Source organism: Spermophilus citellus (genome assembly GCF_964194105.1).
Source record: "Spermophilus citellus genome assembly, chromosome: 10".
NCBI lineage: Eukaryota > Metazoa > Chordata > Mammalia > Rodentia > Sciuridae > Spermophilus > Spermophilus citellus.
Window position 1 is genome coordinate 36,198,860 of NC_138197.1, and position 72,089 is coordinate 36,270,948.

At 33.9% G+C, this 72,089-nt stretch overlaps 1 protein-coding gene across 1 annotated transcript; it reads right to left on the reverse strand.

Annotated features, from left to right (window-relative positions):
• Positions 1–29,336: 29,336 nt before the first annotated feature.
• On the reverse strand, positions 29,337–45,563 carry LOC308658618 (NKG2-D type II integral membrane protein-like). Its single transcript, XM_081311438.1, has 8 exons — positions 45,455–45,563; positions 44,340–44,477; positions 42,268–42,375; positions 39,352–39,444; positions 39,100–39,135; positions 38,601–38,752; positions 38,205–38,308; positions 29,337–31,324 (listed from the first exon to the last, which is right to left on the reverse strand). Exons 2-8 carry the CDS (start codon positions 44,377–44,379, stop codon positions 31,207–31,209), a joined length of 651 nt encoding a protein of 216 aa, XP_081167564.1. The 5' UTR covers positions 44,380–44,477; positions 45,455–45,563; the 3' UTR covers positions 29,337–31,206.
• Positions 45,564–72,089: the final 26,526 nt, after the last annotated feature.

Below are 72,089 nucleotides of genomic sequence, written 5' to 3' on the forward strand. Positions count from 1 at the left end.
CACAAAGTTACAACTATCTTATATTTGATAAAGGGGCTAAAAGCATGCAATGGAGGAAGGATAGCATCTTCAACAAATGGTGTTGGGAAAACTGGAAATCCATATGCAACAAAATGAAACTGAATCCCTTTCTCTCGCCATGCACAAAAGTTAACTCAAAATGGATCAAGGAGCTTGATATCAAATCAGAGACTCTGCATCTGATAGAAGAAAAAGTTGGCTCCGATCTACATATTGTGGGGTCAGGCTCCAAATTCCTTAATACGACACCCATAGCACAAGAGTTAATAACTAGAATCAACAAATGGGACTTACTTAAACTAAAAAGTTTTTTCTTAGCAAGAGAAACAATAAGAGAGGTAAATAGGGAGCCTACATCCTGGGAACAAATTTTTACTCCTCACACTTCAGATAGAGCCCTAATATCCAGAGTATACAAAGAACTCAAAAAATTAGACAATAAGATAACAAATAACCCAATCAACAAATGGGCCAAGGACCTGAACAGACAGTTCTCAGAGGAGGATATACAATCAATCAACAAGTACATGAAAAAATGCTCACCATCTCTAGCAGTCAGAGAAATACAAATCAAAACCACCCTAAGATACCATCTCACTCCAGTAAGATTGGCAGCCATTAGGAAGTCAAACAACAACAAGTGCTGGAGAGGTTGTGGAGAAAAGGGCACACTTGTACATTGCTGGTGGGACTGCAAATTGGTGCAGCCAATTTGGAAAGCAGTTTGGAGATTCCTGGGAAAGATGGGAATGGAACCACCATTTGACCCAGCTATTGCCCTTCTCGGACTATTCCCTGAAGACCTTAAAAGAGCATGCTACAGGGATACTGCCACATCGATGTTCATAGCAGCACAATTCACAATAGCTAGACTGTGGAACAAAAAGTGTACTTAAGCTCTGCTTGACCTCTCCTCTGGGCTCTGGGCTGCTCTCCCTTCTTGAGTGAGCACAGAGCCCCAGCGCGCTGGAATGGATCCCCAATAAATCCCCTTTTGCCAATTGCATGGAGCCAGTCTCTTGTGTGGTCTCTTTCTCTGATGCTCTGCCGGACCCTTACATGTCCTATTCTTCCTTTGTTCTCCTGCCCTCTTCCCCTTATCTTTTTCCTTCCTGCATACTTGAACAGGCCCAGGAATGCTCAGTGGGAGGACCAAAAGGTGGGAAACAGGAGGGCTGAAGTGGGAAGAGCAGGGTGGTGCATCCTAGGACACATTAATTAACAACCTTATGGATCCCTGAAGGGAGGGGCAATTCCTGTAACCCTGTCAACTGGCTGGAGGAGGGGCAAGTTCTTGATAAGGGTGGAGGAAGGGCTCTTAAGTAATTAACATTTCAATCCTTCAGGGGGCAGTCTCCAACTTCTCTTCATTCAAAGTTGGCTTTACTTGATCTGACCTGACTCAATTTACCTATCTATACTGACTACCTGTCTAATTCTGGCTTCATCAGGACAAATATCACCTTCCAACACCCCCTACCCCGATGCTACCATTTCTGCAAAACTGAATGCAGAATTGTTTTTCCGTCTCCACCTCAGCCTTCTTTGCTCACCAGCAATTGGAGCTCTAATTCCCCTGCATAGTAGTGTTAATGAGGTTTCTTGGGAAGCTGATCCTGAGCCACAGTCATATTCAGAAAGGAGAAGGCAACACAACACTGAGATGTAAACTTGCAGCTCCCCAGAGAGTAATGAGCATCATGAGTCAGTGCCCTATTTTTATTAGTATTGTGTCAAGGGGACAGGGAGAAGCTGATTTCACACTCCAATTCGGAAGCAACCAAATGGTGAGGTCTGTGTCCCACTTCCACAGGAGAAGTAAGACAATATCAGAATAGCCAACAGGAGAAATGGACTTCTACCCCACCATCCATCTGCAGTGAGATGATGTAAGTCAATGCCCTGATTTTCTGAAGGTGCTGTCAGAGGGACACTGTGGGAAGGGGTAGCCAAGACTCCTGTCTCTCTGCTACAACATAGCAGGAAGACTGCATTAGGGGAAAAGGGGTTAGTTCACAGAGTCTTACAATTAAATATCCAAAATGTCTACAAAGCAATAGAAAATCACTCATTGTGACAGCTACCTGGAAACCACAACATGAATGAGAAAAGACACCAATGTTGAGATAATTACACGTGAGAATTTTCATCTGAAAAAGATTTTATGCAACATTATTTAAAAATACTTCTGTGAGTTAAAATTTGTTTCGAATTTGTAAACATCACAAAAGAAGTATAAAAAAGAATTAATAAGTATTTCCAGTCTCCTTAATTTCTACTTACCAGGCACTTTTCCTGAGTTAATATTCTCATTAGGTATGTTATATATTTCCAGTATTTTTAACCTTACATTCAGAAGCATATCTTTCTCTTTTGCTACAGTTTTTTTTCCCAAATCTTTCAAAGCTATTTTCTTTAATTAAAAAAAAAATTTAGTTGTCAATGCATATTTATTTATTTATATACAGTGCTGAGAATTGAACCCAGCAACTCATGTATGCTAGGCAAGTGCTCTACCACTGAGCCACTACTGCAGCCCCTATTTTCTTTAATTTATTATAAGCAAAAATCATTTTCTATTAATGTGCAGCTCCAAAGGTAATTTTTTAAAACTGTAGAACTTTTAAAAGTTTTCAACTTATTTGAAAATATTATCCCTCACAGAAAAATTGCATAAAATGCATTCTGAGATGCATTCAGTTTTAGCCTGATATATTTTTCTTTGATATTATAATGTTAATAACATAGAACAATATTAATAGACATTATAAATTTATATAAAAAGGAACTAAATGGAATTATGAAAATAAATACAGTTACAACAATAAAACTCATTGGTTGGACTCAATAGTATAAGAAAGATAACATAGGAAGTAATCAGAGGATATACAAACAAAATAATTTCAAGTCACATAGGAAAAGAGGATCAGGCCCCCAAGTGGCCTGAGGGAGCTGAAGCCCCCCCATCCCTCCTGAGATGTGGCATTTCTGAGGCTCATCCAAGGTCCAACCTAGCTCCTAGGCACTGGAGTGATCTGGTTGAGGACAAAGGCCTCCTCTAGCTGGCAGGCCAGAGGAGATACAGATGAAACTCTCCCAAGGAATCCCTGAAGATCCTCCAGAATTGTCTGTACTTGCACCTCTGCAAGGCCTGTCCCTCAGCGCATAAGCTGAGCCTTTCTGGGCAGACCATCCTCTTGGTGCTGCAGATATGCAACTAGTTCATCTAGGTCCGGTGGCAGCTTCTTCCAGATGTGCTTTGGAAGGACTGTAAAGATCCTAATCAGTTCATCATTTTCTGCCTTAGTGGTAAGGCCTCAGAAGTGGTCCTGTCTGGTGAAAACAGCCCCTTGGTATTGGCCATATCTGTACTCCAACCAAAGTTCTCTCTTTGTGTGTTTCATGACATTCCACATAGGCTAGGGTGAAAAGCCAGCATCCCCTTCCCACAGGGGGAACTGAGGTCCCCCAAGTCCCTAGTGATCCCTGGTAGTACCCTTGCCCTGCTGACCAGGACAGAGGCTGGGAGTTCTGCAGGTGGATTCATCAACACACTACCGCCTATACTCCCAGAGCAGGACAAGAAGGACTTTAGCAGTTCCCAGCTGTTGGAAGAGGTGGCCATGCAGAGAGGTGCTGAGATGGAGCGTCAGAAGCAGCAGGACCTAGCACCAAGATCCTGCACACTCCTATGTCTTTTAGTTTCTGAGAACCCCAAGTAGGCCCAACAGGGGTGCTCAAGGAGAATCAAGCCATCTGTTCTGGGTTCAGAGTTCACTTCCCTTCTAGAGAGTTTTCTATGGATCACTGCCGAGCACGGGGATCATCTCCTCTGTCCAAAGATCTTCAGCAGGAAGATGCAAGCTGGCATCACTGCATTGTGACAGGGATCTCTCTGCTGACTCTGTCTCCAGGCCATCTCAGTGATGAGACTAAGAGACCAAAGATAGGCATAGTGCTGCTGTTGCTTCTCCAGAGAATCCCTGGGATCTGTTGTTCCAGGCTGCTTTCCTAGGCTGGGCCCAGGAAACTTGCTAACTTCAGACCTATGTGGACCTGTGCTGGGTCCACAGTTCTCCTGAGTTGCACCTCTTTCTGTCAAGCCAGAAGTGGACATTCCAAGTTCATAAGTGTGGGCAAAAGAGGGGCCTGGAACATGTAACAGCACCAACTCCAGTTTAGATTTTTTCTAAACTGTTTTTTTTTTTTTTTCCTGTTTTGCTGTGGTTTACATTAATGGTGGTAGTTAGCCTTGGTGTGGAGAATGAGAGTGCATTGCATGATGGTGGAGAATGTCTAATCTTCTGCTAGGAATGATCCACCCCTGCAATTGGGGATTGTTGTACAAGGGCAGAGTATTTTATTTGGAAACTAACTAAATCTTTGCATAGTGAGAAATTCCAAATGGCTGTTTTGTTGTTTCTTTGATTTACCAAAAAGCAGCTTGGCACAGAAAAATGAACTTGGCATTGGCTCTGTTGCATCAAGTATATAAGGGTATAGCCACAGCCAAGGGAGGGACCAACAGAACCTCACTAAACCTAGACATAGAGCAGAGAGAGATAATAAAACCAGAGAGATTTTTGTTTTTACTGTGTTGGGGTGGGGAGATGGTAAGCTACATTGAAATAATGGTCTTTTTTGTTATTGCTGATGATGTTATTTTACCCCTCTCCCCCATTTTTTTCTGAAGGCTTTGCCCTGCAACCTGAGTTTTAAAATTCTTTAGGAACTTAGGGCTGCAATATTAGAAACTTTTAGCATTTCCATGTGAAGAGCAGTGAGCTATCTGATGGTTAGGAAGCCCTTCCAGCTGCTAGAAGGAGCAGCTTTTCCCACAAAGGTGGTAGGAATCTGTCTCTGGAGGAAGCAGGGAATGGCGCCTGCAGTGGGGCTGGAAATGAGCTAAAAGCCCCTGCCTGAGTTTCCCCGAGTTTCACATTTGGTCTTCATCTGCTTCCCTCTCCCTACTTTGTATTTTGCCATTTCATTGCTGATAGTTTTTAATGACAGTACACTCCATTTTTATATATCTTAAGAAACACTAGGGAGGGGAGGGGATGGGGGGATAGGAAGGATAGTAAGAAAAATGAGAAATTATATCCCATCTGATTCAAATGTATGATATGTCAAGGTCATTGTACTGTCATGGGTAACTAATTAAAACAAATAAAAAATAATAATAAAAAAAGAAACACTAATCCCAGATTTTTATTAGCCAAAATATTTTTGTTTTAAATAACAATGTTATTGGGCCAAATGATAGGCCAGGAGCTCTGGCCTATAGTTTCCTGAAATTGCCAGGTTGGGCATGAGGGGAAGGGGTTCCTGGGTGTTGACTAACTTGGGCATGATAAGGGCACATGCTTTGTGTTTTCTAGGAGGATCCCTGACACCCTCAAGGAGGCTCCCCTACCTCTTCTGAGTGACTTGGTTCATCCCTTGAGCGCAGGAATAGGTTACTTACAGAGAGGGAGTTTTTCCTTCTGTGGATGAGTAGGTTTCCTAGGCGCTCTGTTCTGCCTCCCTCTGGCCTCCTATGCTAGAGGCAATTGGGTGTCACACCCTTATCAGGCCCAGGTGGGGAAGGTTCAATATGGCAATTTCAAGGTTAATTGAAGCTGTTGTGCTTTCCCCCTCTTCCAACCCAGCAGTGTCTGTGGGTCTATGTCTGACATAACTGTTGGAGGATGTGGAGGATGCCTGCAATAGGTGAGTCAGAGCATATTGGGCTGGAGTGGGATTTTCCCTTCCTACAGTGCACTGAACTGGGAATGAGCAAGGAGAGAGGAAGCCCAGGTGCTGAATTCTGTCTGCCATTCCCTGCTGTATAAAATGGGGCCTCTGAGGGTGGGGCAGCCTCTGCTTTGGTTTGGTTGTGAGATAAACCTAGAGGGGAAAGCACAAATTGTCCCCTGGAATTATTTGAGCAAAAACCTACTGTAAATAACTTTGTTTTCGTCTTTTGTAAAATGAAGTTGTTTTGTTTTTTATTTTCAAAACAAACAAAAAGAAATCTATACACAACTATCAGGATAGCTAATATAAAAATTAGTGATAATCAAAATTAATTAAAAACTACAGTATGAATATCCTATAATAAATTTCATTTATATATAGATGTAGGTATGTAATTATATTGCACTAATTAAAATAATTGTAATAATAATAAATAATAATAAGAGGGAGATCAGTAGGAAGGTAGAACAAGGGAATGGGGTGGGGGAGAAGAGTACAGACAAAGGGAAAGTCTTAGGGAATGAGATTGGTCAAATTATGGTCTGTGTATGTGCAAATATGACATAATGAATCCCACTAATAGGTATAATTATACTGCACCAATAAAAACATTTAAAACACTACATTGCAGGCAAGGATATAAAATAGTACAGCCACTTTGGAAAACCCTGTTTTCTTAAAACCAAGTCCACATGATTTAACAATTGCACTATTTGGCATCCCAGAGAAATGGAAACTTATGTTTACATAAAATGTGAACACAAATTTTCCTAGGAAACTGGATAAAGGGAAAGTGGAACCTCTCTGTATCATTCCTTACAATTACATGTTAATCTATTTGGGGAGGATGGTTCCATGTGTGATGTCTTGGGTTCAGTCCTTAGAACCAAAAAGGAAAAGAAAGTTTTAAAAACAAGAATCATATTGAAGCCAGATTTAAAGATAGGTAGTCAGTGTAGTTAGGTAAATTGGGTCTAATAGCGAGTAAAATCCAAAATGAAGGCCATGTTGAGAATGAAGTCCGGGAAAAGCAGAACAACTCTTGGAATGTTGATGTCTCCAAGGCCCAGAGCCCATCCCAAAGAAGTGTTAATGAAACAGCTCCCCGAAAACTTGAAGATGCTGACCCAAAAGTCCTTCCTGCCCAGATTACTCCTTTGGCCCACCTGTGCCCCACCCTTAACAGAACAAAGGACAGGAATGTGACAGGAAGGTGGGAAAGCTAAAAGAAGACCTTAGCTATAAAAAGGGGAGACAACCACTCTTCCACGGATTCCACCTCTTGGGTCCCCATTTCTTGTGTCCCCTTCTTCCTCCTGGAGAAGTCTTTTCTGCTGTCCTTTAATAAAGCCTCTACTTTCCACTCTAACCTTGCCTTGGCATGCTTCTCTGGTGTTATACTTCAGCATTGGGGAAGCAAGGACTCGTCACCGGTGAACAACAGTAATAATATTAGTTGCAAAGAGCCATAGCCAAGTAGTAATGATGCATGGCATTTTTGGTTGAAAGGTGATGCCAGCAAGCCATTGAGATGATATGATTATGTAAAGATCTGCATTCAAATGGATATTAGACCCCTGCTGTCCACCTCGGCCTGCTACGGGACTCCTGGAGAGTTCCCATTGGTTAGGGAATTGCCATAGGAGGGAATTCAGGAGGAGGGATTTACTGTTGGTGTGTGTGTCCGGGAGAACACCGAGTGTGTGGGTTGGCATATTTCCCGGGAGCATATAGGGCATTGGCGGGAGTTTCAAAAATAAAGTTTGTTCCTGTTTGAGTGGCTCGTGATTTTGTGCCCAGCCAGACTGCGGCAATTAGTAAAATCCGAATTGATTTATTTCCAGCAGTTGCACATTGTAAGAAGTGTTCAAGGTTGTTCTTACTGGAGGATAAAATACCAGATGAGAGTGTGGGTCTATTATGCTCAAGTTTGGGACCCCCAAAAGACCACCAGAGACCAAGATTGATGTAAGCAGCAAAGAGGTGTTTATTGCGAGCTAGCTTGGTCCTCCGCGTGCACACAGCAACTGGTGACGCTGAGAGGCCCCGAGCCCAGGGTTTGCAGCAGTTTTATACATTCTTTGGAGAAGGCAGGGACCCCCACATACATCATAGCATCTCTTAGCAAATCATCACACACCACAGGAAAATCAAATAACAACTCTAAAACATGATTAGCACATTCACTGGCTGGAACAAGTTGGGTAGGGGTGATTGGTTAGTACAGGAGGGGATTCGTTTGAACTGATTGGTTTAAGCCACGAGGGGAGTAGTGCTGAACTACATGGTTTCCCAACATGTTATCAACCATCATAAACTACTGCGGGATCATCTGTCATCCCAGGTATTTCCCTGTCTCATGCTGATTGGTGGTTGCTAGGAGGTTGCTATGGGTTCTCACCTAGCTTAACTGAGTCAGGGACACCTGGCACCACAGATCTCTCCTGTTATTTGTAGATAAACAACTCAGCAGCGTGGTTATGTGCCTAGGAGCACTAGGTTTTTCCAAGGACAAGGGTCACACCTCCTTCCTTGGACAGGCTTTGCTGTGAGGTAGAGGCCAGTTTCTCAGGTCCAGAGGAAAAAAATAGAGGTAGAATTATAGATGTATGATTAAATATAAAGGAATTTTTTCCAAATGTCTTATGGTCCAACTAATATCTTCAGGCAAAAATAAGAGCAATTTATTTCAGTACTTGTATGTGAAAATCAACTATATCACAGTGTAACCAAAAGCCAAGTCCTTGTCCCCGATGCCAGTTAATGCCAATTTAATAATGAGGACACGGTTTTGAGAAAAAGGAAAAAGAAGTTTTATTGCTTTGCTAGCAAAGGAGAAACACAGGGGACTCTTGTCCCAAAGGCTGTGACTTTCCCCATCAGGTGGGTCAGGGGACTTTTAAAGGAACTTTTCAAGGGCTACTTTCCAGGTGTGTTCTGGTATGGGGTCCCAGAGCAACCTGATGCTCTGTTAGGATTCACTTGTTAATTTGGGAGATATTTACTTTCCACATCCTCAGCAGGCATCTCCTTCCTGTAGTGGGTGTGTTCAAGAGCAATTAACTAGGAGAAGAGGTAACACTGTCTCTCCAGTCTTGTTAGGGAGGGGGAGAGGGGAGAAGAGAGAAAAAAAATCATTTTTTTAAAAAAATAAGCCTTAGAGCAATGAAGGCTATATTTAGAAGGTGAAGGGATCACTGTTAAAACAGTAGTGACATCAAAATAAATAGTAAGTGGGAGTGTAATGCCAGATTCATGGGACCCCAATAGACATCTAGGAGCTGAATCCCATGTAATCACACAGGAGTCTTTATTGCAAGCTCAAGCCTGGACTCACAACCATTTCCACTGCAGCAGTCCCAGGGAGTGAGTCCTGACCCTTAGTTCAGTAAGGATTTATAGGGTTTGGGGGGATACTCTATCATCATAACATCACACAGCAAATCATTTCATACCATGGGAAAGTCAAACAACTCTTAACATTAATTAGCGCATTCACTGGTGGAACGAGTTGGGTAGGGGTGATCGGTTAGTACAATAGGGGGATATATTTGAACTGATTGGTTTAGGCCTAGAGGGTGTAGAGCTAAACTTGCAGGGTTACCTAATCATGTTATCAATCACCAAAACTACTGGGAGGGTCACCTGTCATTTCAGATATTTTCCCTGTCTCACTCTGATTGGTTGTTGCTATGGTCTGACTTTAGGTCTTTGGTCTTGCATTGCTGAGTCGAGGCTATCTGATTTATTGATTTCATGATAGAAAACAAAATTCAAATGTATATTTATATAATTTATGCCCAACTTACTTTTTAAAAAAAGACACAGACTGAACTTAAAAGATAGTATAAAAATATACCAGGTAAAAATACCAGGCAAAAAAGTCAATCATAAAATATCTGGTGCGATTATCTTAATGACAGGTAAGATAAATGGGGACTATTATCAGAGATGAAGAAGATATCATAATGATATTATGAAGAATTCATCAAGAAGACACAATGTTCCTAGATGACCACATCCAACTTCAAAACACATGAAGCAAAATTTAACATAATAAAACAAAAGTAGAGACATGATCACAGATGAAGCTATTAATATAATGATAAAATTAGTAGAAAAATAAAGTTATTTAAAATTAGAAGATAATATCAAAGTAAAATAGTTTAAGTTTACATAATATTATTACATTAAGAAAAGAAATATTCAGCAGTGTGTGGTGGTACATGCCTGTAATTCCAGTGTCCTGGGAGGCTGAGGAAGGAGGATCAAAGTCAGCCTCAGCAAAAGTGAGGCAGGCACTAAGCAACTCAGTAAGACCCTATCTCTAAATAAAATACAAGCTAGGGCTGGGGATGTGGTTGAGTGGTTGAGTTCCCTTGAGTTCAATCTCCAGTACCCATTCTCCCCTCCAAGAAAAAAAAAAAAAAAGAAAAGGAATATTTATTATTTCAAGTGATTATAAAGCAATTTGAAATGTAGAACATATGCTGGACCATATATTGTATTCAAATTAAATAGGAACCTGGCTTTGAAGAAGGAAAAAGTTCTCACAATTCTCCTGCTGAAGCAAATAGAAAAAAAAAATGGGTGACAGGTAAAATGCAGAACTACATTTGCAACTACATGAAAAGAAATACACAGTAAGTTTCACAATGGTCTTAACTTTCTGCCTGAAACCACAATCTGATCACTAGTCCTACAGAGGCATCAGAGACAGAAATATGGAGGTCATTGATTTGAGAATACAAACATCAGAATGTAGGCCAAACAAGAACAGTGTTTCAGAATAAAAGAAGTTACACAGAAAAACAAAAATTAACAGCTCAAGATATGTGCATAGGATCTCTCGGAAATTTTGCTAAATATTTAAATCACACTTACAAATGCTGAAAATATGAGGCTGGCCAAAGAATGACAATGGGCTGTAAACTGAACAATAGACATAGATGGAGACTCCTTATTAGTTACTGAAACATTCAATAAATACCCCAGACTTACTAGGTATCACAGGTAGAGTAAAATCACAATCCAACAAACTAAAAAGCAACTCTTGAAAGAATCAAACTTGTCCATAGGTGACATCTAATTTTCTGCCACAACAAAGCCCAACAGTATTTCAAGAAAACAAATTCAGACATTACCACAGTAATAGCCACTATCACCAATATTGGGATGAAACTTTTAAACTTTTCTATTTGAAAATAGAAAAGTATAACCAATAATGAGGGGAGGGTAAATAAAAAGAAGTCCCAAATGACAGAGATAATAGAATTGATAGGAAAAAAAAAACTTTGAAATAGCAAGTATGAATATACTCAAACATTTAAAGAAAAAGATGAGCCTAATAAAGTGAGAAATGGAAGATTTAGAAAATATCCAAATGAAATTCCTCCAAATGAAAAGTACATTGTTATTCCTAAGTGGGATTAACAATAAATTAGACATTGCTATGAATTGGATATGTGGTGCCCCCAAAAGCTCATGTGTGAGACAATGCAAAAATCTTCAGAGGTGAAATGACTAGATTAGGAGAACTGTAACATAATTGGCGAATTAATCCACTTGAATGGATTAATCCTACCTGCCTACAGTTGTCCCTGGAGGAAGAAGGTCATTGTGAGGCATGACTTTGGGAATTATATTTCTCTTACACCTTGCTTTCCCTCTCTCTGCTTCCTGGATATCATGAATTGAGCAGCTTTCCTCTGCCATACCCTCCCACCATCTTGTCCTGCTTCACCTCAGGCCCAGAGCTATGGAATCAGCTGACCATAAACTGAACTTCTGAAATTGAGCTAAAATAAACTTTTCTTTTTCTGAAATGTTGTTGTCTAGTCATTGGTCATAGCAGCAAGAAGCTGATTAAAATAGATATGGTCAAAAGAAAAGAAAGAAACCAGAGAACTTCACAACAATAGGAACTGCTCAAAATGGAACACAGAAAAAAAATGCTGACTAAAAATTAACATAGCTATAAGACAATGTTAAAGATGTGCATTTGGAGACTCCAAGAAAAAGAAGGTATGTTTGGGTAGGAAAATATTTGAAGAGATAATATGGCCACAATTTTCAAATTTAATGAATCAAATCCACAGTTACAGATATTGAACAAACTTTGAACAGTATAGAATGAAGAAAGAAAGCAAGAAAAATCATAACACCAGTTTCTGAAAAATCAGTATTCAGTGAAGCTGAAGAGAAAAGATATTGCACAGAGAATAAAGAAAAAGGATATCTGGAGACTTCACATCAGAAATTCACCAGACTTTCACTGAGGAACTATGCAAACCAAACATAACCTTGGAATTGTCATAACTGGGGATGTGGTGGGTAGGGGTTGCCAAGCTAGAACTTATATTCTGTGAAAATAAAGAAAAAATAGAGATATTTATAGAAAATGAAAGCTGAACGAATTCATCAACAGCAGATCTCTTTTATAAAAAGAATTTCTTTTAAATTCTGGTGTAGGACTTGACCCCACACCAGAGAAAAAAGAAATAATAATAGAACTGATACACATATTAATGAATATAAAGTTTATTTCCATTTTAACTTTTTAAAATAAAATCACCCTTTTACGTAAAAAGTCATCAAAAGGACATGACAATTCAAAATGTTATGAATGTATTAGTAGAGGTTCAAAATTTACGAAATGAAATTTGACAGAAGTAAAATGAAGGAAAAGATACATGAGGGAAATCCTCTCTTTGTCATTGATAATATGAGCAGCAAAATATCAACAAAAATATTAAAGAACCTCATCAAACAATTTGTCCTCATCAACATTTATATAACACTCACCCAACAACAAAAGAATGAATAATTTTCCCATGCACACAAACTTTTACTGAGCTAGAACATACTCAGGTCCATAAAAGAGATCTCAATAAATTAAAAAAAAATTCAAATCATACAAAATTTATCTTACAATAATAAAATTAAACTAGAAATAATAGTGTATGTTGGTTTGTGTAGGAGCACTGAAAATATATAATGAACAGCAGTTAGCTACTCCCAAGGCTGTAATGGCTTTTGAGTGAGGGCAATTAATTTATCATTGCATTTTTATATCACTTTTTATCTAAATGAACAAATATTTATAAATATTTTCATAAATATCTTTAAATTATCACACCTTGATCAATTTTTTATAACTTTATTATATATTAAACTGATTACTTTTTTTTTAAAAGAGAGAGTGAGAGAGGAGAGAGAGAGAGAATTTTTTTTTTAATATTTATTTTTTAGTTCTCGGCGGACACATCTTTGTTTGTATGTGGTGCTGAGGATCAAACCCGGGCCGCACGCATGCCAGGCGAGCGCGCTACCCCTTGAGCCACATCCCCAGCCCCTAAACTGATTACTTTTAAATCTTTTCACATTAACCTTCATGTAAATATTTTATTTCCCCTTTCATTTATAATTTCTAATTCAGTGAAAAAATATTGAATATAAACTAATTTTTCTCCTCTTAAGCTTATTTCCAGTGATTGGCTTTCAAGAGTAGAATTATAAATAAAAGATAGTAAAAGTTAAATACAATTTTCAAAGATTGATCCACAAGCATTCAGTAATTTAACAGCATAACTTTTGTCTATTTTAAAAATATTTGCAAGTGAGATTAATGAAATGCTGGTATCTTAAACATTCAGGTAAATTTTCCTCTTTCTTTTTCATTATCAATTGACTGATTAGTGACTTATTATCAAAATTATTATCAAACAATTTAATTTCCTACATATTACAGAATTAGATTTTCTTTTCAAAACATTGAAAATAATTTAAAATATTTGAAGACAATTTCTTAATAATGAATAATGTTCTCAATTATGATTGTATCCATGCAAGTACTGCGTGAAACTGGTGCAAATATGTTAAGTAGCTTCTGTAACTTAAGGAAGACCCATGAGAGGCCCTGCCCTGTCTAGGGATGACACAGAGATGAACTGGGCAGCAGCAAAACAGTTTCCTGTGTGACTGCAAACAGAGGACTCTTCCTCTTGCATTCTGAATTCACTTATCAGCCTCTCTCAAAGGACAGACATGTATTATTTGTATATTTCTCTTATCTTCTTTCTTTGGGCTCTCTGTTCAATACTAATGACCAACAAAATTCTTAAATTCAAACTTCTGCCATAAGAGTTAAGATCTGAGCCAGACTCAGTGGCCCATGCCTGTAACCCCAGTGGCCTGGGAGGCTGAGGCAGGAGGATTTCGATTTCAAAGTCAGCCTCAGCAATTTAGTGAAGCCCTAAGCAACTCAGTGAGATCCTGTCTCTAAATAAAATATAAAAAAAAAAAAAAAGGTTTGAGGATATGGCTCAGTGGTAAAGTGCCCCTGGATTCAATCTCTGGTTACCCCCCCACAAAAAAAAGAGTTAAGATCTGCTTATTTCTAGGATAAGTATACGCTCTCTGGATACACAAGTTCAGATATTTTCTTCTAAAAACTGGTATTTGATGCACAGGCATTCATTATGTTTCTCAGAATTTATAGAATTCTGAGGAGGAAATGATTTAGGGGAACTTAAGTGTTAGATTCAGAGATGAACTGATATATCTACATTTAGGCAGGTATGTGTGTACATATACGTATACATATATACTCTTACAGATTATATACACACATATATGCATGTAGTAGATTTTCAATAAAAACACACACATATGTAACTTAGAAGAAAAGGAAATAAAAAATAAACGTGTGGGTAACCGAGTAGTGAAGGAGGACAGAGAAGAAAGGAGATAGAAAGGGTTGAAGGAATGAAAGATGCTAAGAGATAAAGTAGGTGAACACAGATAGTCTTAAGAAGGGTATTCTAATTATTTAATTTTAGCAATTTATTATTATCACTGTTAAATTTTTTTTTTCAAAATTTTTATTAGTTATTGATGGACCTTTATTTATTTATTTGTTTATATATGATACTGAGAATCGAACCCAGTGCTGCACACATGCTAGGCAAGTGCTCTACCACTGAGCCACAACACAGCCCCACTGTTAAATTTTTGATACAGCATTTTGTGGCATGTAGAAATTGTTAAACAAAGATAAAATTTTAATGAAAACAAAGAGATAAAAATTCAACTAGAGTAAAACACAATTAAATTCTCATAGATTGTGCCTTGTCTTTTGTGAAAAACTTGGTACATTATCTACTAGCAAGGTAACAAAACAACAACAACAACAACAAAATCCTCACATTGATTTTTTTAAAATTTTCTAAAATGTTTAATGAGAAAACGTGATTTAACTCCTAAGCATTTTTTAGTACATAAAACATTAGGTTTAGAGATAAACTTATTTATGTTTTTATACTGCATAATGGTAATGAATAATAATAGCAGTAGCAAAAAAAATAAATAATATTAAGGGAAACCCAAAAAAGTGAGAAGATGCTAATGAAACCAAAATAAGAGGAGATCATTAACAGAATGGTGACAAAGAATAATGAAATAAAGTGAAAGAGGAGATTGTTATTGAAGCAATTGGAAATTTTATTAAAGGAAATGGACTTTGACCAATTGAAAAAAACTGAAATTATAGAAGGAAAATATACCAAAGAAGGAAGGTGGAGAGTGCTTATGATATATAGGAAAAGAATAAGGATGTTGAAGTTTGTTAGAGTATGGGAAAATGGAGACAGGTGGAAGTTGAAAAGAAAACTGTAAAGAAGGAAAGAGGAGGTTAATTTGTGGAGGACATGGAAGCCTCATTTCATTCTTCAGAGTTCAATAAAGCCATCTGATTATCTGTTGTTCATTTTCGTTTTTAATTATAACTGAATAACATTTATAAGTTTGTAATTGTGAATAGACGATATTAAAGAAGCCAAAATAATAAAGCATACCAACTCAATAACAAAACAAATCTTCATATATTTTTTCATTCTTGAAATGTGTTTGAATTTGTGTTTACCCTTACACCCTAACCACTAATTACTTGAGTTCATTCCCAACAATGTTTCAATCAACACCAATTTTATTTAATAATTACACCATTTTCTTTAATTGAAAATACATTTTGTGTTCATTTTCACTGTATCTTTGATCTTCTATAATGAGTGAAGTAAATGTAGCATTGTGGTTGTGGTTTAGACATCTAGATATGTGTGTTTTCTGTACTTTCTTAAAGAACATAAAAAATACACATATATAAAAATATATAATACGTAACATATGTAGTATAAAATATATAAAAATATACTGAATATAAAAAATAAAAAGTATGTTATGCACACACGATTTTAATTTTTTTTAAGAGAGAGAGAGAGAGAGAGAAAGAGAGAGAGAATTTTTTTAACATTTATTTTTCAGTTTTTCGGAGGACACAACATCTTTGTATGTGGTGCTGAGGCGAGTGCGCTACCCCGCTTGAGCTACATCCCCAGCCCCAATTTTAATTTTTAATGTTTATCTTTTATCAAACAAGAAAAGTAAACAATTATGAGGACATAAAACTTTTTTCCTATGAAATGTCATTTTAACTACATTACAAACACTAAATCAGTGCCTTTTGAGTATATGAAAGATCTGGGAAGTGAATTATGTCATTCACAATTTTCTGTCATTTTATATCAGTACTATGTAATAAAATATTTCAGAAATAGAAAAGTGAGATCATTTTGTTATTCTAACAGAGTTTCTGGTTTTCGAGGGATTATGTTTTTGTTTTCTTAAATACATTTGCTACCATAGTGTATTCAAACTGTATCTTTGTCAAGTATCACATATTTGTTTTGATACAATACTACAATGGTATCATTTTAATAGAACACAAATGATTCCATTAAATTTAGCCATCATCCTATCATTTGAAATTTGATCAATTCATATTTTCACTGGTGCTAATTTACATTTGTCAAATGTTTTAACTTAATATATAAAATGATTAGAAATTCATTACATATTAACTTACAGATTCTATTTTGAGTTATATTAACTGGATAGTCATGACTTTGGCAAAATGAATTATTATTGTTAACCAGTATCTTCATTTTTCCCTTTCCAATTTTAAAAATTATAATTATTATGTCCATATTTATTACATATACCTTTACCATGTGATTAATGAGAAAATAAGTTAAGATTTGCTTAATATATTAACAATTAAAGGAAAACCTTTTAGCTGCAACTGACTCTAATGTATTCAAAATTTGTCTTTTCATTCCTGATGAAGAATTAATCTTACCATTATACAAAGCTCCCTTCAGATTTGTATGGGAAAATGTTATTAACAAAATTATTATTGGTGGGCATGAGTTTATGAATGTGTAAAAATGCCCTCCTTCACAATTATTCCTGTTTTTCCATATGCCAAAACAGAATGACTTAGAGTCATTATCCTGTCTTTTAAATTTGTTTTTATCAAACAGTATATTTTTGTTTCCTTCACAGTTTATAAAGTATTTTCTCATATGTAAATCAATAACAAAAGAACTGCACAAGGTCATTTTGTGTGTTTTTTTTTCCCTAGATAATCTACAAACATAAACAAAGAGTTATGATAATTAAATCCCATGTTCAGGATATTAGAATCTCTCATTGTCAGAATCCAGTCTACCTGGGAAATCAAAGCTCTTTTCTCCTCAGAGTCCCTGGATGATTCTTGAATAACTAACTTTTCTAACAAGAAGCTAAATTAAGCTTTCTGTCATTTCTAATTTTATTTTTCTTAAAATATGTTCCTCGATGTGTAGGTAACTCAGGGACCTACAACTAAAGTATATATGAGGAGTGTTTCACTTTATTTTTGTGGAAATTAAAATCTATCATCTTTTTTAAAATTTTCAATCAGTGAAAACTTTTGATCACCAGGTTCCACTGTGTACAAAGCACAGGTCAAAATTTATTGCAGCTATATGATGATGTGTTTATATATGTAAAGAAAAAAATCATGAAAGAGAAAATTTATTAAATATGTTAAAAATATTTATTTTACTATCATGATAAAACTTTTATAATTTATATGTAAAATTTTTAAGTTACTAAAATATAGAAAATATGGAAATAATACTAAATATTTTTGTCACCAGAAATAGCATAAATAACACTTAGCCATATTTTTAAAAATCATTTTACATATATAAATACATAAGCACTTACACAGAAAACAATTTATTCTAATTAGTTATACATGATATTAGAATGTATTTTGACAATATAGTACATATTAATTAAATAAAATTTCTTATTTCTTTTTGTAACAAAATGGAAGTTTATACTATAGTCCTTTTTGTGATATAAAATACAAATATTCATATATTCATGAATAGATATTAATGTACTTAAGTACATATTAAAATTATCATGAATGCAGTTTTTTTTTACTGACATATTAGTCAAGGTTTTTATGGTGTTAAAAGCCTTTTTTTTTTTGTTAGCTTTGACTGTTTGCATCAATTTTATGTTCTTGATAAAAATCTATTTGTGGATTGAGGTTTTCATTTATCTTTTATCTCTATCACACATATAAATTATAAAATTCCATTCATGCCTGTTAGCTGTTTAGTTGGTGAATATTTTTATTGCTACTTGTAAGTTTTCACAAAAGGTAAACCTTTCTATTTTTTTTTTTTTTTTTAGTTTTTTAAGCTACCACTTGAATTCATTTAGAAATATTTTATTGTGTGGTTTCAGGTGATGCTCTATATTGATACTCTTCTCCCAAGTGGCCAAACAATTATCAACAGGATCTTTTATTTTAAAAATATTTTATTTTGTGGCTGGGGATGTGGCTCAAGCGGTAGCGCGCTTGCCTGGCATGCATGCGGCCAGGATTCCATCCTCAGCACCACATACAAACAAAGATGTTGTGTCCGCCGAAAACTACAAAAAAAAAAAAAAAAAAAAATTAAAATTCTCTCTCTCTCTCTTTCTCTCTCTCTCAAAATATTTTATTACAATAAATGGAATTGATATTCTTTAAATTTAAAAAATTTAAGTTTTATAGGAAAATATAAAGAAAGACTTGAAAGTCTTCTAGAGTAATATCTGGAAGGAACTTGTATTAACAAACACATTTATGGTATGTCTACACTAGAGTCAGCATTGTGGTTAAATATGCATTTTTCTATACCAAGCTACCTTATCTTGAATGTTAGTTTCCCCCATTATAAATTGTGTGATTTTGCTAGATATTTAACTTTTCTCTTCCTCAATTCATCACCTTTCTAAAAATGGCAATGTGAATATTGAGTAGTTCATTACACTGATTTGAGGGTTAGGAAAAAATTGAGCATTTAGCAATGACCTTCCTAATTCTGAGTCAAATACTGCAGTCAATTTTAGTCTTTATCTTACTTGATCTATCACTAGCATTTGACCGTGCTTACTTCTGCAACACTCTACTCTTGAGATATTCCTCCTGTTTTATGATCCTTCTTCTTAGTGTCCTTTGCTATTATCTTTATGTTCCCTGATCTCTGAATATTGAGCTCTCTTTGAATTCACTCTTCTCTCTCATCTTTCATTTTTATATTTGCTCTCTAGTGATTCACCAGTCTCTGGGTTTTAAATATCATCAGCATGATAATAACTCAACATTTATATCTGTGCTGGATTTCTTCCTTGGAATTTAGATTAACTACTCCATATAATAATCAAATTTCCTTTTACATGTCAATAGATATCTTAAACAATATCTCCCTACCTTATCTGGAATATCATCTTAAAAGCCCTGGTTTTCCCAATTTACATTGTTTGCGACATCATGCTTTCAGTTATCCGTACTAAAGAAATTAGAAACTCATCCTTGATAAGTATTTTTCTCTATGAATTTTCATCAACAAATCTATTAGTTCTTGCTTTAAATTGTGAGAATTTTACCACTTTCAACACCTTGACAACACCTTATTCTAAGTCGCAATTCTTTTCTTCCTATTATTCCATATACACATGGACTGCCTTCCTTAAGGAATGGAATGGTTATGCAGAATGGGAGGATAAATTTAAAAATTTAGTAACCCATTTCATGAGGGAGATCATAAATTTGTTTCAATTGAGTAAATTCATATAATGTCATTAAAATTTCTTTTTTTCACGTAAAACATCCACCTCTGAGGCAATATTTTCTCTTAAAGATTAAAATGCCTACTTTAAGTTAGTTTCTTGCTTTTTGCCTAACTTTACTGACATATTACAAACTCCAAATCATATAAATCTAATCTGCCTTTTTTCCACCTTAAGTTTTTAAATTACATTTAAATTAATTTTTTAAAATTTGTTCTAATTAGTTACACATGATCCACATTAATTTTTACCATGACGCCAAGTGTTTTGCCATCTTAGTAAAATGATGTGGCTAGTCAAATAGGAGCTAAAAATTTGAATCTGAGCTGGAGGGCCATGTAGAAGAGCACTCTAATACTAGCTAAAAATTCTGGTATGACCACCACCTGCTGGAATGGTGAGTATGATTCTGCTTAGAGACAAACCAGAAGTAGCAAAACAAAATGAAAAGAAGAAATTGGAAGAAAACCCAAATTTTATATTTATATATATTATATATATATATATATATACATAATTTCCAAGATTTGATTTCTAAATCATAGTCATCTTTCTTAAAATTGATTTTTCCCATTGTTCACTTTTCTTACAGAACATATGTTTTTGTAAAAAGTTACACTTCGCCTATATCCCTAATTTGAGTGACATCTCATTGCTGAGACTTTTATGTCTCTATTTATATCCACAAAGCATTATGTATTCCGTAGCCCTCTACAGTGTTGGGGTGGAGGGCAAAGGGAAGAGTCACATGTTTATGTGTGTTCCCCATCATGATTGTCTAAATGCTTGCAAAAATAGTGTTGATATGAAGACATGGATTCAGTCAGATGAGTACAGATTGGCTATGGATAATTTGTCAATGAATTCATTCTAACAAGTGAATTTACCTCATATTACTTGAGACACCAGAGAATGCAAATTCTATAAATTCAAACATGGGAAGTTCAGAAAGAAGTAAAAAGGTAGTACCAGGTTTTATAGCAAAGGCTTGGAAGGTCTAGAGGGTGGAAACATTAGTATGATCATAGTGATGGTCTTTTATCTGATGTATTGAGTTTCCTGAAAAGTTCATGAAGTGAGTTATTCATCTCTGATATCTTGCTATTCCTGCATAGCATTTTCATTTTATTCACCTTATAAATTGTATACATTATGTTCATTCTGATTTCCCCCTTTCTTATTAGATGCTTTAAAGTATTAAACATTACTAGTTCAAATTCCATGTCTAGAAATTATATATGGGCCATCTCTGTATCTGATTTTCAAGGCTTTCTCTTTTTAAGATGTGTCTCCCTGGGTGCTATCTATTGCTCTGGCAAGTGGGTTTTCTGTTCCTGCACCCCCCACTTTGCAGCATTTGTCTTGTATCAGTGGTATCTTGCATGTGAAGCAATTTCCTGTCTCCCCACCAGTTGCAATCATCCACTTTGTACCATTGCAGGATCTTGGGCATAAGTTGGTTTCCTGTCCCTCCTCTAAAAACAGATGGCTTTACTTATTGTCAGTCCGGGTTGTGGGCAGGTTGGTTTTCTACTTCTTCCCCTACTAACAGCTGACCTCTTCCTGAAATAAATGGGGTAGCAGTGGAGTGGGGGGCAGCAAAGTGGTGGCAGAGCATTTAGCATGTATTACTATTTCCCCCGTGACTGCTTATCTTTACTTGTGTCCTGGAATCAGGACCAGGTGGGTCTTATACCTATCTCCCACGAGAAAACCGTCACCAACTTTTACTCATGCAGGACCCAGAGTACAGGTCTGCTCCAGATGCACCCTTGGACCTTGGAAGGCACTATACACTTGGGGGAAAAAAGGGAGACTCTTCCTCTAGGATCTCCTGTTCTTTCCCCATCTTTCCATTGAGCACCTAGCAGAAGCCCAAAGAAAACAATTGGGATATGAGTGTGACCTCCCATTGGCCTGTGGCTACTGGAACTCTAAAGCCTCACATCATCTTGCCCTAACATTTTTAAAAACTCTTTGCATTTATGGTTGCCATATATACCTTCTATGCTTTATCAAAGGTGAGTAGAGCAGGTGTTTTCTCTCCTGACAGAAGTAGGGCTTAGCTCCTCTTTGGAATTCAGTTCACCTGCTTGCTTTTTTAAATCAGCTAACTCAAAAAAGGATTGCAATTTTATAATTATTTGTTTCCCCATCTTCTTAAGTTGTGAGTCATGCTGTCATACAGCTTACTACACTTACAATAGATATGAACTCTGAATAAATATTCAGCTGCTGATGTGACAGTCTTCATTCATCTCTTTCTATAAATCTTCCTGTTGTCTCTTCTTCACGGAAATCAACCACAGTATTTCTGGTATTTGACTGTTGCTTTCATCTGTTTAAAACTTAGCCACACAGTATAAGCCTACTTTCTCTCTAGACACAATCAAAAATATGTTTACATTTTCTGTTTATATCTTTAATTCAATCCAATTTGTTGACTAAATATAATATTCTCTACATAGAACTGGGGATTATTACTACCAGACTTATGAAATTCTTGAGCACTTTCTAAGCATATCACAAACATTACTTAAATATTTTCAAATTTTTTCCCATTTTCTTTATTAAATCTTTCTTTGGCTTGGGAGGCTGAGACAGGAAGATCATGAATTCAAAACCAGCCTTAGCAAAAGCAAGGCACTAAGGAACTCAGTGAGACTGTGTCTCTAAATAAAATACAAAATAGTGCTGGGAATGTGGCTCAGTGATTGAGTACCCCTGAGTTCAATCCCCAGTACCAAAAAAAAAAAAAAAAAAATCTTTCTTAACTCTGAAAAACTTGCTCACTATCATCACAAGATGTCCTTCTTCTGTGACAAATTGCTACATAAACTTGTCATATTTTCATTCTAATTTTTACGTTTATGACCTTCTATTTGTGTTCATTAAAGCAAGTAATATTTTGTTTATTATTTTTGTATTTCCAAATTTACTACAGTATCTTAAAATTAGGAATACCTAAGTATTTTCTTTGTGAGTTTAAAATTGACCTTCCTGAATTTTTTGATGAATCAGAAGAATATCCATAAAATTTGTCTTTCATCAAGGAAGCAAATTTTAAGCAGACAATTTTGGAAGACTTTCTGAGTCATGACTTTATCTGCAAGGGAGAAGAAAGAATTAGTGATGTTTCAACTGTCTAACCTGAGTGACAAACCTACATAGGTGTAAGCATATTATTAGTAAAATCTACTTGTATGTCAAAGACCATTTCTCCTGGAGATTAGTGCTCTATCTGACGTGCATGTGGCAAAAATTTGCTCCCAAAATATAGGCTTTCTGCTTATCTCATTGATTGTTTCTTTTGCTGAGAAGGAGCTTTTAAATTTGAGCCCATCCCATTTATTAATTCTTGATTTTATTTCTTACAATGGAATATGAGTCAGCATTAAAAGAGAATAAAATTATGGCATTTGCAGGTAAAAGGGTAGAGTTGGAGAATATCATGCTAAGCAAAGTAAGCCAATCCCCCCCAAAAAAAACAAAGGTCGAATTTTCTCTCTGATAAGTGGATGCTGATCCATAAGGGCAGGGGGACATGGGAAAAATGGAGGAACTTTGATTGGAAAAAGGGGAGGGAGGATAGGGAGGGTGCATTGGGTAAGGAAAGATGGTGGAATGAGATGGACATACCCTAGGTACATGTATGATTGCACATATGGTGCAAAGCTACATTGTGTACAGCCAGAGAAATGAAAAATTGTGCTGCAATTGTGTGAAATGAATCAAAATGCATTCTGCTGTCATTTATACCTGGTTAAACTAAATTAATTAATAAAAAAACTATTTCTCATGTAGTTTTAAACATATTATTTACATATTCAAAATGATGTAATCTATGAAATGTTGACCTGAGGATGAATAAAAGTTTCTTAGGATATTGGTTTATATGAGTGGATACATTTATGATTTTATATATTTCTTATCTGATATTTTTAACCTTATAGATTTGTTTCTCCTTAAAAAAACATATACTTTTGGTGGGGGTGTTCCGAGGATTGGACTCAAGGGTACTCAACCACATCCCCAGCCCTATTTTGTATTTTATTTAGAGACAGGGTTTCACTGAGTTGCTTAGCATCTCGCTTTTGCTGAGGTTGGCTTTGAATTTGCAATCCTCCTGCCTCATTCTCTTGAGCCACAGGGATTACAGGCTTGCACCACCATGCATGGCCATAAATACACATATACTTTTAAAATTTTGATCATGATATTACATTGACAATTGACAATGGTTTGTGTGTGTTGGGGAGATATTGTTTTGGGGTTGTTTTTTGTTTGGCTGTTTGTTTGAGGAAGCATCTTAGTATATTGCCCAGGATGGCTTCAAACTCCTAAACTCAAGCAATTGCTTCTATCTCAGACTCTCAAGAAGGTGAGGCTACAGGTGTGCCTCATCTCTCTTGCTTAATTCTCTGATTTTTTACTGTTATTGTTTTTTTGTGCTAAGAATTGAACCCAGAGCCCACTATATTCTAGGCAAGCTCTCTACCATTGAGCTATATTCTCAGGCCTGTAATTGTTTAAAAAAATTGTTTTCCTATAAGCATCTAATGAATCTTGAAGACCAAATTGTTTTCATAGAAGTGGATTATTGGTTTAAAGATGTATAATAAAAATATAAGAGGTAGTCCATAATGTAAATGTAAAACTCATATGTTGTTTTTATTAATACAAGGTAGATTTGCTGTATAAACTTACTGTATACCAACTTTCACTGATGGGAAATGTTTGATTATAGAGTCTCTCTCTCTCTCTCTCTCTCTCTCTCTCTCTCTCTCTCTCTCTCTCTCTAACTTTTCTTGACACTGTAGGGAAATGTACTGTTTGTTCATAAAATTGGCATCAGCATAGACCATATGGCCTCCATTTTTCAAGAAACATGTTTCCTTGGAAAAAGGGTCATCAATATTGTATTTGTTTAGAACTAAGATTTATGAGATTGAATATTGAAGAAAGATGTAAAGATGAGATTGTATGACAAATTTCAGTGGGTTGTAAATACTAGAATATTTCAAGAAGTGTAACCAAAACTCAAATTTAATGTTATTCTAAAATATTTTCTACACTGCAGTCATGTAAATCTTTACAATCTGACTATAATTTTTAATGTGTAGTTCAGTAACATTTAAGCGGCTTTCCTCAGCACTTCAGATAAAAGCACACTAAAGTGTCTAAGGCCATTTGTGATCTTATTCCTACCAATTTCTTGTGACTCCTCAGCTGTGAATGACTAGATCTAGACTCACTTTAGCTTCACCTAAGACTTTACATTCACCTAGAATTCTAAGCAATTGCATATTTATTTTTAATTACTGTACTTAATGTAGTAAATGTATGCACTCTGTCAGGAATTATAGCACATATTTTGTGAACATTTCTTGAAGTTTTTGGTTCTCATTGTTAAATTTGAGTATTTGATCTTTTGAAATTATCATCTACGCTTACCAGTATATAGTGTGTTCTGAGCTTTCATCTGGAAGGAATAAATTACACTTTTCCACAAAGAAGTTAATTGTGATAGATGATTAACAATTGTATTGTATTTTACATATTGTAGAATCTGATTATCAAAATTCTACTATAAAAGGAAATGCAGTAAATTTCAGAAATGAAAATATTCTGAAATTTCCTTGGGTCAGAGATGATATAATTAAATACACTTTTACATTTCTAATTCCAGATTTAAATTTTGAAGGAGCTTAATATATTATTTATTATTTATATTTCTTAGAGAACTGAGGAAATGTCATTTCTGATTTTTATAATTATATCCAAATATAATGTATTCAAAAAATAAAATTGATATTAAGTAAATTTGGTATTTATTTATATTAAATATTTATTTAAAGCTGCTATTAATTTAAAAAAATATACACACCAAACATACACAAGTTGAAGATATTAGACAGTAGCTACTCTCATATCTTACTCACAAGAGGCATTAAAAGATAAGAATTTGGAATGACTTGCTTTTCATTCTAATAAACGTTTATGTCTAGGTTGCTATATAATAGATACATATTGCTTTTAAATATGCACATAAACATATACATATAGAACAATAATAATATCTATTACTAAACACCATTTGATAAACATCTGATAAAACTGATAAAAATAGCTAATAATATACTTCTTCATTCTATTAGAATTTACATGTTTTGATTCAAAAATTATATTAGTCCAGTTTTTATGGTATGTGCTTTTTCATGTTCTGATACACAAGTATCAGAACATGGAGATATAATTGGCATGTTTCTATTGGACAATAGTTTTAGAGTAATTAATGTAGTTTTGGAATTTGTTGTCCATTGTCAGAAAATTGAAACATACAATTCTATAACACTTTCAGAGTTTTTATTTTTTAGTGTGCTTTTATATTAATTACTTTATCAAATTGTGTATAATGTTGCAGGGCTTTTTTTTTCTCAGAAATCATTCATTTAGAAACTCCCACATCTGTTAGAATAGAATTATACTTTGTATCATCTTAGGTTTTTACTTTTCTAATCACTAAATTTATGATTTTCATTTTTAAATTCTGTCATCATCTTACTCAGCAATAAAAGAGAATAAAATCATGGCATTTGCAGTAAATGGATGGAATTAGAGAAGATAATGCTAAGTGAAATTAGCCAATCCCCCAAAACCAAATGCCAAATGTTTTCTTTGATATAAGGAGGCTGATTCATAGTGGGGTAAGGAGGGGGGGCATGGGAGGAATAGACAAACTCTAGATAGGGCAGAGGAGCTTGGAGGGAAGGGAGAGGACATAGGGTTATTAATGATGGTAGAATGTGATGATCGTTACTATCCAAGGTACATGTATGAAGACACGAATTGGTGTGAATATACTATGTTTACAACCAGAGATATAAAAAATTGTGCTCTATATGTAATAAGAATTGTAATGCATTCTTCTGTCATATATAAATTTTAAAAAAGTAAATTTGGTATTTAACGGAATGTCTTGTTTCTTCTGAGCTTCAACTGAGTATAGAATGCTAATAATAAATGCATATTTATAAAATATGGCCAGGTAATTACCAAAGATTGCTAAAGTATGACTATACTATCTGTAAGAAAACAACACATCCATATTACAGAAAATGTCAGAAAGTAATAAAAATGTGAACATTTGAAATTTTCCTGTGTAATGATTTCAACTATGTGAATTATTTACTTAGCTAGAATTAGATATTATTCAACATTGAAATCCATATATTATTCTTTATTCTTTAATTCTTAATTTATAAAAAGATAAATGCAATAAATAGTAGTACCAGAAAACATACAAAGAAAACAAAAAATATGGTAACATTACTGGGGCAGAAATGCTATATCCAACCTTTGTGCATCCAGTTTTAAGACTTTCTGATCTTGTAGTACTTTCAAAATAAATTATGTCATTCTGGTTTCACCCTCATATCTAGGTTTATATAAAGCACTAGTTTTTCTTTGACTCATTATGATCACCTATGACAAGAATGAGTGGTCATGCCAGGTGCAGTGGCTCACACCTGTAATCCCAACATTTCAGGAACCCAAGGAAGAAGAATCATAAGTTCAAAGCCAGCCTCAGCAATTTAACAAGACCCTGGGCAGATTAGCAAGACCCTGTGTCTAAATAAAAAATAAGAAAGGCTGGGGACATGGCTCAGTGGGTTCAATTCCTGATTAAAAAAAAAAAAAAGAGTGTAAGAAGATAAAGTTGACTGATCAAATGAACCACAAAGAAAAATTGCATTTTAAATAAGAAAGTAATGTTTTATAAGAAATTACAGAGATCCAGGAGATATTAAACTTTACTAGGCACTTAATGTGCAGAATATGGAAATGGATACTCTCAACTGTAATTTTACTCATTAAAGAAGTTTTGTTTTCCTTAACATTGAACAGTAAATCTTAAGTGCTGGAGATTCACAATTGTACAAATCATAGATTCATGTCTGCTCTCATGATCTTACACACTAAGGGGAATGAAAACATTAATAAAGTGATTACAATAGTAAAAATGCACAATTACAAAAATAAAAAGTTTTTTCCAGAAAGGAGAACAAGATGGATGAAGGCATCCTACTATTATTCCCTTCACCACCCAAATCCCAAATGGGATCATTGAAACTACCAGATAATGTGGGGCCACAAGTAAAAAGTGTCAATATGTGGTAATTGCATGGTGTAATCAATAATTTCATATGACATAATCAGTAATACATCAAAAAAATTAAATAAACATTCTAAAAAATCTTCATGAAAGTAAATGTTTGTAACACAAAGTAATTAATAACATTTCTGCATCCAGAGAAAGCATGGTAAAGATAAATCAAAAAAGAAAAAAATGCAGTTTTGAACTCATACAAATATAAGGAATAATAACTAAATTACATTAATGTCAAAGTAGGATGAATAGTTCGGCAACCTGCAACTGTTGTTTCCTTTACTGTTTTTCATAGACCCGATCCTGACCTTAGGGGTAAAAAAAACTGAAAAATTTTTTCTGGTTTTGTGTACTAGAATAGTAATGTCACTCACTTTTTTTTCTTACAAGTCATTTGCTAAATGGAAGACAGAACAGAGACAGGCCATTCTGGGAGAAAAAAATTGAAACCTCCCAAAGTCCTCCAGTTTTTAGGAATCAGAAACTAGCTAGAAGAAGGTCATGGGAAAAAAAAAATAAGTCAAGCATGGTGGCACCAATAAGAGATTCAGATATACAATGTCCCTTATCTGGGTTACCAGAGTGGGACTTTAACACAACTATCTATATGTATTTAACAATTATCTAAACACAGGACAAAGAAGATGTAAAAGTTTAAAATGTCCCTGGAAGATTTCAATCTTCAAATCCAAACAAATGGGCATTCTAAAACTTAAAAGCTGAAATTTCCAAAATTAAGAACTCAGTGAAAATGAAATAGAAGATTAGATTGAAAGCAAAAGTAATACTGGTGAGCTCAAAGAAAAATCAGCATAAAAATATATGAACTGCAATAGATAAAATGGAAAAATGCAAATAGGTAAATGGATAAATGAAATGTGATACTCAACAGGAAAATGTATGTGGAATTGAAGTTGTAGGGTGAGTATAGAGACAGAATGGGACAAAAAAAAACAAATACATACACTTGGACCAGAATAAACAGAAACAAAACCCTACCAAGCTGTAACACTCAAAACACTGAAAGCAAAGATGAAGAGATAATCTTACAGAAGCCATATGAAGAGACAAACAATATTTGACTAAGAAGATAACTCCTCAGTACAAACACTAGAAGCCAGAATTCAATAGTATTTCTCTTTGAAAATAACAAACAAAACTAATTGCCAGGGGAAGTGCTGGAAAGTGATTGGCCAACATATATTGCTATACTCTGTGCACATATGAATATGTAAATGTGTGTGTGTGTGTGTGTGTGTGTGTGAGAGAGAGAGAGAGAGAGACTTGGATTTGCTGACATATTGGGTATATTGTGTAGGAGAAAGACAGGTTTCAAAGATGACTCCAATTTGTTTGGTTATTTTAGCTCTTTATTTTGACATGATTTCAGATTTTCAAGACCCTTCACCAAGATTACTCCCCTTTCCACCCTCCCATCCTTTAGTTTCTACTTTTTGTAATTTTATCTTTGTGTTTGAGAAATTTGGAAGATTGCCAAAGTTCTTGAGGACTGGTTGAGATTATTTTCCTTCAGACAATATTGGTACTGTTAGTAGTAAGGTTATTATTAATAACCTTGAACTACTTCAAATAAATTATTTCACTGCCATAGTTTTAGACTTCACTGTTAGCCAGACGTGGGCTGTAAATATTAACGAGGGCTTATCTGTGGGTACAAATGTTTCATGGGAAGTTTTCATTTTCTCCTCCATCTTTTCAAAGATCAAGACTAGCAAGAATCTCTCTTTCTATTTTCTGAAGTATAGGTTTTATTTCTTATTTCTTGTAGGAGTTTGAAACATTTGGGGGATCTCAGTTTTAGAAAGAGAACTTGCATTTCACACTCAGGTTAGATGACCACTAAACTTTGTCTTGTATTTCCAAGCTCTATGACAACCACTGAAACAGAAACTAACAGTCCCAAAGTTTATTATAAACTCTCAGAATAAAAGCCAGTTTCTGTGGTTGCTTTTCAGTTGTGATTTTCATTTTTATTCAATTCTGATATTTAATACATTTTACCTGCCTGCTAGTTTAGTAATACTTTCCCCAAGTAACAATATATTATGCAACAACATTATGAATCATTTTCTGTTATTTTCAGTGATAACGAATGCCCAGCTATCTTCCCTTCTGTTCTTAGCTTTATCGACTGGGTGAGTTATGCCAGCATGGTTGGGCTCTGCTGAAGATCCTCCTGCAGGTGTAGACTCAAATTCTCCTTGTATCCTCTTGTGATGTAAGAAAGATTAGAGAGGTTTCTGGGGTCTTTTATTAAAAGCATTAATCCTACTCACCAGGGTTTAACACTTATGACCCAAATTTCCTTCCAAAGGCCTGCCTTCTATTATAATTTGGAGGGTGTTATAGTTTCAAATTTGAAGTTTGGAGGTACACAAACATTTAGTCTACCCCTGGCCTCTGAAAGTTTCATGTCCTTCTCACATGTAGAATACACTCATTCCATCCCAACAACCCCAAAAGGCTTTACTCCTTCTAGCACCAACTCTAAAATCTAAAGCCTGAAGTCTCATCTAAGTATTACCTAAATAGTTAATATTTATCCAAATGTTGCCTGTCCCACCCAAAATATTGTTGGGTGGGACAGGCAACGTTCTTCCCCAGCTGTGAACTCATGAAATACAATAAATTATGTGCTTTCGAAGTGCAAGGTTGGGATTGGCACTGGATAGGCTGCCACCCCAAAAGGAGGAAATGTCGAAGAAAAAGAAAGGATGATGGGCTCCAAGCAAGTCCAAAACCTAGGCAGGCAAACTCCACGAGATCTTAAGTTCCAAGAATAAACCTCTCTGGCTTTCTGCTCTGCCTCCAGGCCCACTGGGGCAGCAGTCCTGCCTTCTTAACTGATTTGGATGGCAACATTACCCCCACAGCTGGGCACAGCACTGCCCACCCATGGAGCAGTTTTCTCTGCTAGCTGTACCACCAGTGATTTATAGGGCTACTTTTTCCTCACCACTTTCCTGGATTGGTTCCATTCTTTTTAATCGAGGCTGAACCCAACTCCATCCTGTGCAGTCTGGGCCATGGTAGAGGTGGACTTGATGATTTCTGAATTGCCTTCCTTTGTCTTACAGAATACTAGATGCAGAATAGTTCTGTGGTCCTATTCTGGAGAGCCCAGGAGGTGTATGTTTTTCCTGTGTTTGTCCCATTGTTTTTTTCCTTCAGCCACATAGCATTGTTCCTGCTGGTGCAATCCCTTCTCTGTTCCTGTTTTGTGTTGGGATGGTTGATTGAGTCTACCCAATCCTTTGCATGCAGATGTATGTGTTCAGGGCTGAACAGTTTTCTGTGTAGCCTTTAAAGTTTGAGCCATAGACAATGCAGGTTCCATTCTGCATTTCCACCAGTGTTAGTCTGGATTGGAGAGAATTACACATGACATATCCATAACTTTGTTAATGCAGGAAATAAAAAAGCAATAATACTTATAAGAATTTAAAAGGTATTGCAGGAGAATTTAGTACCATGCTTGACCTTCCTGATTCACAGATATACAAAATGTAGGCATCTCAGAAAATGAAAGTTTCATATTTTAAATTATGAGCCACTGTTTTTTTTATATACTTTGGAAATTAGATAGTTCAGAAGTCTAAAATCTCTTCATACATGTACCTGAGTAAAATAAAAGTTTCAAAATGTTTACTTAAAAATTAATATTTAGATAAGAAATAAATTCAGAATTGAACCTAGAATTCAATAGCTGCAATTTTTTGTACAAGAAAAAAACCCATCTTCTTCATATAGTTGACACTCTGTAACATCTTCAGGTTCTATATCTGCAGATACAGTAAACCACAGATATATTACCCTAGGGGTACCAAAGGAGGACTATAGATGCAATTTTAGTTGGTAAAGAGATGAAAATAGATCACAAAATCCTGAAACATACCCACAAATATGCAAGCATGTGTGTATGAGCATGTGTGCATGTGTGTTTGTCATTCTATGTGGAGATGGCTAAATCTGTATGTGCATTTTATTCTGGTATATTTAGTGTTTGGGAGTCATATGATTTATATAATTAGTGATTTTTTTTTCTTCCAAGAATAGGTCAGAAATAGAATATTCAAGAGAGAGTGATCATGTGACTTCAATGTGAAACTGACAAATCAAAGGGACAGACTGTGCTCTGATGTTACATGTATTTAAAGGACAAGGAAATGAACCCTGTTCATACAGAAAAACTAGATGCTACAGAGGAAACAAGATTGGAGTTTTTAGTGACTACTCTTAGTGGGTCTCAATCTAAGCCTAATTTTTTTCATTCTTAATTTTTAAAATTTTGATTTACACTTTATAATTGTGCTTATTTTTGGAGTAGAATTTGATGTTCTAACGTATAATTGATTAATATAATCAATAAGTGTAGTTAGCATAGTTATCACTTCATGTTCTTTTCATTTCTGGCATTCCACAGCACAACAGGGTGACTCAGTTACCAATTAGCTATTTTATGTTTAAGAATCAGCTAGAAGAGTGACTTTTGAATGTTCTCACCACAGAGAAATAAATAGTGCCTTGTTCTCTCTAATTTCACTTTCTTCACGTTATTTTTATTTCTATGTGTCTTTTCCCACATCATTCTTATCACTCTTCACACCACATTATACTTATTTTTTGATAACTACATTTCCTTTTTTGTTTGCTTGTTTGTTTTCCAGTCTGGGGATAGAGCCCAGGACCTCTCACATGCTGGACAAGTGCTCTACCACAGCTACAACTCCAGCCCCTTTAACTACATTTTTGACTGCAGTATAAAGTTCTTGAGGGAGTTATGTCCTAGTGGTCTCTGCAGTTATCTCTGCTGGACATTTTCAGGTACTCAAAAATATTTACCATGTGCATGAACAAAAATTACACTTGTAGATTGGATATAATATGATATACAATCTTATTAGTATTTTGGGAGAAGAAAATTTTGTTAAAAATAAAATCTCAGGGCTGGGGATGTGGCTCAAGTGGTAGCGCGCTCGCCTGGCATGCGTGTGGCCCGGGTTCGATCCTCAGCACCACATACAAACAAAGATGTTGTGTCTGCCGAAAACTAAAAGATAAATATTTTTTAAAAAACCTCTCTCTCTCAAAAAAAATTATTAAAAAAAATAAATAAAATCTCAGGTCATGTAGAAATTAGCCCATCCTACATCAATACTGGGGGTCTTCATGTCAGAAATATAAAATGTGATAGGAAGGTAGATAGTTTCTGTTACAATGTATACAACAGAAAACTTGAACACCTGACAGTAAATGGTTGTTGACTGACCACTGCCAATTACCCATTAAAGTAGCAAAGCAAATTCAAAATCATTCAATGATTACTCTTGTGATAGAGTCAGAAATGCATATATATCTGAATCCCCGCTGAAACAATGATGTATTTTAGAGCTTAAGTGAGTTATTACACACTCTAAGATTCTGTTCTTTACTTGTAAAATTAGAGTAAAATAATACTTGTTATATAGGCATGTGTGTGTGTGTGTGTGTGTGTGTGTGTGTTTTCCTGGGGATTGAACCCAGGGCCTTGTGCATGCACTTTACTAACTGAGCTATATCCCTAGCCCTATTTAGGAATTTTAAGAGTTCTTAATGAGGAGACACATATAAAATGCTTAAAATTGTGTCTGAAAGACATAAACACCTAATTAATCTAACATTAACATTGATATTGTGATTATTTTTATTATTTATAAAAGAGTTGAATATTCAAATAACTAAAATATAAATAAAGAATTTTAAATATTTACAGTCTAGAAAACTTCTGCTGATTTTATGAGACCAAAGGAGAGAGAAAGTAGTAGTATCAAAATATTTGGGTTTTATTTCTGATCTTTGTGCCATTATAAGTAAATTAATTAATAGTAAATATGATAGGCCAGATCTCCCAAATGATAGAAATGGCCTTTTTCTGAGAATTATCTTAACATTCATTCAAAGGATAAAAGCTATATTCTATAAGCTCAATAAATGTTGAAGTATTGTCATTTAGCCCAGGTGTGAAGAGTTCGTCTATGCTATCAGGTGGTTAAAAGAGCAGGCTATAAAAAAAAAGAGTATCAGAATAGTCTGTAAATATCAAAGCAACTGTAGTTCATAGACACAGACTGAAGATCAAAGAGCTGAGCAAATAAAGAAACCCAAAGACATACAAAAGTCCTTTCTTGAGTATTCAGCAGAGTACTAATTAATGCATGTGTGCAAGAAAAATATTCAAAGATGGAAAAAGAACTATCTAGATAGGTTCAGAGGAAACAGTGTGGATATAGAGGGTCTGGAACTATGCCTACTTTATCTAGCGATTTGTAAAACCTTGTTGAAATACAAGGTATTAGAAGAATACTGCTTTAGAGTGGGGATAATTAACTAGACTGGATGTCCTGATTAGTAATATTTTTTAAAAGATCAAAATAGATAAAGTGGTTTGTAAGTAAGGGTACTTGATAAAGGCAAGTACCTTTGCCCCTAGAATATTTTTAGCAATAAAAATATGTAACATAAATTAAAAACATATTTAATGTTTTTAATAAAAGACCAATGTATAAAATTCCACAAAAAAGTACCTGGCAAGTAAAGAAACAGAATAATTAACCTTAATGAGAAGACAAATCAATCAATCAAAATTCAAATCCATACATGGAAAATATTAAAAACACCTACCAAATCACACTTCTAGAAAGGAAAACTTCAATGTCTGAGATGAAACATACATTTATAGGATTAATGAAACATTATACTTTACAGAAGAAAGGATTAGTAAACTTTCATGATCATGGAATCTATCCAAAAACATAAAGAAGACTAAAAATATGAATAGAGCATCAGTGAACTTTACTACAATTTTAACAGGCTTAATGTACCAAATTTGATTGGCCTAAAGAAGACACCAAAGAAATGGGGGAGAGAAAACATTTGAAGAAATAATTACACTTCATTTTCTAATTTTAGTGAAAATTATAAACCCTTCTAAGAATCTCAAGAAACCACATGCACAAGAAATATGAAGAAAACTAAAAACAAGGCTTATGGCACATTTTCCAACCCAATGACAAAGAAAAGTGATTAGGTAGCCACAGGGAGAAAAAAGACATATGTACTGTTGAACAAAAACAAGTATGAGAGCAGATTTCTTAGACAACAGAAGTGAGGAGAAACTTATTGAAAGTACCCAAAACAAGCAACAACAAAAGATTTAAATCCAGAAATGTGTAAAGAATAAAAGCATCTCAGGCTGGGGATATAGCTCAGTTGGAAGAGTGCTTGCCTTGCATGCAGAAGGCCCTGGGTTCAATCCAGGGAGAAAAAAATCATCATCCAAAATATCTCTCAAAAATTAAGATAAAATAAAGACATATTCAGAATAGAAGCTGAAATAATTTATCACTAGGAAACAAACAGCTTCAAGCAATGCTACAAAAATCCTCAATATAGGAGGAATATTACAGTAGATGGAAGTTATGTTCTATAAAAATGAGTAAAGAAATGGTGACAGGCATAAACATAATTTGTATAATTTTATCTTGTTACTTAAAGCACTTAAAATATATTTGATGTTTTTAATAAAAATAACAGTGTGAGACTTATGGCATTTATACAGGGAAATTTATGACTAAAATAGCTCATGGTTTGGAAGAAAGAAATGGAAGGATAATATTGCAAGAATTTTATACTATGCATGCAGTGATAGGTTATCAGATTTATTGATATATTAGATATATATGCAATAAACTCTAGAGCAAACTAAAATAACAACAAAGATATACCCAATAAGCCAAAGCAAAAAAAATGTTTAATAAAACTAAATAAAATTAAAATATGTTTAATAAAACTCAGAAAAAGAAAACAGGAATAAACAACTAACAAAACCAATAAACAGCAAATAGCAAGATTACTTAACTATTGAATGTAAATGGAGAAAACATCCCAAATAAAAAGGCATGACTTGTCAAACTGGATGAAAAAGTAAAATTCAACTGTAGTCTGTCCAAAGGAGACTTACTTTTAATGTAAAGACCCATAGAGATTAAAGATATATGCTACACTAATTCTAATCAAAAATCTGTAATGACTAAATTTATATGGTATTAAGTAGAATTTCAAAGCACAAAATATTATTAGCTCAAGAGTTCATTATATCATGATAAAATCATAAATTCAGGGAAGAGTACACAAAAGCTAAACTTTTATGCATCTAACAACAGAGCTTCAAAATATGTCAGGCAAAGAAGCATTTGAATTGCAAGGAAATATAGGTAACTAAATTTACAGTACAATGTTTAATACTTCCCTTTTAATAATTGCGACCTCTATCATAAACAGTCAAAACTAAGTAGATAGTAAATCAGAAAGGATATAGAAGTCTTGAGCAACACTCTTAATTATCTTGAGTTAATTGTCACTTACAGAACTCAAGAATGGCACAATATACCTGTTCGAATACACATGGAGCATTTCAAAAGAGATTATAATCTAGTCCATAAAACTGATCTCAACAAATTCAAGAGGTTTCAATCCATATTAAATTGATCAAGATGGTACTTAATTAGAAATTAGTAACAGAAGGAGTTCTAGAAATTTTCCAAATATTAAAAAAATAATTTATGAATTGAAGACAAGCATGGAAGGAGATTTAGAAATGATTTTTGAATTGAATAGAACCAAAACTAATGTATCAAAATGTTCAAGGAGGTTACCAAATGATCTCACATATTAATGGCAAAAAAAATATTTTTATTAGAAAAGAAAAATCCATGCCTTAGCTTTAACCCTGAAAAAAACCAGAAAAGGGAAAGTAAATTTAACATAAAATAAGAATATAGTAAATAACAAATATCAGACCAGAAATCATTGAAATAAAAACTTGAAATGAATGACACACAAAAACTGATCCTTAGCATTGTTAGTGACTAGGAAAATGCAAATTAAAACCACATTGAGATGCCAATTCATATTTATTAGAATATCTAAAATGTAAAAGACTGATCATAACAAATGTTGGCTGTAATGTAGAGCAACTGGAACTCTCACATGCTGCTAAAAGAAATGTGAAATTAGTAAAATTTTATAGCAACTTTGATTATAGTTTGGTATTTTCTTAAAAACTTAAGCATAAAACTATTATATGATCCATCTGTTTTACTCTTAAATATTTGTATAAGAGAAAGGAAAGCTAGTTTTTAAAATTTATTTATTTATTTATTTATATCTGGTGCTGAGGATTGAACCCAGTGCCTCACACATGGTAGACAAGTGCTCAACCACTAAGCTACAACCCCAGTATGGTAAGCTTATTTTCATGGAAACAGTTGTACACAAATTTTCACAAGTGACTTTATTTGTAATTTAAAACTGAGAACTACTTACATATATATCGAGAGACAATAGGGTAAACAAGTTGCACTACATTCAAAAAGAAATACCTCTTGGGAATAAAAAGAAAGTATTAATGTTATGAAATGCCAAATCTCAAATAATTATGCTAAGTGAAAAAAATCCAACATAAAACTAGTACATATTGTATGACTACATTTATATAAGATTCTAGTTGTTGCAAATTAATCTATGGTGAGAGAAAAAAGATTTGTTTTTTAGGAACAGAAAGAGATATAGAAAAGAGCACAAAGAAAGTACTATAGAGGTTCAAAAGAAAGTTTTGCAGGTGGTGGATATGCTAATTATTTTGATTTTATTAATGGTTTCATAAGTGCATCAAAGTGTACACTCTGTATGTGCAGTTTATTGCACACCAATTATATTGTTGTCAACTTAGTAGTACATGACAAAAGAATATGTTGTACTTAACCTCTTAACCTCTCTGCTTCAGTCTCCTATCTGTAAAATGAACATAATATTAGATCTATCTTTCACAGTATTTACCACATAGTAAGCATATATATTACTCATAATTGTTTATATTCGCCACTTCATAATACTCTCTTCCAAATTTAGGGCACAAGTATTTCTTTTTTAAATGAATGAGAATATGGGAATGCCTGAGTTTGTGAAAAAGAAAATGTGATAGATGAGTGATCATAGAGATAAATTAGGAACAAATTCACAACTAGGATCCTGTTGGGGAGAAGAGAGAGTGGATAGTATTGGGGAGTAAAATTCATCAAATCATGTTTGTATGTGTGCACTAGCATGCCACAACAAAATTCACCATTCGGTATTATTGAGATGCATGTATTAAAAAGAGAAAACAAACAAACAAAAAAAATCTATTGGACCTAAGACTTACTGGTTGGGCAAGAGAATGGAGCCATCTTCCCACTGCCAGGATCCATTTGTCGGAATTTGTATGAGTCCTGTCCAATGATATGACTTCACCAATTTGAAGAAATCCTGTTTGAAACCACAAGGTGCAAATAAAATCAATGCTCAGAATGTTGCTAAGTGCAAGGCCATAATCAATTAATCTTTTCTTCTCACACTTGAGGGACAATGCATTTTGTTCCTAACTAGAATAATTTCAACTTAAGCAAGACATACATAAAATCTGAGGTTTCTTTCTTAATTTTAAGGCAGAAAGATTCAGAGTAGGAATTAGAATATCTGTTTCAGTGCTCACATTCCAATGAATTATTTCATTCATTAAGATTAAATATATGGAGGGTGATTAAAACAAATACTCAACCTGTTCCACTCTACTGTATATCTTCAGGAGGCTGGAATTTTGAGACATACAAGAAGCTTGGCTCTGGTACCAAGTTTTGCTCTCATTAAAAAATTGGTAGCAGTGGTTTCTATAACATAACCAATTTTTAGGGCATGGGCCACAGTATCCTTCTAGAAAGAGAATATACTATTAATTCTACACATATCTAGACATTATAGCAAATTATAAAAAAACTCAAATGCCTTTCTCATTCCAACTTCAAAGTTAAAAACTAATTAAACCATTATAGTCATATCCAAAGTATTTCTACACAGAAATAGAAAAGGAGATGCCCAAACAGAATTTTCTACTTTTTGCAAGTACTCCATTGTTTCAACAAAATAAAGCCATAGTAAAATGTGGACGAGCATAAACTATTTCCTTTCCCACTTTGAGTGCCATTGGATATATAATACACTCTAGTATGTATAGTATGTATTCAATTTATTCTTCAAAATATTTTTAAAAATTCACTTACCGTTTGAAGGAATTGAAACTTCTTGGTTGTGAAATGCTATGAAAATAATCATAATTATTTTAAAAATTTGTACTGTTAGTAAAGTATAATCCAATAAAAAATAACTGGTAAATTTCTAGACTAACAGCAAAACTATGATGAGAACACTTACACAGTATTGCTAGTTTATGTATCTGTGCCTCTGAATATTAATCAAAACAATGCATTACAATTGTTTGATAAATAAGATCACAATTTTTTGTAATGACTTACAGTTTATGAATATGATAGTCCATATCGCCATCATAACAACGAAACGTATCGCCATCGAAATGGCGATGAAACGACCAAGAAAAAATGGAGATACTGTCAAAGAAAAGAGAAATATCAGAAAAGAAAGGAAGGATAAAGGACACAGGTATCTTTGTTTTTAGTATTAGTGGTATTGTGCTTTTGATGAGAGAATACTGTAAGTGGTTTTTTTGGCTTTGTTTTTCTCAGAAGAGGTAATACAATTACTTTGTAAATGATTAAGAAACAAGAGTACAAAAATGTAATATCCCTTCCCATAATTCTGTATAAGTTCTCTAGCCATCTTTTAGTGTAAATCTGTTTACTGTTTTCATTTTCTATGAGGATACAATAATAAATATAGACAGTTCTTTCAACCACATATTAAAAATATGTATTTTGAAACCATGTTACAAAATACATATATTTAAGAAATTGTACAAACTAGTCTGACTTTTTTTTTTCATTTATGACAGTATTCTGGTGATTACACCATATCATGGCTTATAAAGATGCCTAAGTTGTAAAATTATTGTATTACATTTCATTGCTATCTGGACAAAATCTAATTGTTGACAGACTTTTAATTTTTTCCAATGGGTAAATTGTTTGTTAGTTTTTGCTTTTAGAAATAATGATATATTTCATTTACACCTGTGCATATTTTTTAGTTCTCTAGAAGAAATTCCTGCTATGGCAATCACTGAAGCAAAGGCATGTATATATTAAGTTTCTGTAATGATTGAAAATTTTAGTTAAAAAGTTTATACTAATTTACATAATAAAAAATAAATGTAAAAGCCTATTTATACTTAATATTCCTGTTTAATTTACATCTTCCTTGGTAGTAAATGTTATTCACATTTTTTAATGTATAAACTTGGTAGGAAATATTTTTACACTTACATTTTAATTTTATATTTCCTCTTGTGGAATAAAGTTGAACATCTCTCATTTCTCTGAGATTTTTCTTGTTTCTACAAAGTCACTGGTTTATTCTTTACTTTTTAGGTTGGGAATATGAAGTATGTTTTGCAAATATATGGTTCAGACATTATTTCTGTTTTAACTTTCTTTATAATAACTTTGAAAGGCTGAAATGGTTAATTTTTCTCTGGTTGACTTAATCAAACTTCCCTGTATGACTTATGTTTTTTTTGGTATGAGTAAAATGTCTTTATTATTCTGAGTTTGTAAAACTAATTACATCCATGTTACATCACAATGGTGTATGGTTTCTATTTTTATTTGGAATATTAAACATCTGTTGTGTATATGTGTGTGTAAAATATATTTGGTAAAAACTCAAATTTTATAAGAGTTTTCTTTGCCAGATGTGTACTGAGTTTTTCTAGCACTAATTATTGAATCAATTAATCTTCCTTTACTGATGTGAAATGCCACTAGTAGCATATGATCTATCCCTACATGTGCTTGCATTTATTCCTATGTACTCTAATCAGTCTTCTCATTCACATATGTTCATTATGAAATGCTTGAAGACAAGATAGTGTCTACAATATTATAGTACATTATCTTTTTCAGACTACTCAGCTATTATTATATTTTTTTTCTGCCTTATAAATTTTAGAATGTGTTTTTAAAGAACATATCATTTCTAAATACAGTGCATTTGTCCTCCAACAGAATCACATTAAATATACAGATGTATAGAGATAATGTATATCTGAAAAATGTTGTCTTTTATCCTTGAATGCTTTACATTTTATGTTCATCAGTAGAAATATTAGTTAGCAAATTTATTTCTAGGCTTGTTAGTAAAAGGTTTATTTCTATGCTTTTTCCTGATTTGGTGTCATAACATATGAACAGCAGTTTCCTTGTATTTATATTTAGGAAGACAATTGAGTTTTAAATATGAACTTTCAATAAAATCTTAATATCTATTTTTAATGTTTTTTATATTTAAGGCCTGTACACTCATTAATTTTAAAATATTTTAAATCACATATTTTTAATTATGTTATTTTTACCTTTTAATTCTAATTTTATAAATATTTATTTTTCTCTTCTTGCTTAGTCACTCAGCATCAGCAAAACAATAAATAATAAACAACATTAATAATAGCAAAAATATTTGCCTTTCCTAATTATAATGAAAATGTAATAACATTAATTGTAGTGATTTATATATGTAATATATTGTGTCTATATATGTATATATCAAGAGCAGTATTTACATTTTTTAGATTTTTCAAATTAAGTTATTTTAGTTAAGAATTCACACTGATTTTTTATTCAATGACATTTCAACATTAAGCACATGGTCATATATTCTTTCTCCTTTGATTATTATATACAGCTCATTTACACTCCTATGACTAACTCATGAAATGATGTTACTTGTTAGTAATTTCTTATTATTGTTGATAAAATCTCTGTTGATTTTAGGTGAGGGTGGTCTGTTGATTTTCCTTTTCTTTAAGTTGCCTCAAGTGCTAATATCAATAATATTCTGGATTGGAAAAAGATATTTGAGGACACATCTTTTCTACTGCACTCAGAAACATTCTATATAGTAATCAAATTATTGCTTCTATAATGTTTAAGAACATAACTCAGATGAATTTAATATGTTTTTCTTTTCTGTTGAATCTTTTTGTTTATTCCTCCTTATAGCTAATTACTTACTGATTTCTCAAAATCTTCTGTTTCATTGTCATTATTGTGATAAGTAAGCTAATCATTTTTAGGGCATGAAAAAGGTCCTAAACAATATTTTCTTCTAATTTTATTATATATTTCAATAATCTATTAAAGTAAACGTCATGTCTGCTACTACAATAAAGGTAAAATAAATTGAATAATTGTCACTGATATTGTTTCCATGATTAACCTCTGTACAATGAGAGAGGACAAATGGAATACAAGACTTACATTTTTGTCTACATTTGCCTGTTATTAGGGTAGATCTTTGCTTTTGACATCTTTTAGAAGTGTGACACTTTGCCAGTCCAAAGTTATAATTGTGGCATTCAGTCATCTCTGGAGAAAAACAGTTCAAGCCAATATGAGCCACAGCTTTTCTACTACTTGAGATATTTAAAATTAAACTCATCATTTCCATTAATATACTTCCCACAGATACTTTTTTAAAAGTACAACAGCACAATTCACAATAGCTAAACTGTGGAACCAACCTAGATGCCCTTCAATAGATAAATGGATTAAAAAAAAAGGTGGCATATATACACATAGAATATTACTCAGCAATAAAAGAGAATAAAATCATGGCATTTGCAGGTAAATGGATGGAATTAGAGAAGATAATGTTTAGTGAAGTTAGCCCATCCCAAAAAACCAAATGCCAAATGTTTTCTTTGATATAAGGAGGCTGATTCATAGTGGGATAGGGAGAGGGATCACGGGAGGAATAGACAAACTCTAGATAGGGCAGAGGAGTTGGAGGGGAAGGGAATGGGCATGGAGTCATTAATAATGGTGGAATGTGATGATCATTACTATCCAAAGTACTGGTATGAAGACACGAATTGATGTGAATATACTACGTATACAACCAAAGATATAAAAAATTGTGCTCTATATGTGTAATAAGAATTGTAATGCATTCTGTTGTCATATATAAATAGAAAAAATTTACATAAAAAAGGAAAAAAAGTACAACATGAATTTATTTTGCTCTACATTACTTTATTATCATGATGCTTGTGTTTACTGTATAGATAACATTATTTTATTCCATAGCAAAGTATTCTTAATAATATCTTATATACTTTAAAATGAATTAATTTATAATATAATGAAATTAACATTGAAATAGACACTTTATAAAAAAAACAAAGCCAGAGAAAGATAGACATATATGTACACTATAGATTCAGACTTAACTTGATAATTTTACATAGCATTTAGCTTTTGCATCTCAGTTTCCTAACTTGCAAAACAAGAAAGACAGCAGTAAGAAAAGATATCAACACAATTCATTAGAGATCTTTAAAAAATAAAATAAAATATGATGAACTTAGTTTCAATAATGTTAATCACATGCAAACATTTAGTAAATACTGGTTTGTCTAATTTCGTTTTTAATGACAAACAAAGATGAAACAAGTAGGATCTAAAGTTTTAGGATAAAGACAGAGAACCTTGCCTCTGAACAACAACAACAACAAAAGTTTACTTTTTGAAATATTAATCATTTACTGAATACTTAAAAGCCTTTCTAAATGAAATGATAATACTAATTGTCTTTTTGGTACCAGAGATTGAACCCAGGAGTACTTAACGACTGAGCCACATTTCCACTTTTTATTTTTATTTTGAGACAGAATCTCCCTGAGTTACTTAGGATCTCGCTAAATTGCTGAGGCTAGCCTCTAACTTGGGATCCTTATGCCTCCTGAGTTGCTGAGATTACAGGCGAGCACCACCACACCCAGTTTACTAATTGTCTTTATAACTAAAATTAGATGTAAACATTGTTTGTTCATATATAATTCACTGATTAAACCTGAAGAGCAGAAAGTAGGTATTATTCTATGGATGAAATAATTAGAGATGACAAAAATCACATTGATTATGTAATATAATTGTTACCAACTGTAAATAATTTATGAAAAAATTGACACTTTCAGCATAAAATGTAGTTTCAAATTATTTGTTGATTTTAATATTACAGAACTTCACTAAGATAAATACAGCACATATTATTTCTCTATTTGTGGGGGAAGGATCCCATGCAAGCTTCATTGTCCCTATCTCAAGACAAAGGAATGGTTTGATTAAAATTCAGTTCTTCTAACTCCAGTGTGATGCTATTTACTGATTCAAGTTGTCTTCAGCTGTGGATGACTTTACTATTGAAAGATAATGAAATCAGTGGTGGGGGAAGTGAAAGTTTTTGACAGCTTGATTTAAAGTAAAATTTTGGACAGCTTAAAAATATACAGAAGCAGAACTACACATTCATGTGGACAGTAAGTACATACCCAAGCTGTGATGACACCTCCGATCACGAATCAGTCCCATTCTATGATGATAATTGTATGTCTACTTCAGGGAGTCCAAACTCCTCTCACACAGGATTCTTGAATGAAGTAAAATGGAACATTTGTTTTTTCCGTTTTCTTTATAAGAGAGGAAGTATTTTGATTGGACAAGTAAAATACAGAAAAATTCCCCTGTTTCATAGCTTACCTCCCCGAAAAAAAGAATGGAAATAATGATTCACATAAAGCCAGGTTAAATTAATATATAATTTTTTTGTTTGTAAAATAATGACCAATTAGTTCGAAGTGTCATAACGTATAATGAATATTTTAATTTATATACATTAAAATATTTAATAAAAATATTTGACATCACTGATATTGAATAACAACACAGTTTTCTGTGTATAATTGTTTATTTTACTGGATGATAATTGATTTCTTTGTAAGATAAACTTATACAAGATGTATGAATTTTTGTTGGATGTTTTCCTATTGCATTTTAATCCAGTTTCTATTATCATTGTCATCATAAAAAATAACAGGTTATCATCATCACCATCATCAGTAACAAGCACAATTTCATATAGTAACATTATATAGCAACATTTTACAGTGTCTATCAGAGCTTCCAGAAAAAATAGCTATTTAATGTTGATGTTTTTAAATTAAGATTTATGTATATTTGATCCTAATAGTTGGAATTCATGGATATGACATGTTTCATCTTTCTTTTAAAATTGTGTATCAGAGAAGGTAGGTGCCTTCCACAATATTAGAAAACACACGTGAGAATTCACATTGAAAATCCTTCTAATCCTAAATATAATAATTCATTCTTGGGGTTTTGCTTAAACAAGGCTTCTTATAGAAAGCTATAATTTCTGATACTTCAGTAAGTATATCCTAATTACTAATTGGATACTATAAAAAAGAATACTTCAGAAGGGATGTGCATTCCTTGTCTTCAGCAATTCTAGTCACTTAAATAATTAGAAATATCTTATACCTCCACATTTCTTGAGTGATAGTTGTCAGAAACAAACATGCATGTGCACATACATACGCGCGCACACATCACACACACACACACACACACACACACACACACACACCTGATCAAGAAGGAAGATCTTGGTTCTTGTGGATAAAAGCCTTCTACAGAACTAGAAAATGTAGATGTGTCCTGTGCTCCTAATTTAGAACTGACAAGAGAGATGCTCAAGTAATTCTGATTCCTGAGAAAAGGTATAATAACTATTCTTCTGATCTCATCTTCCTGTGAAGAGGAGATACAAACCACAGCACTTCCTTTTTTATCACTGCACATCACATTTTGCTCATTTGGAGAATGAAACATGGCCACCCACTGCTGGATAAAGGTTATGTCTTAACATTTTAGGACTTGAAAATGATTATTTGAGTGATAAGAAGTAGCACAGAATTTTGAAAAACAAATGATGATATTATACAACTTCTATATCAAAAGTGAAAAACTACATGAAGCTTGCTTGAGAGGACTGTGTGAAGTTAAGCAAAGAAAATTTAACAATTTAGTCACCCTGTGCACAAGCTGCTATAAGTTTAAGTGGACTCAAGTGTGCTGCATCAAGTAGACTGAAACCAGAGGTATTTATTCATAGACACACAGAAACATACACAAATATAAAAATTATGCATACATGTGTTGTTGATTATGAAGCTAAAATGAATAAAAATAAATAATTCCACATGAGCTGTCAAATATCTAGCTTAAATAATTATCCACATGGCAAATATTCATTCATGGGTATGTTTGTGGGTGTTTCAGATGCTTCTCTGGTCTTTTCTCCTTTTTCCATCTAGACTTATCTCATGTGAACCCCTCATTATTCCTAATACCAAATCCCATGTGAGAATAGCAATATAATCAACTGCCTTAGTGTGCTAATTTTTGAAATTATAATTTCTGTTTTACTGAAAAATGATAAACTGTCACAGTCAAAAGGAGACAAAAGAGACTTGACAACTAAATATAATGCTGTAATTTGGAGTGATGAAACACAAGAAGTATGTTAGATTTTAAAAAATTAGGAAATTTGGATAAAACATGTCTTTTAATAGTTATATAGAAATATGGGGTCATCAGTTGTGACAAATTATCATACAAATATAAAATATTAATAATAAGGAAAATCAGGTATGGGTACATGAAACTCCATAGTATCTTTGCACTTTTTCTCTAAGTTTATACTAAAATACAAAGCTTATTTTAAAAATAAGTATTTGAAATTTCTTTAGAAAACAAATAATATGTCCGGGGCAGAAGAGGAGACAATAGAAAGAAGAACAGAAGAAGACAATGAAAAATACACACACACCACACATACATAGACACAGCTAGGAAACCAGGGTCACTCCTGTTAATTTTCACTGACTTAAGTATTCGTAAAAACAGAACTTCCATCAATAAATCAGGTCATTCCATAAGTAAAGAATAATTATTAGCCAATAATTTATAGTGAACAGAACCATTAGACACTGTAACTATACTATGTATCATGAAAGATATGAGAGAAAATTAGTATAGGCAAAAATTGATTCTGTAAAAGTTTAATAAAATGAAAAGCTCACTAGCAAAACTTTTTAATCTTCCCCCACTGTCACCCCCTCAAAAAACATGACTCATTGACTCCAAAGTTGTTTTTTTCTTTTTAATTTTTGAAGCTATTGTGAATGGGATACTTTTCCTAATTTCTATTTCAGCTGCTTCATCAGATGTATAGGAACAGAATTGATTTATGGTTGTTAATTTTATATCCAGCTGCATTGCTGAATTTATTTATGAGTTTAAGAAGTTTTCTGATGGAGTTTTTTGGTCTTCTAAATATAGAATCATGTCACGGGCAAATAAGGATAGCTTGAGTTCTTCTTTTCCCATTTGTATCTCTTTATTTTCTTTCTTTTGCCAAATTGCTCTGGGCAGTGTTTCATGGACTATGTTGAATAGAAATGGTGAAAAAAACCATCCCTCTCTTGTTCCTGTGTTTAGAGGAAAAGATTTCAGTTTTTCTACATGTAAAATAATATTGGCCTTGGGTTTAGCATATACAGCTTTTACAATGTTGAGGTATGTTCCTACCATCCTTACTTTTTCTAGTGTTCTGAACAGGAGTGAATGCTGTATTTTGTCAAATGATTTTTCTGCACCTGTTAATATAATCATGTGATTCTTGTCTTTAAGTCTATTGATGTGGTGAATTACATTTATTGATTTCTGTATGTTGAACTAATATTGCATCCTTGGGATTAAACACACTTGTGCACCATCTTTTAAATATTATTTTGTGATTTCCCAGGATTTTATTAAGAATGTTTGCATGACTGGTGAGGGCTTGGAGCTACTCTGCCAAATTGGTGTGGTGTGTTCGCCCAGACTTACTCCACCATGTGGAAAGTTTCCTTTAAGATTACGCTGACGTCAGACCCACGGTTGCCTTATAAAGTAGTTAGTGTTCCTGAGAGTACACCTTTTACAGCAGTCTTAAAATTTGCAGCAGAAGAATTTAAAGTTCCTGCAGCAACAGTGCAGTTATTACTAATGATGGAATAGTAATAAATCCTGCACAGACTGCTGGAAATGTTTTTCTTTTTCTTTTTTTTTAAATATGTTTTAGATGTTGATGAACCTTTATTTTATTCATTTATTTATATGTGGTGCTGAGAATAGAACCCAGTGCCTCACACATGCTAAGCAAGCGCACTACCACTGAGCCACAATCCCAGCCCTGGAAATGTTTTTCTAAAGCACGCTACGAAAACATGAGAAGTCAGTGAAACAATGAAAAGTGGACTCTTCTGGTCCCTTCTTTGTTCATGATCTTCATGTGCAGAGGGAATGCTTGTGAGTAGTGGGAACTGCCACCACAGAAGGTCTTAGAGTTGTTGATTGCTACCTCACAACACAAGTACAGAGTTCATTTGTGAAAAGTGTGTTTTTTACCTGGAGGATGATTCTGATAATTCTTTCTGAGAACTTTTGGAAAATTAAAATTTACTGAATCTTACATATTTGTATTTGAGTTAAAAATGTAAAAGGAAATGAGTCATAGAAGGCAGTTTGCTAGAGAGCCTCTGACTTACAGACTCATAAGTAGTTTGATTTTTAAGTGTATAGTTTGTGATGATGATGATAGACATTTCAATGATGGTTAACTATCTTGACTTTATCATTTAGTTTTGTAAGTTTTAGACTTCATGTGTCATATAAATTATATTTAATTTAGCACCAGAGAACCAAAAATCTTACTTTTGATCTAACTTTATGAATATGAAGTCACATCCCACAACAAATAAGTCTTTAACAGTCATCTTGGCAGAATCCAGTACATGTAGTGGTGGGAAGTGACAATGCAGTACAAACGTCCTTTACTGAGTTATGCATTCCTTTATCAGTCTTGTGTAGTACAACATTTGAGATATAAATCTTCTAGAAACCATTGTCCTTTGGAGGATAATATTTCTAAATAACTTTGAGGAAGAGAGTGTTTTTACAGAGAAAATATGAAGATTACAACAAAGTTTAAAGACACCAATTGAAAATTCCAATTAATTATACTTATTGAAGACTTGACTTAAAAGAAGTGCTAATATTTTTCAACCAAATGGATAAGAAACCAAATAAAGGAAGATGAAAAAGACTGGTTGACGAGGCTTTTGCAAGGAGGAAAGCAACAAGTGTCCAGTGAAGAGGAAAGTAAAGTGTCACAGAAAGAGACAGCTGGTTGGACAGAGCTGCAGAGGGTATGTTGGAGAAAACTGAAAGTGAAAACAAAATACTTGACTTAGTCTTAAGTAGGCTACTTAGACAAAGTGGCCTTGCCAGCATATAGATTTCAAAATACTCTTATAACAATTCAGAGAATATAATAAAAGATTATACTTGACCTTACAGAGGATATCAGTATCTATGTACATCATGAAAGATAAAATGAAAGTTTTTAGTGATTCAGAATCATTTCTTGACGTGCTGTATTTTGAATGACAAACTCCCTAGAGGCAGGGCTTGCTCATGTCAGATTCTTTCTAGAACTGAGAGTGTAGTAGACATTCAATAAATACTTGATGAGTTATTCATGAATAAAGTCTAAGACCAAGTTGTTTAAGTCTAAGTTTTCTTTTTTTTTTTTTAAGAGAGAGTGAGAGAGGGGAGAGAGCGAGAGAGAGAGCGAGAGAGAGAGAGAGAGAGAGAGAGAGAGAGAGAATTTTTTTTTTTAATTTATTTTCTAGTTCTTGGCGGACACAACATCTTTGTTGGTATGTGGTGCTGAGGATCGAACCCGGGCCAGACGCATGCCAGGCGAGCGCGCTACCGCTTGAGCCACATCCCCAGCCCAAGTCTAAGTTTTCATCTTAAAAAAAAAAAGAATATTTGCACCTATGTTCATCAGGAATATTGGTCTGAAGTTTTCTTTCCTAGATGTGTCCTTTATCTACTTTTGGTATTAGGGTGATACTAGCTTCATAGAATGAGTTTGGAAGGGTTCCCTCCTTTTCTATTTCATGGAATAATGTGCAGAGTATTGGTGTTAATTCTTTTTTTGAAATGCTGGTAAAACTCACCTGAGAATCTGTCTAGTCCTGGGCTTTTCTTTGTTCATAGGCTTTTTATGGCATCTTCAATTTTATTGCTTTTTAAAAGTGACCTGTTTAAATTTTCTATGTCCTCCTCATTCAATTTGGGTAGTTAATATGTCTCCCAAAATTTCTCAATGTCTTCAAGATTTTTGGTGTTTTTTTTAAGTATAAATTTTCAAATAGTTTCTGATTATTGTCAATATTTCAGGAGTGTCCATGGTGGTATTTTCTTTTCGCACAAGAATTTTAGTAATTTGAGCCCCCCACCACTGCCTTTTGTTATCTTGGCTAAATTTTTATCAATTTATTTTTTCAAAGAACCAACTTTTCATCTCTTCAATTTTTTGAAAAACTTTTTGTTTCAATTTCATTGATTTTGGGCTCTGATTTTAATTAGTTCAGTCTTCTACTGCTTTTGGTGTTGATTTGGTCTTCTTTTTCTAGGGTTTTGAGAGTAATGTTTGTTATTTATTTGTTGATTTTCTATTTCTTAACAAGCTCAGGCAATGAATTTTCCTCTTAAAACTGCCTTCATAGTGTCCAAGTGATTCTCATCTGCTGCTGTGTTCATTTACATCTAAGATTTTTTTTTACTTCTCCCCTGATTTCTTCTGCTCTTCTTTGGCCATTCAATAGCATATTATTTAGTCTCCAGGTGTTAGAGTAGTTTCTATTTTTAATTTTATATTTATTTTTCTAATTTCACTTTATTATGGTCTTATATAATGCAAGATATTATCTCTATTTTTTGTACTTGCAAGAGTTGCTTTGTAGCCTAAGATATGATCTATTTTAGAAAATGATCCATGTGCTATTCAGTCAATGATGCATGATGTATTCTATATATGATTGTTAACTCTAAATTATTATTTGTATTTTTTTTTTAGTTTTAGAGCTTATTTATTTAGTTTCTGTTTGGAAGAAAGATCCAGTGATGAGAGGGCTGTGTTCATTCTACACATCAATGATGAATCAGCGACAGAGAAATTAGGAAAACTACCCATTCACAATAGCCTCAAAAACATAAATAAATAAAGCTTGAGAACCAATCTCACAAGAAAAGGTGAAAAACCTCTACAATTAAAACTACAGAACCACTAATAAAATGAATTGAAGAAGACCTTAGAAGATGGAAAGATCTCCCATGTTCTTAAATAAGCAGAATTAATATCATCAAAGTGGCTATCTTACCAAAAGCACTATGTGAATTTAATGCAATTCCTATTAAAATTCCAATGACATTGTTCATAGAAACAGAAAAATAGTCATGAAATTCATTTGGAAAAATAAGAGGCCCCGGATAACCAGAGCAACTTTTAGCAAGAAAGTGAAGCAGGAGACATCACAATAATAGACCTTGGATTGGCACCAAAACAGACAAGCAGACCAATGGTTCAGAAGAGAAGACACAGAGGGCTGGGGATGTGGCTCAAGCGGCAGCGCACTTGCCTGGCGTGCGTTCAGCCCGTGTTCGATCCTCAGCACCACATACAAAGATGTTGTGTCCGCCGAAAACTAAAAAAAATAAATATTAAAATTCTCTCTCTCTTCTCTCTCTCTCTCTCTCTCTCTCTCTCAAAAGAATAATTTTCAATTTAAAAAAAAAAGAAGAGAAGACAGAGAGACAAATCCACATAAGTACAGTTATCTTATACTAGACAAAACCACCATGAACATACATTGGAAAAAAGATAGCCTTTTCAACAAATGGTGCTGAGAAAACTGGAAATCCATATATAGCAGAATGAAATTGAACCCTTCCTTATCTTTCACCCTGAACAAAACTCAACTCAAAGTAGATAGGACCTAGGCATTAGACCAGAGACCTTTGCCTAATTAGAAGAAAGTGTTGACTCAACTTGTCAACATGTTGGCTTAGGAATTGACTTCTTCAATGAGACTCCTAAAGCCCAAGAAGTAAAATCACGAATCAATAAATGGGATTGTATCAAACTAAAAAGCTTCTTCACAGTAAAGGAAACACTCCAGAATGTGAAGAGAGATTCTACAGAATGGGAGAAAATCTTGCCTCCACATCTTAGATACAGCATAAGTCTCTAGGATATACAAATAAAGAACTTAATGTTAAAAACAAAAACAAAAAAACAATAAATGAGCAAAAGAACTGAACAGGCACTTCACAAAAAAACACAAATGGTCAACAAATGTATGAAAAAATGTTCAACATCCCTAGCAATTAGAGAAATGCAAATTAAAACTACCATGAGATTCCATGTTACTCCAGTCAGAATGGCAATTATCAAGAATACAAGTAACAATATATGTTGGTGAGGATGTGGGGGGAAAGGTACACTCATATATTGCTGGTGGGATGGCAAATTGGTGCAACCACTCTGGAAAACAATATGAAGATTCCTCAAGAAACTTGGAATGAAACCACCTTCTGACTCAGTTTTCCCACTCCTCAGTATATACCCAAAGGACTTAAAATCATCATAGTACAGTGATGCAGCTATATCAATGTTTATAGCAGCTCAATTCACAATAGCTATGAAACCAACCTAGATGCCCTTCAACACATGACTGGATAAAGAAAATGTGGTACATATACCCAATGGAATATTCCTCAGCATTAAAAGAGAATAAAATTATGGCATTTGTGGGTAAATGGGCAGAGTTGGAGAAAATCATGCTATGTGAAATAAGCCAATCTGAAAAAACTCAGGGTTGAACGTTCTCTCTGATATGTGGATGCTAACACACAACAAGCACGGGGAAGGGAAAATAGAATTTCAATGGAGTAGACAAAGGGGAATGAAAGAAAGGGAACAGAATAGGAATAAGAAAGACAATAGAATGAATCTGACACAACTTTCCTATGTTCTTATATGAATACACTACCAGTAAAATTCCATACCATGTAAAACCACAAGAATGTGATCCTAATCAGAATAAGTCATTTCCATTTATGTATATTATGTCAAAATTGCTCTACTCTCATGTATACCTAAAAAGAACAAATAAAAAAAAATGATTGAAAAAAGAGAAAAATAAACACAATTTTGCATTAGCAGAAAGGAAAAAAAACATAAAAAGAAATACTATGCAACTAGTAATAAAAAAGTGATGATAATAATAACAATAATAATAAATATTTCATGAGTGAATCAATACTAATAATATTGGTGATAAAACTGGCAAATTCATTAAAAAATTATTTTTATATATATTAATAGTACATTAAAATTTTGTTTATCTTTCACAAATATTGTCCAGAAATTAGTGTGAAAAGTATTAAAGGCCAAAAAATTAATTTAAAAAATAATGCAGTGGATAGATTATCGATATCTGAATTAGAGAAGTAACAAAGAGCTGCAGAGGAAACAAGAATAAAATAAAATTAATAATCAAAGCCAAAAACTATTAGTTTGTAATAACAAAATAAACAAAACTGTGGTAAAACACATCAAGAAAAAAGGAAGTTCTCAGAACTGAATTTAAATGGCCATAAATATAAATAAAGGTGGTTTAGATGACAAGACACACGTTGATAACTATGTAAATAGACAAGAAAATGTATGTGAAAAGGAGAAATTGATAGAAATATATAATTTTCCAAATTTTATCTCAGCATAAATGGGAAGCTACAATAATTTTAATAAATTCAGTAGGTTATTTATAGTCTTTCTGAATGGGTAATACAAAGGCCAAATATCTTTTTTTTTAAGAGAGAGAGAGAGAGAGAGAGAGAGAGAGAATGAATATATGAATCTTTTTTATAGATGGACACAACACAATGCCTTTATTTTTATGTGGTGCTGAGAATAGAACCCCGGTCCAGCCCATGCTAGGTGAGTGCTCTACTGCTGAGCCACAATCCCAGCCCACAAGGCCAAATATCTTTACAGAAAAATAATAACAAATTTTCAAGAAAATGATCATTCTAACATCATGTAAGCTCTTCTGAGGCTGAGGATATAGGTCAGAAATAGAGGGCATGATTTCTCATTCTATTAGATATAATGACATATTAAAACTATGTCAATTGAAACAAAGTGATCTGAGAGCACAAAACACAGATTAAAAAAGAAAAAAATACAAAAAAAGAAGTCATGTGCACATATAAAAAATATACAAGGAAGCATTTTAGATATAGCAGAAAATGAGATCCTATCTAATTCATGCTGAGAAATTTTAAACTAATATAAAACTACAAAATTGGATGTCTACCAATATACATTACATGTGGAAATTAGCAACTTAAATATATACCCCTGGTGTATATAAAAATAAGGAAACATGTGAGTTGGCGCCAATTGATAAGATTGGTTAACTGTGCATCTGACTTAAATATTAAGTCATTCAAAATATTGAAATAGTGTATAAGATTAAAGTAAGACAAAGTAATGAACATATTATAAAATTTTTGAGAAAAAGTAGTTGATCTCAAAATCAAAGATATACTATGAAAAGAAAACAACTATTGTGTTGTGATATATTAAAATTGGACAATAAACATTTATTCAACACATTTGGCATAAGAATGTTGAAGTAAACAATCTAGGCCAAATTTCCTGCTCTAGTGAAGTTTAGGTTTTAGATTAAGTGACAGAAAATAAACTATAGAACAAGTTCAAGATTAAGAGAGATAAATAAATGTAAACAGTTGAAGAAAAAGAAAAATGCAATTTTCTGACATTCCTGTACCATCTTTTTTCAACTAATTCACACTTTCCTTTTTACTATTGTACCTGGTTAAATTTAATCAAGATGGAGAAAATAGTAGATGGCATTTTCTTATAACCATATTTTCACAAACATTTTATTTAAGAAAGGAAATCAATAAGAGCTAACATGTGGGCTTTTTATGAGGAAACCTAAATTTTCACAATTAACTGAAGTTTTTGGAAAACATACTCATAAATGCAATAAAACCAATAAAAATGAATTTATGCAGAAATAATAATTTGACTAGAAATGTACATGTATGGGCTTCATGTGGACATATTTATTTGACTTCTTATAATTATTGCAGAAGAAAAGTTACAATGCTTTGCAAACAGCCTGGGTTCAAACTACTTGAGAACAATCACCACTACAACTAATCATTTAGAAATTATTTTTCTCAGTTGAGAAGGATTACCAAGACCCAATCAAAAAGCCTTCTTGAACACTAAACTTCTAAACACTAAAGTGTGTAAAGACTTTCCTGTGTACCCCGAGGGGAGGAGGTGCTGAGGCCACAGTGCAAATTTGTGGTGAGAAATAGTGTTCTGGGCAGGAATCTCACTTCAAGCCATGGTGCTAAAACTGAATGTAGTCAGAGGTGTTTCCTGGATAGTTGCCAAGAAATGAAACCAAAATGTGCAGTTATGGCTAAGTGAAAATGTCATAAGCTTGACTGTTTTGTAAATGTGATAAAGTGATGAAAGACTTGTCAGAAAAGGACAAATTAAAAAATTTCCATGAGCAATGAAGTAAATAAAAGTCCCTGGAAAATCAAAAGCTGAGTCTCTGAATATACATGGTATACTGAGGCAGAAATGAAACTACATAAAATACAAAATAAAAAAATAAAGAATATTTGAATGAATATTTATTCAGGGCCTATTATGTTTTCAGCAAGGTGTTATGCACTGGGCAAGGAAATATATTTCCTTACATTCCTTACATCCTTATATTTCCTATTTTAGTACATTATAAGAGGATGAACCCAAAGCAAATATTCCATAAGTATTGAATGAATACTTTAGGAGAAAAAAATAAGCCACCATCTTCACAACTAATTTTCTCTGGCACACTTACTTGAGTCAGGAATGGTTAATATTTTGGCTGTATATCAGTCAAATCTTTCTATAATTCTAAAATTTAAAAATTCAAGAGATTTTATGAAGATGTTTTCTTTAACAAAGAAATATTTCCACTATATATAACTTAGCTCACAATAGGATACCTATTTTTTTGTGTGTCTGTTTAATTGGAATCTGTATGATGTAACAGAACAGAAAAGTTTTCCCCATCCTGTAGTATTATGTTTAAATTGGTTAATAAACAGTCATAAGTAAATAGTGACTGTTTTCAAAATTGCTTTCAAATAAATTTTTTACATGAGACTTCAAATTATTATTCGCGCCGTGGTTAATTTTCTCTGATTGCTTCTTTTCTTGTTTGCCATTTAACTTTCCATTTCCTGCCACAGTGGTTATAACATACATAAATGAAACAATGCCTTTGACAACTTCTACATTTTGTGTTCAAGTGGATTTTTGTTGTTTATTTCAGTGCCTCAAGTATCAAAGAATCCTAGAATTTTGAAAATCACATAAAATTTGGACATTACTTATCCCAAGTACCCAGGGAATCTGAAAAATGGCTCATTTATTGCAGATCCAGGTGAAAGAACCAAGGTTTCCAGAGACACAATTTATTTTCTCTTGTGAACCTAAGAGCAAGTCCTCAAATTACATTGATTTATTTTTCCCTTTTGTTTATCCTCAGTAATTCATTTGTGCATCGATAAACAACACAACCACAAAATCCATGCATGTGACTGAACTCTACAATTCACACTACCCTCTTGGTGAGGTTGAGAATAAGTACTAAAGATTTGCATGGTCCTTCTGAGGTTTTGGGCAAATGGCCCTAGAGCCTTTCTATAGTGCATTCAGTTCTTTCCCCCATTATTTCAAGTAAAATTAGCAACACAAAAGCTCAATAAAAGTAAACAAGTAGTAGAAAATTTCTGATATTTTTATAAAAACTATTGTTTTGAGCTAGTATCTATTAAGAATCTTTGTGTGGCAAGCATAGTGATTGACAATGGCTGTACAAAATTGAATAAACTGTAAACCTTTCATCTAGTTGTTTACAGTCTATTAAAGACAAAGATTAAAAAAATGTGGCATATGTACACAATGGAGTTTTTCTCAGCAATAAAAGGGAATAAAATTATAGCATTTGCAGGTAAATGGATGGCGTTGGAGAAGATAGTGCTAAGTGGAGTTAGCCAATCCCCCAAAAACAAATGCTGAATGTTTTCTCTGATATAAGGAAGCTGACTTATAGTGGGGTAGGGAGGGGTAACATGTGAGAAACAGATAAATTCTAGATAGAGCAGAGGGGTGGGAGGGAAAGGGAGGAGGCAGGGGGTTAGCAATGATGGTGGGATGTGAGAGACATCATCATCCAAAGTACACGTATGAAGACACAAATTGGTGTCAACATACTTTATATAATATCAACTACAAGAAAGTGATGTCACAGAAGGTGTTTCAGATGACATGGCTTTTATTTAGAGAGTTTCTCTGTACTTAATATGTTATATATGATGCTGAAATCGGTTAAAAGTTACAAAGAATCAAAGAAAGTTCAAAAACATGTACAAAAAAATGAATCCATACAACTATGTTCAGTCTAGCATTGTTAGTTTAATAAGTGGGACTATGAATAGCTAGAGATGAGGATGAAGGACTGAAGAGGCTGGAACCATAAGAAATGGTTGAGAGTAAAGAAAAAAGATCCATAAACTAAGCTGTATTGCTGGTAGTAGGTAACATGTAGGTCATAAAAAGCCTTCACGGAGTTTAAGATTAATGCACAAGGTCAGACTTCCATGCTCTAGGTAACAGTTTGACCTGTTCAGGGGACAATGAACTCCATAATAATGGAGATAAAAGAATAAACACAAATAGTTATAAGTCCCATGCAATAGAGATAACTGATGTTTTCACCTGAAACTGTGATATCAGAAATGGTGAAGAAGATACTACTTAGGGAAGTAAATTGATAACCTGATGACATTAAATCTGACAATAGATGAAGATGAGTAGGCAGAAGGAAGGACAAGAATGATTCTTATTTTTAAATATTTTGTTATATTATTATTAACATATGCCAATTATACATATTTATAAGGTTCAGCATGATATTTTTTTCTGTAAATATAAGTAATTTATTTAGATAAAAATGTCTAAACAAATCCATTTACAATTAGTACATTCTCTTACTTCCTACATTAAGCTCTGTGGCACACAATTGTAGTTTGAGATATCAACAAATACTAAACTCCTAGAACAGTCCTCACTCTGCAGAGTGTCTCTTACACCTCCAGATATTCAGCTGTCACTTAAATCTTCATTAGCTTAAAGGTGAGAGATTGTGAGACATTTTGAGGTCAGCTCAGGAATTGAACCCTTATTTGTGGGACAGGCCTTCCCACTTGTCCTGCCAATCTTGCTGCTATGGTAGTCAAACACATAAGCATAACCTAGTTTCAGAACAAAGTCCATCTCATAGTGTTGTCTGCTTGAATAGCAAGTCTTTGTGAATTCCAGAAAAATCTGCCTTTTGATATCCTGAATACTCATTCTCTATCAGAGCATGCATGTGTCAACAATTACAAATCAATAAATGTAATTCATCACATAAAAAAATCAAGAAAAAAATCACATGATTATTTTCATAGATACAAAAAAAGCCTTTTATATCATCCTATACCCATTCATGTTAAAACCACTGAGTAAACTAAGTATAGAAGATACTTCCATCAATATCATAAATGCTATCTGTGATAAACCCAAAGTTAACATCATACTGAATGAAGAAAAGCTAAAAAAAATTACTTAAAAATCAAGAACCATATAAGGATGTTCACTCTCATTATAAACTATATTTAATATAGTCCTTGAAAATCTAGCCAATACAAATAGGCAAAAAATAAAAAGAACACAAATAGAAAAGAAGAAGTCAAATGACCTGTTTGCAGATTATAAGATCCTATACTTCTAAGACTCAAAAACTCCACCAGAAGACTTCTAGTGCTAAAAAAGAAATTCAGCAAAGTATTAGGATACAAGATCAGCATTCATAAATCACTACCTTTCCTATATCCAATAATGAATCCACTGAGAAGGAAATTAGAAAAATAATTCCACTCATGATAGTCTCGAAAAACACTGAGGAAAAAATTAAGTGAAAGATCACTACTATGACAATTATATAACACTGAGGAAAGAAATTGAAGGTGTCGTTGGAAGATGGAAAGACCTACCATGTTTTTGGATAGGTAGAATTAACATTCTCCAAATAGCCAAATTACCAAAAACAATCTACAGATTTAATGCAATGCCCACTAGAGTGCCAATGACATTTTTCATAGAATTAAAAAAAAAAAAAAGAAAAGCTCTATAATTCAAATGAAAAAAGAAATGACCCAGGATATCCAAAGTAATCTCAATCAATAACAGTGATTCTGGAGACATCATAATACTAAACTTCAAATTATACTACAGAGTGATAGTAACAAAAACTACTTAGTATTGGCATGTGCACAGACGTGAAAACCAAAGGAACAGAATATAACACACAGAGACAAATTTACAAAGATACAGAGATCTGATCCTTTACAAAGTTGCTGAAAACATTGGAGAAAAATTAGTCTTTTTAACAATGGTGCTGGGAAAACTGGATATCATACCTACACAGAGAAGAATAAAATTAGCTCTCTATTTCTCACCCTGCACCAAAATCAACTCAAAGTGGATCAAAGACACCTAGGAATTACACCAAAAATTTTGCAATTGCTAAAAGAAAACATAGAGTCAACACTCCAATACGTTGACACAGGTACTGACTTCCTTAACCAGACCACCAAAGTGCAAGAAATGAAACTGAAAATTAGAAAATGGGGTGGGATAAAATTAAAAAGCTTCTTCACTACAAAAGAAACAAGTGTGAAAAGAGAGACTACCGAATGGGAGATCTTTGCCAGTCACTATTCTGACAGAGGATTATTTTCTAGAATAAATAAAGAACTCAAAAACTAAATACCTAAAAGCAAAGCAAAACAAAAAACCAAAAAATCCAATTAAGAGATGAACAAAAGATGTTAACAAATATTTCTCAAAAGAACAAATAAGAATGGTCAAGAAATATATGAAACGATGTTCAACATCATTATCAATCAGGAAAACACAGACCACTGGCTATTTTTGCTTTTGTTTCCTGTACTTTGATGGCTACCAAAAAAAAAATAATAATAATAATAATAATAATTATCTATCCCAAAACCTTGACATGTTTCCCTATGCTTTCTTCTGGTGGTTTTTTATAATGTTACATCTAGCATTTAGGTCAAAGCTCTGTTTTTAGTTGATTTTTCTGTAAGATAAGAGAAAATGTTAAAGTTTCAAATCTTCATAGGTATCAGTTTTCCCAGAACCGTTTATTAAAATGGCTATCCTTTTTCTAAAGTATATTTTTGGCACCTTTATCAAGAACACTTGGTTTCAGATGCTTGAGTTTATTTCTAGGATTTCTATTCTCTTCTACTGGTCTATTTGTCTGTTTTTATGCCAGTTCTATGCTGATTTGGTTGTGACTATGTAGTACGTCTTGCAATCGGGTTTTGTGGTAATCCCACTTTAGTTCTTTTTATTCAAGATGGGTTTGGCTATTCTGGGTCATTTGGACTTCCAAGAGAACTTTAGGGATTATTTTGCTAGTTCTCTGAAGAATGTCATGGTATTTTGATAGGGATTGTAATAAATCTGTAAATTGCTTTGGATAGTATGAACTTTTTAATATTATTTATTTTTCCAGTGCATCACATGGGAGGTCTTTCCATTTTATTTTACCTTCTTTGGTCTTTTTTCACTAGTGTTTTGAAATTTTCATCATAAAATTTTCCCTTCCTTGGTTAAATTTATTCCTAGGTTTTTCGGTTTTAATTTTTTGGGGGGTGCTGGGGGGGGGTGGGGGTGGAGGGCATTGTAACTATTTTGAATGAAATTGCTTTTGTGATTGTTTTCTCAGAATTCTTGTTACTGGTGTATTAAAATGGTACCTGATTTTTGCATATTGATTTTGTACCCTAAAGCTTTACTGAATCCATTCTTCAATTCTGATAAATACATATGTTTTTAGATTTTGCTGAATGATTTGTTGGCGGTACCCTTAGTACAAAGGATACTAGAATAACCATCCTACGGAAGAGGATGGTGACCTACTATATGCTCATAATGAAACATGAGTATGTATGTATGTGTTTATAAATTTTACTATTTGAGAAATTTTATGTTGTTTTAATTTTACTGCAAAATCTCTAAGAGGGAAATTTTATATTACTGACATATACAATTTTCAATAGAAGGTAAAATTAACAATGAAAATATAAACCTGGGATATAGAAATACATTTAGTTCATTTAATTAATTCACTGTTATCTAATTCAGAGTCTTTGGGGGGCAAAACCTAAAAATGTACATATTTTCTTATGAGAGCCACAAAGAAACATGATTATAATTAAGAAAATAGCCTCATAAAATGTCAGGCAGAATTTTGATATTAATGTTTTCTTCTTGCTTTACACTACCAACTATGAGAAAACAAAATATTCAGATTAGTAAATTGGGAACCCAGGATTGGGCAAACCCAGCTCAGCCACTTCCAAAGACTGAGAACCTTCCCAACTGCCTGCTAAAAACATACAGTCTGCTTAGATCCAACATACAATAAACATTTTAAAGGATTCCATCTTTTACTGAAATCAGTTCTGAAATGAGGACTGCCTAATTTTAGGGTCCATATAGCAAGCACATTATATTTTCATACCTAAGATTAATTCTCAGAAAATTTGATAAAACTGCCATTTTGATCTTTATATCCTTGATGTCTATGTGATGCTTTCAACTCTACATTCACCTATTGGCTAGCATCCTCCTAATATTGTTTCCTGTACATGTCATGTGATTTTTAGGAGATTTGACCCAAAATCATCCTGTTAAGTAATCGAACTTTCTTATTGTGGACATATTTAAAACATATGAATCTCTTTAATACACTTTCTTTTAATACATAAACATATGAATCTCTTTAATACACTTTCTTTTAATACATAAACATATGAATCTCTTTAATACACTTTCTTTTAATACATAAAAAATGGTTCAAGAGAAAATTAGTTTTCTTCATCAAATTTATTAAGTGGCTTATCTTTTTTTTTCATTTCCAATTATGAAAGAAGCATTTGTGATGAAACACTCCAGCTTCTTTGGTTTGAACATTTTTTCCCTTCTAAACTCATGTTGACATTTTATTTCAAATGTAATGGGAAGGATGTTGGGCTGCCAGGAGGAACTCATGCTTTTCTTAGAGGACTCAGACCTCACTTTCACAGGATTGAAATAGTTACCACAAGAGTGTGCTATTAAAAAGTGAGGTTGCCCTTGTGTTTTGCCTCTTTAACATGTTGTCACTGGCCCTCTACTTTCCACCATGAGTTGAAGCCCCTCAACAGAAATGCCACAGATGGCTATACCATGATTTTGGGTTTTTTTGTTTGTTTCTCTGTTTTGTTTTGTATTGTTTTGTTTTTTTATTGGTTGTTCACAACATTACAAAGCTCTTGACGTATCATATTTCATACATTAGATTGAAGTGGGTTATGAACTCCCATTTTTACCCCAAATGCAGATTGCAGAATCACATCGGTTACACATCCACATTTTTACATAATGCCCTATTAGTAATTGTTGTATTCTGCTACCTTTCCTATCCCCTACTATCCCCCCTCCCCTCCCCTCCCATCTTCTCTCTCTACCCCATCTACTATAATTCATTTCTCTCCTTGTTTATTTTCCAATTCCCCTCACAACCTCTTATATGTAATTTTGTATAACAATGAGGGTCTCCTTCCATTTCCGTGCAATTTCCCTTCTCTCTCCCTTTTCCTCCCCACCTCATGTCTCTGTTTAATGTTAATCATTTCCTCCTGCTCTTCCTCCCTGCTCTGTTCTTAGTTGCTCTCATTATATCAAAGAAGACATTTGGCATTTGTTTTTTAGGGATTGGCTAGCTTCACTTAGCATAATCTGCTCTAGTGCCATCCATTTCCCTGCAAATTCCATGATTTTGTCATTTTTTAATGCTGCGTAATACTCCATGGTGTATAAATGCCACATTTTTTTATCCATTCATCTATTGAAGGGCATCTGGGTTGGTTCCACAGTCTAGCTATTGTGAATTGTGCTGCTATGAACATCGATGTGGCAGTATCCCTGTAGCATGCTCTTTTAAGGTCTTCAGGGAATAGTCCAAGAAGGGCAATAGCTGGGTCAAATGGTGGTTCCATTCCCAGCTTTCCCAGGAATCTCCATACTGCTTTCCAAATTGGCCGCACCAATTTGCAGTCCCACCAGCAATGTACAAGTGTACCCTTTTCCCCACATCCTCGCCAGGACTTGTTGTTGTTTGACTTCATAATAGCTGCCAATCTTACTGGAGTGAGATGGTATCTTAGGGTGGTTTTGATTTGTATTTCTCTGACTGCTAGCGATGGTGAGCATTTTTTCATGTACTTGTTGATTGATTGTATGTCCTCCTCTGAGAAGTGTCTGTCCAGGTCCTTGGCCCATTTGTTGATTGGGTTATTTGTTATCTTATTGTCTAATTTTTTGAGTTCTTTGTATACTCTGGATATTAGGGCTCTATCTGAAGTGTGAGGAGTAAACATTTGTTCCCATCATGTAGGCTCTCTATTTACCTCTCTTATTGTTTCTCTTGCTGAGAAAAATTTTTTTTAGTTTAAGTAAGTCTCATTTGCTGATTCTTGTTATTAACTCTTGTGCTATGGGTGTCCTATTAAGGAATTTGGAGCCCAACCCCACAATATGTAGATCGAAGCCAACTTTTTCTTCTATCAGACGCAGAGTTTCTGATTTGATATCAAGCTCCTTCATCCATTTGGAGTTAAGTTTTGTGCATGGTGAGAAAAGGGGATTCAGTTTCAATTTGTTGCATATGGATTTCCAGTTTTCCCAACACCATTTGTTGAAGATGCTATCCTTCCTCCATTGCATGCTTTTAGCTCCTTTATCAAGTATAAGATAGTTGTAGCTTTGTGGATTAGTCTCTGTGTCCTCTATTCTGTACCATTGGTCCATCTGCCTGTTTTGGTACCAGTACCATGCTGTTTTTGTTACTATTGCTCTGTAATATAGTTTGAAATCTGGTATCGCTATACCGCCTGATTCACACTTCCTGCTTAGAATTGCTTTTGCTATTCTGGGTCTTTTATTTTTCCATATGAATTTCATGATTGCTTTATCTATTTCTACAAGAAATGCCGTTGGGATTTTGATTGGCATTGCATTAAACCTATAGAGAACTTTTGGTAATATCGCCATTTTGATGATGTTAGTTCTGCCTATCCATGAACAGGGTATATTTTTCCATCTTCTAAGATCTTCTTCTACTTCTCTCTTTAGGGTTCTGTAGTTTTCATTGTATAAATCTTTCACCTCTTTTGTTAGGTTGATTCCCAAGTATTTTATTTTTTTTGAGGATATTGTGAATGGAGTTTTTTTTCCTCATTTCCGTTTCAGAAGTTTTGTCGCTGATATACAGAAATGCCTTTGATTTATGCAGGTTGATTTTATATCCTGCCACTTTGCTGAATTCATTTATTAGTTCTAGTAGTTTTTTTGTAGACCCTTTTGGGTCTTCTAGGTATAGAATCATGTGGTCCGCAAATAGTGATAATTTAAGTTCTTCTTTTCCTATTTTTATGCCTTTAATTTCTTTTGTCTGTCTAATTGCTCTGGCCAGTGTTTCGAGAACTATATTGAATAGAAGTGGTGATAGAGGGCATCCCTGTCTTGTTCCAGATTTTAGAGGGAATGCCTTCAATTTTTCTCCATTCAGAATGATGCTAGCCTGAGGTTTAGCATATATAGCTTTTACAATGTTGAGGTAAGTTCCTGTTATCCCTAATTTTTCTAATGTTTTGAACATAAAGGGATGCTGTACTTTGTCGAATGCTTTTTCTGTGTCTATCGAGATGATCATATGGTTCTTATCTTTAAGTCTATTGATGTGGTGAATAGCATTTATTGATTTCCATATATTGAACCATCCTTGCATCCCAGGGATGAATCCTACTTGATCATGGTGCACAATTTTTTTGATGTGCCTTTGTATCCGATTTGCCAGAATTTTATTGAGGATTTTTGCATCTAGGTTCATCAGAGATATTGGTCTGTAGTTTTCTTTCTTTGAGGTGTCTTTGTCTGGTTTCAGAATCAGGGTGATGTTGGCCTCATAGAATAAATTTGGAAGAGCTCCCTCTTTTTCTATTTCCTGAAATAACTTGAAAAGTATTGGTATTAATTCTTCTTTAAATGTTTTGTAAAACTCCGCTGTATACCCATCCGGTCCTGGGCTTTTCTTGGTTGGTAGTCTTTTGATTGCTTCTTCTATTTCATCCATTGAAATTGGTCTGTTTAAATTGTGTGTATCCTCCAAACTCAGTCTGGGCAAATCATATGATTTAAGAAATTTATCAATGTCTTCACTATCTTCTATTTTATTGGAATATAGGTTTTCAAAATAATTTCTAATTGTCTTCTGTATTTCTGTAGCATCTGTTGTGATATTGCCTTTTTCATCCCGTATGTTAGTAATTTGAGTTCTCTCTCTTCTTCTCTTCGTTAGCATGGCTAAGGGTCTGTCAATCTTTTTAATTTTTTCGAAGAACCAACTTTTAGTTTTGTTAATTTTTTCAATAGTTTCTTTTGTTTCAATTTCATTAATTTCCACTCTGATTTTAATTATTTCTTGCCTTCTGCTATGTTTGCTGTTGTTTTGCTCTTCCTTTTCTAGGGCTTTGAGATGAAGTGTGAGCTCATTTATTTGTTGGTTTTTCCTTTTTTTGAGGAATGACCTCAAGGCGATGAATTTCCCTCTTAAAACTGCTTTCATTGTGTCCCATAGATTCCGATATGTTGTGTCTGTATTTTCATTTATCTCTAAGAATTTTTTGATTTCCTCCTTTATGTCTTCTGTAACCCACTGATCATTCAGTAACATATTGTTCATTTTCCATGTGATGTAGGATTTTTCTTTCCTTCTTTTATCATTGATTTCCAGTTTCATTCCATTATGATCAGATAAAATGCATGGTATTATCTCCACCCCTTTATATTTACTGAGGGTTGCCCTATGGCATAATATATGGTCTATTTTTGAGAAGGATCCTTGTGCTGTTGAGAATAAAGTGTGTCCACTTGATGATGGTTGATATATTCTATATATGTCAGTTAAGTCTAGGTTATTGATTGTGATATTGAGTTCTATAGTTTCTTTATTCAACTTTTGTTTGGAGGATCTGTCCAATGGTGAGAGAGGTGTGTTGAAGTCACCCATAATTATTGTGTTGTGGTCTATTTGATTCTTGAACTTGAGGAGAGTTTGTTTTATGAACGTCGAAGCACCATTATTTGGTGCATAATTATTGATAATTGTTATGTCTTGTTGGTGAATGGTTCCTTTCAACAGTATATAATGTCCTTCCTTATCCCTTTTGATTAACTTTGTCTTGAAGTCAATTTTATTCGATATGAGGATGGCCACCTCTGCTTGCTTACGAGGACCGTGTGTGTGGTATATTTTTTCCCAACCTTTCACCTTCAGCCTGTGCATGTCTTTTCCAATCAGATGTGTCTCTTGGAGGCAGCATATTGTTGGATTTGTTTTTTTAATCCATGTAACCAGCCTATGTCGCTTTATTGGAGAGTTTAAGCCATTAACGTTTAGAGTTACTATTGATATATGATTTGTACTTCCAGCCATGTTTGATTATTTATCCTTTTTTTTAATTTAGTTTGTTTCTCCATGATTAGCTTTCCCCCCACCCTCTGGCTTTACTGAGGCACTTCCCACTGATGGTTTTGGTTATTGTTTTTCATTTCTTTCTCGTGTAGTGTTTTGCTCAAGATGATTTGCAATGCTGGTTTTCTGGCTGCAAATTCTTTTAACTTTTGTTTATCATGAAAGATTTTTATTTCGTTGTCATACCTGAAGCTTAATTTTGCTGGATACAGAATTCTTGGTTGGCATCCATTGTCTTTCAGTGTTTGAAATACATTGTTCCAGGATCTTCTTGATTTCAGCGTCTGTGATGAAAAATCCATTGTTAACCTTATTGGTTTACCCCTGAATGTAATCTGCCTCCTTTCTCTTGTAGCTTTTAATATTTTCTCTTTGTTCTGTATATTGGATATCTTCATAACAATGTGTCTTGGCATTGGTCTACTGTGATTTTGTATGCTTGGTGTCCTGTATGCATGTACAATTTGTATATCCGTTTCCTTTTTTATTTCTGAAAAGTTTTCTGTAATTATTTCATTCAGCAGGTTACTCATTCCTTTGGTTTGAATCTCTATACCTTCCTCTATCCTGATGACTCGTAAGTTTGGTTTTTTTATGTTATCCCATATCTCTTGGATGTTTTTCTCGTGATTTTTTACCAGCCTTTCTGAGTTGGCTAGACTCTTTTCAAGATGATATATTTTGTCTTCATTATCTGACATTCTGGCTTCTACTTGCTCCACTCTGTTAGTGATACTCTCAATTGAGTTTTTAATTTGGTTTATAGTTTCCTTCATTTCTAGAATTATTGTTTGATTTTTTATAATCTCTATCTCCTGATAAAGATGCTTAACTTCTTCTTTTATCTGTTTATGTAATTCATTCTCAATGTGTTCTTTTGCTGCTTGAATTTGCTGTCTCATATCCTCTTTAAGGTTCCATTCCATCTGTCTAAGGTATTCCTTGAGTTCTTTATTTGACCATTTTTCTGATGACTCTAGGTCCTCCTGAATATTTAGGTTGTCCTGCATTGTTTGTACTTCTTTTCTTCCTTGCTTTTTCATGCTGCTCATGTTACTTCTTGTTCTGTTTGACTGCTGAGTTACTGTTTATTCCTAGAAATTTATTTAATGCTGTCGCCGCTGGTTTCAATGAAGTTATCTCCTCTGCCGCATTCTGGTGATGTCAGTTCTCTGCCATGGTGGTATCCCATGCAAATGGTGATAGTTCGTTACCTTTGCTGGGTGACCAATGCAACGGGTGGGTCCTGACTATCTCTCCCAAGCCCCGTTTCAATCCTGTGGCCACTGCCTATGAAGGCTCGGTTGGCATTAACCTCCGTAGGATCAGAAGAGCTGACCAGTTGTTTCAGCGGGATCCTTTAGTGCTGAGTCACAGCAGTTTGTCTGCGAGAAACAGGCAAACAGGAGCTTGAATTTAGCCGATCGGGCTCAGTGTGTGTTCTGAGAGGCCCAGACTGTTCACCCCAGATCCACGTCAGCTCAGCATTGCCTAGTGATCCTGAGCAAATAGCATTTAGACGGTTTACGACTCCCTATGTCCATGCAGCTGAAGATGTCAGAGACTTGATCTCTCCGCATCCGCCGCCATGTTGGATCTCCCTGTACCATGATTTTGGACTTCCCAATATCCAGAGCTGTGAGTCAAAATAAAATTCTTTTCTTTATAAGGTGTCTAGTACCAGATACTCTATTATAACAACAGAAACTATACTACGGTGGAAAATAGGTACTGAGAAGTGGGGTGTTACTATACACACACACACACACACACACACACACATATATATATATATATATACACACACACATGTATATATATCGTGTATATATATACATATATATATATATATACACACATGTATATATATCGTGTGTGTGTGTGTGTGTGTGTGTGTATATATATATATATATATATATATATATATATATATATATATAAATGTAGAAACAGCTTTGGAACAGGAAACACTGGCAGAGGTTTTGTCCCCACCCCTACCCCGCTCCCAGTACTGCAGTGTTTTTAAAGACAATCAGTACAAATAGATATTACAGTATTCCCCCAGCCCCATAATGCATCATAGAATATGATCTCTTTTGTCCTAATAAAACAGTTGTATAAAGCCTGTGACCTTGCAATCACATCTTTCTTTTTTCTTATTTTTATTTATTTATTGGTTCTTTTTTAGTTACACATTACAATAGAATCCATTTAACATAATTATGAAAGCATTAAATATATTTGTTCTAATTTAGTCACTAATACCTCTCTTTCCCTTCCCCTCCCTCACTCCCTGCTCCCATCCCTCTATTGATTTTCCTACCATTTTCATATTGTTATTTTTTAAATTAATTTCTTGTGGATGTACATAGTGGCAAGATTCACTGTTGTGTATTCATATGTGAACATAAGAAAGATGTCAGATTCATTCTACTGTCTTTCCTTTTTCTATCCCCACTTCCTTCCCTTCATTCCCCTTGTCTGCTCCACTTAACTTTTATTCTTTTTTACCCCCTCCCTACCTTTATTGAGGGTTAGCTTCCACATATCAGAGAAAACATTCAATCCTTAGTTTTTTGGGATTGTCTTACTTCACTTAGCATGATAGTCTCCAGATCCATCCATTTATCAGCAAATGTCATAAATATGTTCTTCTTTATAGCTGAGTAATACTATATTATCAGAGTTTTGAAATACAGTCTAAAAAAGGCCTAGAATGCAATAAATGGATCTTTGAAGGTAATTCTGGTGAGGATTCAGAAGACAAAATGACTACAAAGTCTGGAACTTCTTTTATATTTTAAAGAATTATTTAAAGCCATTTTTTAAAAATATTTATTTTTTTAGTTGTAGTTGGACAAAATAACTTTATTTTATTTATTTATTTTTATGTGGTGCTGAGGATTGAACCCAGGGCCTTGTACATGCTAGGTGAGCACTCTACCGGTGCCACAACATTAGCCTCTGGAATTTCTTTTTTCTTTTCTTTCTTTCTTTCTTTTTTTTTTTTGTGAGAGAGAGAGAGAGAGAGAGAGAGAGAGAGAGAGAGAGAGAGGGAGAGAGAGAGAATTTTAATATTTATTTTTTAGTTATTGGCAGACACAACATCTTTGTTTGTATGTGGTGCTAAGGATCAAACCCGGGCCGCATGCATGCCAGGGCAGCGCGCTACTGCTTGGGCCACATCCCCATCCCCTCTGGAATTTCTTAAAGAGATTTTTTACATGGTTGTTATAAACATACTGATAGGAATGTGAATGGCAAAGGCCATCCTCGTGAGGTCTCAGATCAAAATAGAAAATAGCTTATTGGTAACCAGAATAAAGTCCATCCTTGATATATAATTGCAAAGAAATTGGCTGCATTGCATCCATGTGGTAGAGCTTTGTGGAAGGCAGAATCTAGAAGTGATGAAGGAGGATTTCTGGTGGAGGGAGTTTCACTGCAAATACTCGAACAGCTGCATGGTTATCTTGGAATGTGTACAGTAATATAAAAAAGGAAAGGGACTATTTAAAGACAGAATTTATAATTTAAAAAAAAAGCAAAGTATAAAATTAGGAAATTTTTAGCCTGGCCATGTAAAGAATAAAAACTATTCAAGAGTTTGGCTGAGTGACTTGTTTCTAAAGAGATAAGCATGAATGGAAAGTAGTCAAGTGTTATTTGTGAAGACATTGGGAGAAAGTCCCCAGAGAAAGCATTTTACAGATATTGATGCCCCTCCTTTCAGTACAGTGTTACTGTGATGTGAAGCTCTGTAGGAGGGCAGAATTGTTTGGAAGTACTGGCCTGGAGCTTCCTTGGAAATCTGTTCCCATATTCTGGTACAGAACTTATTGACTGTTCTAACTTCAGCTTTAAAAAATCCCAAAGTAGCTGATGCTTCTGTACATAAACTGTAAACCTTGGTGACACTCAGACTTAGTTCAAAGTGATCCTGGGTGCAGTTCATGATTTAGTTGCAGAGTGAGCAAGCATTTTAAGCCTTAGTGGCATCTGCATTCATGTGGTACTAATTCTACAGGAGTGCAGAATGTAAGACAGAAGTTTTCCTTCACCTAGATTTCAATGGATGCATTGGAATCCCTGGAGCTCATTCAGAAACTGGCTAAAGGGCTAGTATTGCCATATAGAATTTCTATGATGACAATGCTTAAGGAACCCTTGAAGTGGAGCTATAACCTGGACCTTGGAACAGTAGACCCTGGTAGCATGTGATGCCTTCCTGGGAGAGATATAGGCACCACTATGCAACTATCATCACAGGGGGCTGAAGCACAGATTGGGCCTGGCAAAGCCATAAGAGGGAAGCTGCCTGACATTTTGGAGGCCCCAACTCCCCTGTGTGTCCAGAAGGTGGCACATGGAGTGAAAATTTATTCTCCAGCTTTAAGAATTCATGCCTGCCCTCTTAGGCTTCAGAGTTGCTTGGGGCCTCTTACTCCTTTCGTTTGGCCTATTTCTCCCTTTTGGAAAGGGAATGTCTGCCCTACTCCTGTCCCACTATTATATTTGGAGGTAGATAACTTGTTTGGTTTTATAGGTTCATAATGAGACTTCAGATTTTGGAAATTTTTTTTTATGTTTTGTTAGTATATTATATTATACTAATATTGGAGTTCTTTTTGGCATGATCATACATGAATGAAATATAATTTGCTCTACTTCAGTCTCAATTCTATTCTCTCTACCTTCCTCCTCCCCCTGTTCTCCTTTTTCTACCCTACTGGTTGGTCTTCCTTCAATTTATTTATAGTGTTTTTAATTTTTTTTAGGTTAGTGCCTTACAGATATGCATAAAGGTGAAAATCACTGTGCTATATTCATATATACACAGAGCATAATTTGGTCACTATTCCTCTCTTTCCCCATCCCTCATCTCTCCCCTCAATCCCCTTACTCTGCTCCACTGATCTTCCTTCTATTTTCACAGGACTCCACACTCCCTTGTTTTCATTAGTTTGTTCTAGCTTCTGCATATGAGATAAAATATTCAACCCTTGACTATCTGATTCTGGCTTATTTCATTTAGCTTGGTGTTATCCAGTTATATCCATTTATCAGCAAATGCCATAATTTCATTCTTTTTTATGACTGAAAAAAACTCCACTGTGTATATAATATACCACATTTTCTTAACCCATTTATCTGTTTACAGGCACATGGACTTGTTCTATAACTTGGCTATTATGAGTTGCACTTCCATATACATCGATGTGCCTGTATCACTATAGTTTGCTGATTTTTGTCTTTTGGATAAATACTGAATAGTGAGATAGTTGGGTCATATGGTGGTCCTATTCCTAGTCTTTTGAGGAATCTCCATACTGCTTTCCAGAATGATTGTACTAATTTGCAGACCCACCAATAATGTATGAGTGTACCTTTCCCCCCACATCCTCACCACAATTTATTATTATTTGTATTCTTGTATTTCAGTCTTGTCATCTTCTAGAACACTGTAAAATTTTCATCTGGTACCAAATCAGGGATGGTTAAAGATGG

Excerpts from the sequence above, each read along its gene's own strand:
- LOC308658618 (XM_081311438.1), bottom strand. The coding sequence starts at position 44,379 with ATGGGACTGATTCGTGATCGGAGGTGTCATCACAGCTTGG. Across the intron at positions 39,136-39,351 it reads GACTATCATATTCATAAACT|CATTTCACAACCAAGAAGTT; the intron begins GTAAGTCATTAC and ends TTATTTTCATAG. Across the intron at positions 38,753-39,099 it reads AGTTTCAATTCCTTCAAACG|AAGGATACTGTGGCCCATGC; the intron begins GTAAGTGAATTT and ends TTCTCTTTCTAG.